General features: G+C 45.9%; 1 long non-coding RNA gene across 1 annotated transcript; it reads right to left on the bottom strand.

Annotated features, from left to right (window-relative positions):
- Positions 1-47,552: 47,552 nt before the first annotated feature.
- LOC141097921 (uncharacterized) lies at positions 47,553-71,743 on the bottom strand. The gene is made up of 3 exons (XR_012234093.1): positions 71,661-71,743; positions 49,903-50,016; positions 47,553-47,634 (listed from the first exon to the last, which is right to left on the bottom strand). It is a non-coding gene; the product is annotated as an uncharacterized lncRNA (long non-coding RNA).
- Positions 71,744-72,089: the final 346 nt, after the last annotated feature.

Raw genomic sequence — 72,089 nt, 5'->3', positions numbered from 1 at the left:
GGCAGTTCTGTGGCCGGAAATGCCTTGTTGATGCCAGAGGTCAGAGGAGAATGGGCAGACTGGTTCGAGCTGATAGAAAGGCAACAGTGACTCAAATTGCCACCCGTTACAACCAAGGTAGGCAGAAGAGCATCTCTGAACGCACAGTGCGTCGAACTTTGAGGCAGATGGGCTACAGCAGCAGAAGACCACACCGGGTACCACTCCTCTCAGCTAAGAACAGGAAACTGAGGCTACAATTTGCACAAGCTCATCGAAATTGGACAGTAGAAGATTGGAAAAACGTTGCCTGGTCTGATGAGTCTCGATTTCTGCTGCGACATTCGGATGGTAGGGTCAGAATTTGGCGTAAACAACATGAAAGCATGGATCCATCCTGCCTTGTATCAACGGTTCAGGCTGGTGGTGGTGGTGTCATGGTGTGGGGAATTTTTTCTTGGCACTCTTTGGGCCCCTTGGTACCAATTGAGCATCGTTGCAACGCCACAGCCTACTTGAGTATTGTTGCTGACCATGTCCATCCCTTTATGACCACAATGTACCCAACATCTGATGGCTACTTTCAGCAGGATAATGCGCCATGTCATAAAGCTCGAATCATCTCAGATTGGTTTCTTGAACATGACAATGAGTTCACTGTACTCAAATGGCCTCCTCAGTCACCAGATCTCAATCCAATAGAGCATCTTTGGGATGTGGTGGAACGGGAGATTCGCATCAGGGATGTGCAGCCGACAAATCTGCGCCAACTGTGTGATGCCATCATGTCAATATGGTCCAAAATCTCTGAGGAATGCTTCCAGCACCTTGTTGAATCTCTGCCACGAAGAATTGAGGCAGTTCTGAAGGCAAAAGGGGGTCCAACCCGTTACTAGCATGGTGTACCTAATAAAGTGGCCAGTGAGTGTGTGTATATATATATATATATATATATATATATATATATATATATATATGTAGTGCAGTGCTAACTACTGAGCCACCGTGCTTAACGGATATTCCAGATAATAGGACAGCAGAAAATTAATCTTTCATACAAAATACGTGTTGGACGGCGTACCGAAATGCGCATGTCACTAACGTGTGGTGTTCTAGGTGGGAGGACAGCAACTGCAGCATCAGGGCCACTATCTGGGGCCCAAGGGACAGTGTGAATTGTGGCGATGAGTGAATCTGCAGATAATGGTCAAGATTTCATTTCTCATCACCGCTTTAATCGTCCTACGGATTGAGACGGCTGCAGCTGTTCGACGGCCGCTGATTGCCTGCAGTGGTCACATGACATCCACTAGAAGCTGGTGCCAGTAATCTATCAGGCGAGGCCACTACAGAGCGGCTGGGAGGTGCAGACAGTGTCAACTAACTCTCTTACATGAGGGATATGACACAGATCAGGCTTGGACTGGCCCACAGAGAACAGGAGAATCCTCCAGTAGGCCCCTATGAAGAAGTGCTAATGAGTAGTGCAGAAAAAAAACAACTATCTTCTTATTCATTAAGCAAGCTAACCAAATTAACCCCTTCATGACCAAGCCTATTTTGACCTTAATGACCAGGCCATTTTTTGCAATTCTGACCAGTGTCCCTTTATGAGGTAATAACTCAGGAACGCTTCAACGGATCCTAGCGATTCTGAGATTGTTTTTTCGTGACATATTGGGCTTCATGTTAGTGGTAAATTTAGGTTGATAATTTTTGCGTTTATTTGTCAAAAAATCAGAAATTTGGTGAAAATTTTGCAATTTTCAAATTTTGAATTTTTATTCTGTTAAACCAGAGAGTTATGTGACACAAAATAGTTAATAAATAACATTTCCCATATGTCTACTTTACATCAGCACAATTTTGGAAACAAAATATTTTTTTGTTAGGAAGTTATAAGGGTTAAAAGTTGACCAGCGATTTCTCATTTTTACAATAAAATTTACAAAACCATTTTTTTTAGGGACCACCTCACATTTGAAGTCACTTTGAGGGGTCTATATGGCAGAAAATACCCAAAAGTTACACCATTCTAAAAACTGCACCCCTCAAGCTACTCAAAACTACATTCAAGAAGATTATTAACCCTTCAGGTGTTTCACAGGAACTAAAGCAATGTGGAAAGAAAAAATGGACATTTTAATTTTTCCAACAAAAATTTTCTTTTAGCATCAATTTTTTCATTTTCACATGGGAAACAGGATAAAATGGATCCTAAAATTTGTTGGGCAATTTCTCCTGAGTACAACGATACCTCATATGTGGTCATAAACCACTGTTTGGGCGCACGGCATGGCTCAGAAGGGAAGGAGCGCCATTTGACTTTTTGAATGGAAAATATGCTGGAATATTTAGCGGTTGCCATGTCGTGTTTGGAGAGCCCCTGTGTGCATAAACATTGGAGCTCCTCCACAAGTTACCCCATTTTGGAAACTAGACCCCCCAAGGAACTTATCTAGATGCATAGTGATCACTTTGAACCCCCAGGTACTTCACAAATTGATCTGTAAAAAAAAAAAAATACTTTTTTTTCACAAAAATTTTCTTTTAGCCTCAGTTTTTTCATTTTCACATGGGCAACAGGATAAAATGGATCCTAAAATTTGTTGAGCAATTTCTCCTGAGTGCACAGATACCTCATATGTGGTCATAAACCACTGTTTGGGTGCACGGCATGGCCCGGAAGGCAAGGAGCACCATTTGACTTTTTGAATGGAAAATTAGCTCTAATCGTTATCGGACACCATGTCGCATTTGGAGAGCCCCTGTGCACCTAAACATTGGAGCTCCCCCACAAGTGACCCCATTTTGGAAACTAGACCCCCTAAGGAACTTATCTAGACGTGCAGGGAGCACTTTGAACCCCCAAGTGCTTCACAAAAGTTTATAACACAGAGCAGTGAAAATAAAAAATATTTTTTTTTCCTCAAAAATGATTTTTAGCACACTATTTTTAATTTTCACAAGGCTAACAGGAGAAATTGGACCACAAATCTTGTTGTCCAGTTTGTCCTGAGTACGCTGGTACCCCATATGTGGGGGGGAACCACTGTTTGGGCACATGGCAGGGCTCAGAAGGGAAGGAACGCCATTTGACTTTTTGAAATGCAAATTACTTCCAATCGTTAGCGGACACAATGTTGTGTTTGGAGAGCCCCTGTGTGCCTAAACATTGGAGCTCCCCCACAAATGACCCCATTTTGGAAACTATACCCCCTAAGGAACTTATCTAGATGTGTAGTGAGCACCTTGAACCCTCAAGTGCTTCACAAAAGTTTGACGCAGAACCGTGAAAATAAAAAAAAAAATTTTCCCTCAAAAAATTATTTTTTAGTGCGCAATTTTTTATTTTCACAAGGGTACCAGGATAAATTAGACCCCAAAATTTGTTGTCCAGTTTGTCCTGAGTACGCTGGTACCCCACATGTGGGGGGGAACCACTGTTTGGGCACACGTAGGGGCTCGGAAGGGAAGTAGTGACATTTTGAAATGCTGACTTTGATGGAATGGTCTGCGGGTGTCATGTTACATTTGCAGAGCCCCTGATGTACCTAAACTGTGGAACCCCCCCACAAGTGACCCCATTTTGGAGACTAGACCCCCCAAGGAACTTATCTAGATGTGTGGTGAGCACCTTGAACCCCCAAGCGCTTCACAGAAGTTTATAACGCAGAGCCGTGAAAATAAAAAATATTTTTTTTTCCAGAAAAAAAAAATGATTTTTAGCCAGCAATTTTTTTTTCACAGGGGTAGCAGGATAAATTGGCCCCAAAAGTTGTTGTCCAGTTTGTCCTGAGTACGCTGATACCTCATATGTGGGTGGGGACCACTGTTTGGGTACACGTCGGGGCTCGGAAGGGAAGTAGTGACATTATGAAATGCTGACTTTGATGGAATGGTCTGCGGGCATCATGTTACATTTGCAGAACCCCTGATGTACCTAAACTGAGGAACCCCCCCACAAGTGACCCCATTTTGGAAACTAGGCCCCCCAAGGAACTTATCTAGATGTGTGGTGAGCACCTTGAACCCCCAAGTGCTTCACAGAAGTTTATAACGCAGAGACGTGAAAATAAAAAATATTTTTTTTTCCTCAAAAAAAATGATTTTTAGCCAGCAATTTTTTTTTCCACAAGGGTAGCAGGATAAATTGGACCCCAAAAGTTGTTGTACAGTTTGTCCTGAGTACGCTGGTGCCCCATATATGGGGGGAACTATTGTTTGGGCACACGTAAGGGCTCGGAATGGAAGTAGTGGCGTTTTGAAATGCAGACTTTGATGGAATGGTCTGCGGTCGTCATTACGTTTGCAGAGCCCCTGATGTGCCTAAACAATAGAAACCCCCCACAAGTGACCCCATTTTGGAAACTAGACCTCCCAATTAACTTATCTAGATGCCTGGTGAGCACTTTGGACCCCCAAGTGCTTCACAGAAGTTTATAACGCAGAGACGTGAAAATTAAAAAAATTTTTTTCCACAAAAATATTTTTTTAGCCCCCAATTTTTTATTTTCCCAAGGGTACCAGGAGAAATTAGACCCCCAAAGTTGTTGTGCAATTTTTCCTGAGTATGCTGATACCCCATATGTTGGGGTAAACCACTGTTTGGGCACACGTCGGGGCTTGGAAGGGAGGGAGCACCGTTTAACTTTTTGAACGCAAAATTGGCTGGAATCAATGGTTGCACCATGTCGCGTTTGGTGACCCCCTGATGTGCCTAAACAGTGGAAACCCCTCAATTCTAACTCCAGCCCTAACCCCAACACACCCCTAACCACAGCCCTAACCCCAACACATCCCTAACCCTAATTCCAACCATAACCCTAACCCCAACAGACCCCGAACCCTAATCCCAACCCTAACCATAACCCTAACCCTCTTTCCAACCCTAACCCTCTTTCCAACCCTAACCCTCTTTCCAACCCTAACCCTCTTTCCAACCCTAACCCTCTTTCCAACCCTAACCCTCTTTCCAACCCTAACCCTCTTTCCAACCCTAACCCTCTTTCCAACCCTAACCCTCTTTCCAACCCTAACCCTCTTTCCAACCCTAACCCTCTTTCCAACCCTGACCCTCTTTCCAACCCTGACCCTCTTTCCAACCCTAACCCTCTTTCCAACCCTAACCCTCTTTCCAACCCTAACCCTCTTTCCAACCCTAACCCTCTTTTCAACCCTAACCCTAACCCTCTTTTCAACCCTAACCCTCTTTTTAACCCTAACCCTCTTTTCAACCCTAACTCTAACCCTAATGGAAAAATAAAAATAAAAATATTTTCTTTATTTTATTAGTTCTGCCTACCTATGGGGGTGATAATCGGGGGGTTTATTTACTTTTTCTTTCATTTTGATCACTGTGAGAGTGATCAAAATGAAAGAATGGAATCTGCAGCCGGCAGATTCGGGCGGGCGCACTGCGCATGCGCCCGCCATTTTCAAAGATGGCGGCGACCATCATCCGGACCCGAGGGACATCGGGAGGGACGGGGGACTCAGGAGGTACGGGGGGGGTGAGGGGGGGATCGGAGGCTGGCGGGGAGCAGAGGGAATGGGAGGGGGGCAGATGATGACAGCGGCGGCAGATCGCAGCTGTCATTCAGTTGCGGGGGGGCGATCGCCGGCGGGGGGGCGATCGCCGGTGTGGGGGGGTGGAATCGGTGTCTCCAGCCATGTCCGATGCTACAGCAGCGTCGGACATGGCTGGATTGTAATATTTCATCAATTTTCATTGATGAAATATTACTATCGCTCTGATTAGCTGTTTCACTTTTAACAGCCAATCAGAGCGATCGTAGCCACGTGGGGGCGAAGCCACGCCCCCTGTGGTGAATTACAAAGCCCCCTGTATCTGCGGGTAGGGTGACCTTTCAGTGACCCCGGTCACCCGACCCGCAGGGGGGTTTCGAAGTCATGACGCCACATAGGCGTCACTGGTCAGATTTGAACCAGGTTTCATGACGCCTATGTGGCGTCATTGGTCGTGAAGGGGTTAATACTACATAGAAGTAAAACTAAATTTGTTGACTAGGGTCCAGTGATTTGTGCACGTAGATGAACAGTGGGCACCAAGAATCACTGGTACTGATGGGCCTTTGCCTATCCAGACTGACGAGGATCCATAAACCTCGACGTAAAAGGTTTCACATCTGAAGGATCCATTCAATTGAGCGATAACAAGCCTTCCTTAAGTCTGAAAATGGGGAAAATACCTCAAGAAAAGACGTGTCTGGGGCAGCTGAGGAGAGCGGGACCTGTGGAGCTCCACTCTCACCCTGAAGGTCTGGCAGGGGCTACAGCCAACATACCACTAGCAGGTGTGTGAGAGCAGTCTGAGGGGCTCTTTGGTGGGCTCCTCACACTGTGGAGCCACTGTAGAGGCTTTGTAGGGAAAGTCACAAGACGGCCAATGTGTACAGCGCGTCAGGTTCTAGATGGTTCCAGGTCTTCCCTTCCTCCAGGCCCCTTGGCACTAGTCTTTGGGGTTGCTTTTTGGATTGTTTGTACCCTCCTTGTGTTTACAGGCTCCTGCCTGGCAAAGAGCCCAGTGTTCATGGCCACTGGTTGGTGCAGGCATGTCAGGAATACTGGGAGGGATTATCCAGTACTGGAATGCTTCTCCAGCTGTGACAGCCATGGCTTAACTCCTTGTTGTCCTGGGCAGGATGCTGCTTACTGCATAGAAGATCAGAAAGACTCAAATCTGCAGCCACAGATTTGTGAAATGAATGATGCGAAGCCGTCATAATATTCACGCCCAATGCTCGGCACATCCACCCCTCACTGCAAGTCCGGGCAAAGGATCTACTCCTGGTGTGGCTCCATGTAAAGAAGACACATTTTCACTTCAGTGCGTTTCATCACATCCAGTTTCTTATATCGCTCCTGAAATGTCTGGTGGGTTCCAAAATTCGGAACGTATAACCACAAGGAAGGGTAAGGGTACCGGAGAGAAAAATGTAGAGATCACCAAAGCCAACGACTGTAACCACAGCCATTATCCGCAGGTGACACCAAACGACGGTTCATCTTTGCTTCAACACTTGTCCTTCAGTGGGTGTCACTGATCATGGATGACCCACACAGATGGTCACATAAATGGCCCATGCAGATGACCTAGGCAGTTGGCACACACAGACAGCCCATACGGAGTACAATGTGCAAGTCAGCAGATAATCCCTCTCTGACTGCAGTCTGCTCCGCAGGTCCCCCAGTGGTGGATGCAGGAAGACACAATTTTAGCTTATAACTGCAACTGTTTGAGGTGATGCAGGAGATTTAGAGCTTTGTGTCAGGAAAATGTCTCCCCTAGTTCCTGGTAAACTAACTTGCGAGCAGGACCCTCACTGCTCTCGGTAACTGAATGTATTACAAAGAAAGGATCGGTACTTGGATAAGAAAAAATTCTGTTTATTTTATCCATTAAAAACAGGGATATCCATAGTTAAAAGATATAAAGTATGGATGGCAGTGTGACTGACGCGGCCACAAGTGAGGCTTTTCACGTCCTTATCTGGTCTGTACGTCTGCCCTCGAAATTGTAAAGGGCTGTGGACTATGTTGGGAGCTATATATTCTTATTACATTGCGTGCAGCCATTCCTGAGTGTTTTCCCAGGTCACAAATTTTGCAGAAGACTAGACATGGTGGCATCGGTCACAGACACAACCCTGTTGCTTGCACATCCCACCACTAGCACATCAGGTCAATGTCTACAACCTCAAGAAACGATGGAGGGCTTAGGCAACAGGAGCAGTAATGGAGAATGGACGGTTCTGCTCGCTGCCGCCGGACGTCTCGACTATAAGCTACCGTTATACAGAGGCCGACAGTAGACAGCACCACCCCCACTAAGGCCTCTTTCACACATCAGTTTATTGCCATCAGTCACAATCCAGCAGTTTTGGGGAAAAAACGGATCCGTCGCAGATTGTGGAAAACTTAGGCCTCTTTCACACTTCAGTTTTTTACAATCAGTCACAATCCGCCAGGTTTTGAAAAAAACGGATCCGCAATTTTCTTTTGAGGATCCGTTTTTTTCCCCATTGACTTTCATTATAGGCGGATTGTGACGGATTGCCGTCCGTTGCATCTGTTTTTTTTGCGGATCCGCCAAAAGTTGCTGTCGTCACCATCCTCAAAGTTTTCAAAACGGAGCTTGCAACGTTTTTATCTCTGGCGGATCCTCCAGACACGGATTTAACCCGAAATTCTTTCTGGTTGCCGGACAAAAAAAAAAAAAAAAATCTCTCTCTCTCTCTCTCTCTCTCTCTCTCTCGCATCCGTCCTTTTGGCGGATTTTGACTGATGCAAAAAACTGAAGTGTGAAAGAGGCCTTATGCGACGGATCCGTTTTTTGCTGGATCCGACTGCCCTACCTGGTAATAATATTTGGAGCATGCTCGGTTTAAAAAAAGTGGAATCTGTTGCTGGATTCCATCATTTGACGGATCCTGCGCTCATAGGCTTCCATTATAGTCAACGACGGACGGTGCTGGATCCGTCGCTGTCCGACTTTTCGACGGAGACAAAAAACGTTACTTTGTCCGTCGTCTCCGCCCGACAGACACAAAATTTCCGACGGATCCAGTGAACGACGGCCAAAACGTGAGGCAATCCGTCGCTAATACAAGTCTGTGAGAAAAAAAAACGGATCCAGCGTCATCAGTCGCTGGATCTGTTTTTTCCTAAAAATGACGGATTGTGACTAATGGCAAAAAACTGATGTGTTAAAGAGGCCTTAAAGATGTCTCCAAACTTCTGGAACATCACTACATCTTGCAGACTAGAGTGCGGCCATTACTGAAAGATAGCAGACAGATTTTCCCAACAGGGTCCAATCCCCCATGGATGTGCACATGCCGTGGGTTTTTTCACTGCGCAGTTTTGACACAAAATCTGAAGGATTTCCTAGAACCAGTAAAGTGAATGAGATTCCTGAAGTCTTATGTCAATGTTTTTACTGCAGAATTCATACACACCAATGAGTGGGGAAAAATCAGCAAGAAACAGGCAAAACAAATGACAAAACACAAGAAAAACGCAGCAAAAATATTTTCCACAGTGTTATTCCAGCTTAACCCACTAGGATTTGCAGCAGAATTTTCTGTGTGCACAGAGCCATAGCGTTCACATGGCGAGGGCTCAGATACTTGGTGGCCGGCCATCTGCAGAGGAGGAGGTGGTCGCTATATCTTGTGATCTGTATATATAGAGGCTCGGCAGCGATTCACGTCCTTGTCTTTGATACAATACTGTACATGTGCTTTCTATCCCCGCCTCAGGGTCTCTGGCTGCCCCCATATTGCTCATTGCTGATGACTGACTGAGTAAATGGCAGTCCTGCTGCAGCTAGGAGACCCAAGTCCCATCCATGGTTCCCACAGGAGATGAGCTGGCCATCTAGGGGCCCTAAGGCTGTGTGCACACGTAGATTTAGGTCCTGCGGATTTTTCCGCACGGATTTGGAAAAATCCGCAGGTAAAATCTCAGGTCAAAAGACCTGCGAATTAGCTTGCAGTTTAGCCCTGCGGTTTCACACCTCTACAATGGAGAAGGTGTGAAACCCCAGCGGAATCCGCACAAAGAATTGACATGCAGCGGATTTGAACCCGCGGAAAAATCTGCAGCATGTGCACTGCGTTTTTCAGTTTACCATTGAAAACAATGGTACTGTACAACGCACCTAAATCTGCTGCGGACCCACAGAGCCTGAAACGCTGCGGATCCGCAGCAGAATCTGCACCGTGTGCACATAGCCTTACACACATCAGAGCAAAGACACCAAGTGAGCGGAGTCCTTGTATTGTAGGGATCATGTGTGCGGAGTCCATGTAATGTAAGGATCATGTGAGGAGCCCATGTAGTGTAGAGAGCCCATGTAGCGTAAGGATCTTGTGAAGAGCCCATGTAATGTAGGGATCATGTGAGGAGCCCATGTAGTGTAGAGATCATGTAAAATAGGGATCAAGTGAGTGGAGAGCATGTAATGTGGGTATCATGTAATGTCAATGTAGTGTAGGGATCATGTGAGCGGAACCCATGTAATGTAGGGATCATGTGAGTGGAGCCCATGTAATTTGGGGATCATGTGATGTCCATGTAATGTAGGGATCGTGTGAGCAGTATCCATGTAGTGTAGGGATCATGTGGGCGGAGTCCATATATTGTAGGAATCATACAGGTGGAGTAATCATGCTCTTGGAGTCCATGTAGTGTTTGGATCTGCGTGCACAGCCGGTTTGGTGTGTGGAAAAAATTCTTTGTGAACTATCCGATCTGAGCCATATTTCAGGACTGGCACTGGGGGCCACATAGTGCTCCAGTGGGAGGGAGGGAAGCAGAGCAGGGGGCAGGGACAAGGAAGGATGGGGGTCACAGTGTTCATGGAGCTGTCAGGAAATAAATAAACAGAATGTAAAGCCCTGTCCAGGAATAGATCTGCTGACGTCAATGAATTCCACACTTGTGGCCTCAGTTAGAGGGGAAGGAAATAAGAAGGGAGGGGGGGAAACGCCTGGATGGGGAGGAGAGCAGCCAAGGAGGATTGCAGAGAAGCCTGGATGGGGTGGAGAGCAGACATGGAGAACTGGAGGGAAGCAGAGAAGCCTGGGTGGGGAGGAGAGCAGACAAAGAGAACTGGAGGGAAGCAGAGAAGCCTGGATGGGGAGAAGAGCAGACATGGAGAACTGGATTGAAGCAGGGAAGCCTGGATGGGGAGGGAGCAGACATGGAGACTTGGAGGGAAGCAGGGAAGACTAGATGGGGAGGAGAGCAGACATTGAGAACTGGAGGGAAGAAGAGCAGCCTGGATGGGGAGAAGAGCAGACATGGAAACCTGGAGGGAAGCAGGGAAAACTGGATGGGGAGAAGAGCAGCCCAGATGAGGAAGAGAGCAGGCATAGAGAACTGGAGGGAAGCAGGCACAGAGAACTGGAGGGAAGTAGAGAAGCCTGGATGGGGAGGAGAGCAAACATGGAGGACTAGACAGAAGCAGAGAAGCCTGGATGGGGAGGAGAGCAGACATGGAAGACTGGAGGGAAGCAGAGAAGCCTGGATGGGGAGAACAGACATGGAGGACTGGAGGGAAGCAGAGAAACCTGGATGGGGAGGAGAGCAAACATGGAGGACTAGACAGAAGCAGAGAAGCCTGGATGGGGAGGAGAGCAGACATGGAAGACTGGAGGGAAGCAGAGAAGCCTGGATGGGGAGAACAGACATGGAGGACTGGAGGGAAGCAGAGAAACCTGGATTAGGAGGAGAGCAGACATGGAGGACTGGAGGGAAGCAGAGCAGCCTGGCTGGGGAGGAGAGCAGACATGGTGGACTGGAGGGAAGCAAAGCAGCCTGGCTGGGGAGGAGAGCAGAGATGGAGGTCTCATACAATGTATCACATGGAGCACTGAATATAAAACATCACATGGAGCGCTTAATACAATGTATCACATGTTGCTTATTCATATTATAAAGCCTTTGCTGCTAATAATGTACAGTGTGAGGCACAGCGGGGTCCCCCTCCCCCCTAGCTAAACCCCTCAGTGGGACAGACCTCAGTCTCTTACTATCTGAGTTTCCTCCAGCCTCCCCCTCCAATGGTATCACTTACATTGACATCCGCCCCACCCAAAATACTTCCAACCCCCACAGGAATGTAACTCACAGTTAACCCTTGCAATAGTAACTCACACACAGCAAAGAATTCCTGTACAGTGTGAATGATGCCAGGCTGGGAAGCTGCGCCCAATTATGGGGTTTCTACTTTCTAGCTGATAATAAACTTCTCAGCAATGTTCTTATACACCTCAAAGTGTCCCCTATTCGTGTGTCCCAATTCCTCCTCTCTGAGCGGAGAATGCTAGGTAAAATCACAGATCGAGTCACATCGGCGATCACAAATTTCATATCTGAAGGGTATTATCCATTTCCAGAACTGTGATCTGCACAGAATGGCAACGTATGGACAACCCTGGGGTTAGCGGACAATATCTTACACCTCAGCAGCATCATGTGTTGTCGGCGACCAGGTTAGCGCAATGATTGGGGTAACAATCACACAAAATTGCACGCAGGCCAGACAGAGTGGTCTGCGTGCTGCTGTGATTTGCAGAACGGCCGTACAGTCCAGTTACGTAATGGCGCAATGTGTCGCCCTAACATCAGGTAATGGCGCAGGGCTGCAGTTCTCAGATTTCAGAGCGGCAATTCACACTAGGCCTGATTTCAATAGCTGTCATCCGCCTTGGTGACATGTATGGCCACCATGCTCAGTCCTTGCTCCTCCTTTGTCCTCAGTGACATGTATGGGGACCACCAAGCTCAGCCCGAGTTCCTCCGTCGGCCTCGGTGACATGTTTGTGGACCGCCTGACTCGGCCTATGCTCCTTCGTTCACCTCTGACATGTATGGGGACGATATGGCTCAGCTTGTGCTCCTCTGTCAGCCTCGGTGACATGTTTGGGGATCTGGCTCAGCCTGTGCTCCTCCAGGTGCCTTGCTGACATATATGGGGACCTGACTCAGCCTGTGCTCCTCCAGCCGCCTCAGTTACATGTATAGAGACCATGCTCAGCCCGTGCTCCTCCGTCGGCCTCGGTGACATGTATGGGGACCAGGCTCAGCCCGAATTCCTCCATCCACTCACTGACTGGTGCCATCACATGGTGTGGCTATTCTTGCCAATGTTCATTTCTTCCTCATCCCTCCTTTTCTTGGCTTCTAGTTGTCACAAGGAGGATTTGGTGAGTTTTTCATGCTGAATATTTTCACTGGGAAAAATAAAAAAACTAAATAAATTACAGTCCCAAAGTAACGCTAAGGGCCGCAGTGCTGTCTGCCCGCAGGTTGAATTCATGTGCTGCCATCAAACAACCTTGTTATATTACAGCGCCAGGAATGTAAAGAAAGAAGTAAAGAGTTAAATCCGAGACATTCCTGGGAGCCTGTAACCTAGCAACAGAGACCAAGACTCACTGGGGAACCAGCCTAATTAATCCTAAGGATGCTATCTCCATGGCAACACAAATTTGATCTGATCATCCTTAGCTCGCTGTGTGATAGGCGGCTTCACCTGATCTCTGTGAGCCAGCGTCTAGCTGCTCCGACGTCTGCACGGATGGAGGTGTGCTGCGGCGTCCAGGCCCGTCCTCGGCCCTTCACCTGCTCCACATTTGGGACTTTTTGGCTTACAGGACGCACACCTTTTGTTTTGTTTTTTTAATTAAACATGCACAGATTTCCATTACTGTTTAGGTAAGTGTTCACATGGTCATCATAAAGTAGCGGTAAAAGGCATAAAAATAGTCGTTCAGCAAACGCCATTTCCCCCAGAGTTGTGTACCACACAACAGACACTACAAGAAGAAGAGCCCCTGGTATCCAGCGATAGCAAAGCTCCACTGTCCCAGGCTAAATACATCAAACATCCCCTAGAACCAATGTTATAGGAACAGTTCCACCAAAACACAATGGAGTGTGTACCAAGAATAATGTAAACAGCAACGGAAGAGCGACGTGGAGGAAGCGTGGCTGTCACCCCTGGAGACACAGCGACCACGAACACTGGTGGCGGTGCAATGACCCCTGGAGACAAGAGTGGTCATCATCTCTGGAGACAGAGCAGTCACAAACACTGGTGGCAGTGCAGCAATGACCCTTTGTGGCATCGTGGCCGTCACCCCTGGAGATAGAACGACCTCAAACACAAGTGGCAGTGCAGCAAGGACCCCTGGAGACAGAGCGACCCCGAACAGTGATGGCGGTGCGGTAACAACTCCCCTGGAGCAGCGTGGCCTTCATCCCTTGAGACAGAGCAACCACAAACACTGGTGGCTTTGCGGTAGCGACCCCTGGATGCCGAGCAACCATAAACACTGGTGGTGGTGCGGCAGCAACTCCTGGAGGCAGCGTGGCCATCACCCCTAGAGAAAGATAGACCTCGAAATCTGGTGTGGCTGCAGCAATGACCCCTGGAGGCAGCGTGGCCTTCACCCCTGGAGCTGGAGACAGAGAGACCGCGAAATAAAAACTAATGGCAGTGCAGCAACGACCCCTGGAGGCAGCATGGCAGTCACCCCTGGAGACAGAGCGACCCCCAACACTGATGGCAGTGTGGCAACAACCCCTCGAGGCAACATGGCCATCATCCCTGGAGACAGAGCTAGGTACCACAAACACTGGTGGTGGTGCAGCATTGACCTCTGGAGGCAGCACGGCCACTGGAAGCAGCGTGGTCCTCGCCCCTGGAGACAGAGCGATCACGAACACTGGTAACTGTGTTCCAATGACCCCTGGAGGAAGCATGGCCACTGGAGGCAGCCTGGCCGGCACCCCTAGAGACAATGACCATGAACACTGGTGGTTGTGTTCCAATGACCCCTGGAGGAAGCATAGCCACTGGAGGCAGCGTAGCAGTCACCCCTAGAGACAGAGCGACCATGAACACTGATGGCTGTGTTCCAATGACCCCTGGAGGAAGCATGGACGGCACCCCTAGAGACAGAGCGACCATGAACACTGGTTGCTGTGTTCCAATGACCCCTGGAGGAAGCATGGCCACTGGAGGCAGCGTAGCTGTCACCCCTGGAGACAGAGCGACCATGAACACTGATGGCTGTGTTGCAATGACCCCTGGAGGAAGCGTGGCCACTGGAGGCAGCCTGGCCAGCACCCCTAGAGACAGAGCAACCATGGACACTGGTGGCTGTGTTCCAATGACCCCTGGAGGAAGCATGGCCACTGGAGGCAGTGTAGCCGTCACCCCTAGAGACAGAGCGACCATGAACACTGATGGCTGTGTTGCAATGACCCCTGGAGGAAGCCTGGCTAGCACCCTAGAGACAGAGCAACCATGAACACTAGTGGCTGTGTTCCAAAGACCCCTGGAGGAAGCATGGCCACTGGAGGCAGTGTAGCTGTCACCCCTAGAGACAGAGCGACCATGAACACTGATGGCTGTGTTGCAATGACCCCTGGAGGAAGCCTGGCTAGCACCCTAGAGACAGAGCAACCATGAACACTAGTGGCTGTGTTGCAAAGACCCCTGGAGGAAGCATGGCCACTGGAGGCAGTGTAGCTGTCACCCCTAGAGACAGAGCGACCATGAACACTGATGGCTGTGTTGCAATGACCCCTGGAGGAAGCCTGGCTAGCACCCTAGAGACAGAGCAACCATGAACACTAGTGGCTGTGTTGCAAAGACCCCTGGAGGAAGCATGGCCACTGGAGGCAGTGTAGCCGTCACCCCTAGAGACAGAGCGACCATGAACACTGGTGGCTGTGTTCCAATGACCCCTGGAGGAAGCGTGGCCATCACCCCTAGAGACAATGACCACGAACACTGATGGCTGTGCAGCAGTGACCCCTGGAGGCAGCGTGGCCATTCCCTCTTGAGACATAGTAAACACATCACTGGAAGCAGTGCGACCCCTGGAGGCAGAACGGCTACTGGAGGCAGTGTGGCAGTCACCCCAGAAGACAGCGACGAAGACCACTGGTGACAGTGCAGCCACAACCCTTTGAGAAGGCAGTTCTACCTCCTGGGATTGTGTACGCACCACAACCACTGGAGGGAGAGCGGCCAGGACCCCTCCTCCTCATATGAATATAAACTGCTGAAAGAAGCTCCTATGGTCGGTCACCTTTCCGTCTCATCATTTATTTCGGGAATACATTGATGATTATTTATTGGTAACATAAACATGCAAAACTACATTTTCACTTTAGAAGCCGGTAACAGCACACCCTCTAGTTTTGTACTCCTTACGTCTTACCTCTTCTCTGGGAGACATGAGTGGTTGAACTTGTACAACTTGTAATTCTGCAGATGTCAGGCTGGTGTTATATACGCAGTCTGATTCTAGGTAAAAGGCAATAGGCCAAAATTTTCAATGAAAATCCAGAAGGTACACACTGAACCCTAGTGGCAGGTAGCAGTCACTCCACAGATACAGTTATCACTGAATATTCTCACTTGTTCCATCTGGCCTGGAATGCAGATACAGAAGCTAGGAAGGCTGTGAGGGTTATTCCCAAAATATTACATTATATGGGGATAACCGACTGCTGGGGTCATAGTGCGGGGACACCGGGGATGTAGAGGACGATGCTTAACCCCTTAATGACAGCCATTTTGCAGCTTAATGACCAGGCAAATTTTTACAAATCTGACCACTGACACTTTATGAGGTTATAACTCTGGAATGCTGATCCCGCTGATTCTGAGATTGTTTTTTCGTGACGTTGTACTTCATGTTAGTGGTAAAATTTATTCGACATAACTTGCGTTTATGAAAACAACAGAAATAAGGTGAAAATTTTTTAAATTTTGCAATTTTCAAACTTTAAATTTTTATGCCCTTAAATCAGAGAGATGTGTCACACAAATTTCTTAATAAATAACATTTCCCACATGTCTACTTTACATCAGCACAATTTTGGTAACAACATTTTTTTTGTTAGGAAGTTATAAGGGTTAAAAGTTGACCAGCGATTTCTCATTTTTACAACAAAATTTACAAAACCATTTTTTTAAGGGACCACCTCACATTTAAAGTCATTTTGAGGGGTGTACAAGACAGAAAATACCCAAAAGTGGCACCATTCTAAAAACTAGACCCCTCAAGGTGCTCAGGATTTGGATTTCTGGATCACGGAGTGAATTACCTATACGATGGACTACTTGCTAGAGATGGGGTGCACCTTCCGAAGACTGGAAAACATATTTGGAAGTCGCCTTGCTACACTCATCAGGAGAGCTTTAAACTAGAACAATATGGGAAGGGAAGCAAAAGGCCAGAAAAGCCATACACCTGACAAATGCTATTGAGAACTCTGCTATTAGAAATGGAAAGGAGAAGAACAAAGACAAAAGCATCTAATTAATAAAAATATTGGAGAAAGAGAAACCAATCACAAACTAAAATGTTTCTATACTAATGCACAAAGCATGGGCAACAAACAAGGGGAATTGGAACTACTAACACAGGAAAAGAAATATGATGTCATTGGAATCACTGAAACTTGGTGGGACAATACACATGATTGGAATCAAGGCTAGAAGGATACAACTTATTTGCTAGAAACGCGTATATCTGCACAGAGATTGAAGCTTCAGAGACTGGGAGTTCTGTGGAAACTGTTTGGGTAGGAATACAAGGACAGAACAATGGAAAGGACACCATTGTAGGCATTTACTACAGGCCGCCTGTGCAAGCTGAAGATATGGATGAACTCTTTATGCATCAAATGGTCAAGTTCTCCAAAAAATATGACATAGTTGTCATGGGAGATTTCAACCATCCAGACATTTGTTGGGAATCTCTCTCAGGCAAAACTAACAGGTCAAGGAAATTCTTATCCTCTCTTGCTGACAACTTTATCTTCCAAAAGGTAGGGGAGAAAACAAGGGGAACTGCTACCTTGGATCTAATCCTTATAAACAGGGAGGAAATGGTTGAGGAGGTAAAAGTGGCTGGGACCCTAGGAGGTAGTGACCATGCTATTTTAGAATTTTGGATAACTAGAGGAGGAAGACCTGTGAAGACTCAGACGTCAAGGTTAGATTTCAGAAAGGCAGATTTTAAAGGGATTCAGAAAGAGAATTGGAGGGATCCAATGGCTGGATATCCTTAAAGACAAAAATGTCCAGGAAGGATGGGAAATCTTGAAAAATGAAATTCTCAAATTAATTCCAAAAAGAGGGAAGAATAGGAAGCATTTAAGGAAACCAGGATGGATGAACACAGAAATTAAGCACATGCTAAAAAGGAAGAAAAAAATGTTTATAACATGGAAAGAGGGAGGCATATCTTAAGAAGAATATAATGCTGTCTGCAGAACTTGCAGGGCACAAATTAGATTATGTAAAGCTGACAATGAATTGAGGCTTGCAAGAGATGTCAAAAGCAATAATAAAGGATTTTGGGGATATATCAAAAGTAAAAGAAAAGTCAAAGATGCTATAGGATTTTTACAGGATGAAAATGATGAAATGGTAAGACAGGATGTCGAGAAGGCCGAACTTTTAAATTCCTATTTTGCATCTGTTTTCTCTCAGAAAGGAAATGTAACATCAACTGTTCTTCACTGTCCTATTAAGGGAATAGAAGAATCCAGGATATCTATAAACAGAAAGATAGTGAGGAAACACTTAGCTAACCTAAATGAATTCAAGTCTCCAGGTCCAGATGAATTACACCCCAGAGTACTGAAGGAGATAGCAGAAGAAATTTTTGAACCCCTCTCCATAATCTTTCAAAATTCTTGGAGAACAGGAGAAGTCCCAGAAGACTGGAGAAGAGCAAATGTTGTTCCTATCGTCAAAAAGGGGAAGAAGGTGGACCCAGGCAACTATAGGCCAGTGAGTCTGACATCTATACCAGGAAAGATCTTTGAACAAATTATTAAACAACATGTATGTCAGTACCTGGATAAGAATGAAGTGATTGAACAGAGTCAGCATGGGTTTGTAACTAATAAGTCATGTCAGACTAACTTAATTTCCTTCTATGACGGAATCACTGATTGGGTGGATCAGGGAAATGCTGTAGATATAGTATATCTTGACTTCAGCAAAGCATTTGACAAAGTATCTCACACAATCCTTATTGAAAAAATGACTAGGTATGGAATGGACAAGGCAACTGTTAGGTGGATTCATAACTGGCTTAATGATCGGACCCAAAGGGTGGTCGTAAATGGCTGCACATCCAGTTGGAAGAATGTCTCAAGTGGGGTACCACAGGGCTCTGTCCTGGGCCCTGTATTGTTCAACATCTTTATCAACGATTTAGACGAAGGAATTGAGGGTAAACTGATTAAATTTGCTGATGACACAAAACAAGGAGGGATAGCTAATACTAGAGAAGAGAGAGGATTTAAAAATATATAAATAAACTGGAGCAGTGGGCAGCAACTAAAAGAATGGTTTTTAACAGGGAAAACTGCAAAGTACTACTGGGCAATAAAAATGAAAAAAGCATATACAGAATGGGAGGAATAGGGCTAAGCAACAGCACATGTGAAAAAGACTTGGGTATACTAATAGATCACAGACTGAATGAGTCAACAGTGTGATGCAGCAGCAAAAAAGGCAAATGCAACTCTAGGATATATTAACAGAAGCATACAGTCTAGATCACGTGAAGTCATTATTGCACTCTACTCCTCTTTGGTCAGACCTCATCTGGAATACAGTGTCCAGTTTTGGGCACCACATTTTAAAAAAGACATCAATAAACTGGAGCAAGTTGAGAAAAGAGCGACCAGAATGGTGACCGGTCTGCAAACCCTGTCTTATGAGGAAAGGTTGCAGGATTTGGGAATGTTTAGAAGACTGAGAGGAGACTTATTAGCTGTCTACAAATATCTCAAGGCCTGTCACATTGTAGAAGGATCATCTTTATTCTCATTTGCACAAGGAAAGACTAGAAGCAATGGGATGAAACTGAATGGGAGGAGACAGATTAGATATTAGAAAAAACTTTTTGACAGAGTGATCAATGAGTAGAACAGGCTGCCACGAGAAGTGGTGAGTTCTCCTTCAATGGATCAATGGAAGTCTTCAAACAGAGGCTGGACAGACATCTGCCTGGGATGATTTAGCGAATCCTGCTTTGAGCAGGGGGTTGGACCAGATGGCCCAGGAGGTCCCTTCCAACTCTACGATTCTATGATTCCAAACCACATTCAAGAAGTTTATTAACTCTTTATGTGCTTCACAGGAACTGAACCAATGTGGAAGAAAAAAAATTAACATTTAACTTTTTTTTGCAAAAAATTTACAACCATTTTTTTTTATTTTCAAAAGTGTTAAAAGAGAAAATGAACCACAAAATTTGTTGTACAATTTCTCCTGAATACGCCGATACCCGATATGTGGGGGTAAACCACTTTTTGGGTGTACGGCAGAGCTCGCAAGGGAAGGAGCGCCGTTTGACTTTTTCAACACAGAATTGGCTGGAATTGAGATTGGACGCCATGTTGCGTTTGGAGAGCCCCTGATGTGCCCGAACACTGGAAAACCCCCACAATTGACCCCATTTTGGAAACTATACCCCTTAAGGAACTTATCTAGATGTGTGGTGAGCACTTTCAACCTCCAAGTGCTTCACAGAAGTTTATAAAGTAGAGCTGTAAAAATAAAAAATCATTTTTTTCCCTCAAACATTATTTTTTAGCCCGCTATTTTTTATTTTCCTAAGGGTAACAGGAGAAATTGGACCACAAAAGTTGTTGTGCAATTTGTCCTGAGTATGCTGATACCCCATATGTTGGGGGGAACCACTGTTTGGGCGCATGGGAGAGCTCGGAAGGAGCGCCATTTTGGAATGCAGACTTTGATGGAATGTTCTGCGGGCGTCATGTTGCGTTTGCAGAGCCCCTGATGTGCCTAAGCAGTAGAAACCCCCCACCAGTGACCCCATTTTGCAAACTAGACCCCCCAAGGAGCTTATCTACAGTAGATGTGTGGTGAGCACTTTTAACCAAGTGCTTCACAGAAGTTTATAAACGCAGAGCCGTGAAAATAAAAAAATCACTTTTTTTCCTCAAAAATGATTTTTTTAGCCTGCTATTTTTAATTTTCTCAAGGGTAACAGGTGAAGTTGGACCACAGAAGTTGTTGTGCAATTTGTCCTGAATACACTGATACCCCATATGTAGGGGGAACCACTGTTTGGGCACATGGGAGAGCTCGGAAGGGAAGGAGCGCCATTTTGGAATGCAGAATTGAGGGAATGTTCTGCGGGCGTCATGTTGCGTTTGCACGTTTGCAGAGCCCCTGATGTGCCTAAACAGTTGAAACCCCCCACAAGTGACCCCATTTTGGAAACTAGACACCCCAAGGAGCTTATCTAGATGTGTGGTGAGCACTTTGGGCGTGGCTAACGCCACATGTTGCAATTTTGGAGGCGGCAATTTTCCTCCACCATATGCATTCGGCCGCTTGCGGAAGGAATGCGTCAAAACAATGCATTACAGTCTATGAGAACGCATGTGTTTGCAAGCACACGCGTTTGCTAGCGTTTTCGTACGCATGTGGTTTTCCAGAGTAAACCTGTCTAGACACTGATTAGCCACCCCCCACACAAAGATAGATAAAAAGAGGGTGTGGGCACTGGCAGTCCACTACTCTACAGACTGGGAACTAGACTGGAACCTGTGCAGCTGTGAAGAATCACAACTTTGGATAATGTGAGTATAAAAGCGAATGTCTGTCTGTCTCCTTTTTTCTCTCTTTAGTATGTACTAATTTCTGTCTCTTTTTTTTCTTTCAGCATTCATAATGTCTTCATCGTCTTTTGAGGAGCGCCCTGGCCCTGAATGTGGTGGACGGGAAAGTGAAGTGAGTATATTCCCTACTGATTAGTAAGTATTCTCTGTCACATATACACATGTGGCAAAAACTTTTTTTTTTTCCTTTTTCAGAACAGTTTTTCAACTGCAGCGGAGGCAGAGCAGGAGCAGCCAGCACAGGTTTGGGTGGCAAGATGGCATGTAAGTATACTTGACTGATTTTACTTTTTTTTTTCCTGGCTGTACTAGTCTTACCTGTTTTTAATTTCTTCACTTTGCTTCTTTCTTCCCTTTTTTTGTCTTGACTATTTTTTTTTTTCTTGACTTTACTTATTCTTTCCTGTTTTCTGTATCTCTTGTTTTTTTTTCTTTTTCTTATCTTTACAACATTAATGCCTTTCTTTTCTAGGTTCCAGAACAGGAGGAAGACCTAATAGATAATGACCTTCTAATTTCCCTGGTCGCGGAGCGAGTGCCGTTGTGGGACACCCAGGTTCAGCAGTACTCGGACAACGTGGTGATCCGGCGACAGTGGAATGAGGTGGCCCGAGTGATGCTGGATGGCTGGGACAATGCCCCGCCACGTGTCCGCAAGACATTTCGTAAGTATTTCAATGTTGTGTGATGCGGCAGTGACCTTGGCCGGGATCACACAACTGTGTGTGATGCGATAAACTGCAAGTTTCTCGCATCACACACAGTTGTGTGATCCCGGCCGAAAGTGCATTGTCTTAACAATTTTTTCTTTTTTTCACAGTGAAGAAAGTCAGAACCCATTGGCGTTCGATGAAGGATCGCTTCAAGAAGGACCTTCGTCAGGAGGGCCAGGTTCCCAGTGGTGCTAGAGGAAGGATGAGAAAATATAAATTCCACCGCATGCTGGAGTTTTTGAGACTGGTCCTAGCCCAGAGAACGTAAGTATTTTTGTGGTGTATTGCATTGTGTTGTAGTCCCTAATCTGTATTTTTCTATTCCACAGGAGTTGGCGTTTTTACTATTGTACATTTTTTATACTAATGTTTTTCTTTTCTTTTCACAGAACCTGGAGAAGCACCCTTGAACCTGGATCTGGAGCGATCCTTCATCGAACAGCCACGAACCCGTCCAAGCCATCCACCAGCGAAGCAGCAAGTGGGCCGGCAACACAGACTGGAGACTAGGAAGCTGGTCCACCAGGTGTTCCCCTGTGTCCCAGGCCTCTGCCACTGGTTTTTCGGGGTATTTCCGCCAGCGGCAGAAGGCCTCGGACAGGACACTCATGCCCGAGTTCATTCACTTGAGCTTGATATTCCAGAATGACCTCAAGGTGCTGGGAGACAGACTGGAAAGTGGTTTAAACCATATTCATACACTTTTCCAGGATGTCAACCAACGCCTTGACCATCTGAAAGCTGACCTCCAGAGACCGGCACATCATTTTTTTAATCAAATAGAACATGGCATGTCGGAAAACCTTATTCCTGATCTCCAGTTCAATGTCATGCAGGTGGTACTTGCAGCAGTCAGTGGTGGCATTTCCACCTGTGCCAACACTGACACGCTTGACCTCAATACCGAGTTCTGCTGCTTACCACTGCATGGAACAAAAATTCTTAATAAATATAATTCTGGATTAATTTCAACGGCTCATATACAAAAAAAATCAATCCTTAAAAGATACTTTATTGACCAATCATTAAAAAGTTTTCAAAACTTCAAAAAACAGGCAAACAAAAATAGGCTTATTGCTGATTTTCAAAATCCAGCCACAAACACTAGAGAGTCGTTCCATGTCAGGTAGAGGGTCACAAACCTATTTGTCCCTATAGGGCCCTATATCTCTCTCCTACCTGACAGCGGAGGTTGGCATCCTCTTGTTACGCAAATGACGCCCCCGCTCCTCGGCGGCTCTCCCTAATCACACTGTTGACTCCTATCTAAACAACACCAGCTTGGAGTACAACAGATGGCCGGGGACAAAAATATAATAGATAATAACCCCATGCCACAAACCACCAAGACAAAAATGTAAGGAATAGTAACTGGAAAAAACTCTAATTTTTGGCAGATTTGTAAACATTTGCTTTGGGAGAAAAAGGGGTCTAAATAACCCTATTTAGGTGTTTCCCTGCCTGACAGCGGAGCTTTTACACCCTACGTTACTCTGGTGCCCCCAGTCCACATGGGCTGACCCTTACTGACCCCTACACTTCTCATCCAGAAAGAGGAAAGAGGGTGTCAGAACATATGGCCAAGGGAGACAGGGGTAATAACTTAGAATTATCCCTGAAAAAATCCGCCCCAAAGACAAAAAATGTTTTAATAATAAAGAAATGTATCTGCAAACTGATGTATACAGTGTACGGGATAATAGTGCATTAGCAAAGGCAGTTGCAAGTAAAGGGGGTAAGATATCAATCAGAACAGATACACAATCATTTAGATGTTCTTAAGCAGCATTAATGTACATTTCTCACATCACAGAACGCTGCTATTACCTCTAATCCTCAACAACACATTTTTCATATTGCATCATGCCCAAAACAAAGAGCCATTGATCACTCAGGCTCAAAATTGCACTGTCCCAAAAAAAAAAAATCAGCAAATTAACAAATATGTAAGAACTTAGCTCATGGCCACTGAAAAATCACCTCAATATATATAGTACGCTGGTAGTCAGTGGTGGCATTTCCACCTGTGCCAACACTGACACGCTTGACCTCAATACCGAGTTCTGCTGCTTACCACTGCATGGCCACCACCATTCCAAGCCCTGCCAGAAAACACTACAGCGCCACCACCGTGCCTAGTGCTGCTGTACAGTCCACCGCCACCACCATGCCGAGTGCTGCTCCTGCTTGGACCTCCTCCATCACCACCATCACCGACATGCAGCAACCGGACCCTGGCAGGACATCCACCACCAGCATGCAGCAGCAGCAACTGGACCCTGGCAGGCCGTCCACCATCACCAGGCTGCAGCAGCAGCATCAGGATCCTGCCAGGCAGTCCACCAGCACCAGGCAGCAGCACCTGGATCCTGCCAGGCCATCTACTTGCACCATGCCGCCAGAAGACACCACACCAATGCTCCCTAGAAGACAGGAGACATTCCTCCACAGGAATCGCTCTACGGAGCTTGGTGTCCTGTCTCCTGATGGCTCCTTGGACACGACCAAGCAAATCCCGGAAGGTCTCTTGAGACATCCTGCTATATTCCTCAAATTTCTCCGGGTTGGCATGGAGCTCGCTGTATAGGGAGTGGTAGGCTCCACGGCTCTCCCGGACTTCGATAATGGGGTGTCTCCAAAAACGCCAATGCCGTCTTCTCTGTCTTTCTCTGTTTTTTTTGTTGCTCACAACCAAGCGCAAAGCCATGAAACAGCTTAATATCCAAATCCAGGTTGAAATAAAAGCTCTCCATGCGAAGATCCATCGTTACACAGGATACAGTAGCAATATCTGAAGATTTCAGCTGTACATGGGTCTATATAAAGATATCCCATAACACACGCCCATTGGTGTCCCATTGGTGGTGTCTGTTCATCTAGATTTTTCTCCTGGTTAACTTTTCACCTTTAGAACTCATGCGCATAAAAAGCGCAAACGCTACTTTTTTTGACCGCATGCGTAAGCTGATGCGTATAAAAAAACGCTGCGTTTGCATGCATTTGCATGTGGTTTTTCGTGCGTTTGAGGTTGCGGACGATACGCTGCGGATTCAACCGCCAATGTGAAACTAGCCTAAGATGGCCTGCAATAATGTGGCCATATTGCAAACATTTTAAGTGGGACTTAAAGATGCAATAAAGAAGAATTATCCAGAAAGTATTTGCAATTTCCTTCAGTGACCTGATCAGTCTAGCCTCAAGGGTGGACTAGCAATTATTTTAAGTATAATACAGAGAGATTAAGATTGACAAGTCACAAGAACCAGCATGTCTTCCAAGTCTCCCTCCGTGGAGAAATTGCCTGAACCCTTACATCTCGCCTGCAGTCTAGTCTCCTTATGAGACAGCTCTATGCCTGAATCAGGATTCAGGGCTTATGGCCCTATTGTGGACATTTTTGGAAGGGATATCCTAAACAGAACACTTAAGTGAGAAACTCCAGCCTCTAGGTGAAAAAAGTCAGATCACCTCAAGAGTTACACCATGCTCCAGCCCTGAAAAATGTTTTGTTACAGTTTCTCTTTTCTTCAGATCCTCTTATAAGTGTAGGTGCCCACAATCCAGAAAATCAGCGTTTTGGACAGCTCAGCTGTGTTGCTTTTAAAATGCTGTGTTCTGTGATACAAGTACAGTGGATGTGATTTATAGAAATCTCATGCCCACTGTGCTTCTATTTAACGTTGCGTAAACTCCCCTGTGGTGCGGGTTTACGATGCCGCAGCATGCCAGTTATCTGCAGCGGAGATGCCAGTATCATCCATAGCCAGTCAATGAACACACGCTAATTTACCTGCGTGATTAGAACGCGGCTGTCATGATCCAGGTTGGATCTGACAGATTAAATGCAGAAAGTAACCTTTTTTTCCCCTTTGGCTGTTTGCCAAAGGTGGTTTTGCCCCCCGGTGGTGGTGAGCGTCATTGCACTTGGTTACTTTAGTTTGTGCACGCAATTACGTAACAGGTGTGATTGCTCTATAAGAGAGTGTCAGGTGTGTCAATCACTGTTGGTGATTAGTCCTCAGTTACAAGCAAGCCTGGGTGAAGGATGGAGCTGAAAGATTGTCCCAGGCAGCTCAGTGAGAGTCCTGGAGTGGCAGCTATGGTGTCTGCAAGGAGGGCTGGCATGGCTTGTTGGAGTTGCAGCTATGGTGTCAGCAAGGAGTTCTTGCATGGCTTGGTGGAGTGGCAGCTATGGTGTAGAGCTGCTCTCATGATGCTGGATTCAGTTGCTGGGACTCAACATGCTGGACTCTTTGGCAGAAAGCTGAACTCTTATGCTGGACTCCGTTTTCTGGACAGCTGCACGCAGCAGGTGGCCTCTGTTTGCTCCAAGGTTGCACAATGGTGTTGGACCCGGTCGGAGGAAAAGATGCACGCAGGTAGTGGGCTCTGTTGCTGGGAGCGCAAGCAACAGAGCAAAGCTAAGTGGTGTTCCCCTGTTTTGTCAATTTTCCTTATGTGTTTAGTGCAGTGGTGGGATTAGTTTCCGCACCGACCAATTCCCTAGTGAGGGTTTAGGTGCAGGGCGAGTCAGGGTTTGTAGGTTCCTGATCAGCGCCCGGTGCAGAACCGGCCTAGGGAATGTTAGGAGTGTAGAGACACTGACTCAGGGGACTGCAGGAGGTCTCCACATCCCCGTTCCCTATCGCAGGGCCACCATTGTTATTGTTACCCAGGTTTTCCCTTATTATTTAAATTTGCCTTACTGGAGGCGGGGTTTCCAGACTTACGTGTATTTCCGAAATTCGTCTGTTGGAGGCGGCGTATCCAGCTGCACGTTTTATTATTTAAATTCGCCCAACTGGAGGCGGTGTATCCAGGGTCACGTGTGTCATCTAAATCCGCCCTGCTGGAGGCGCTGTGTTCAGTCGCGCGTGACTATGACAGCGGCGTTTTGGATGCTGTGAAAATACGCTGCGTCCAAAGCGCTGCTATATCCTGATAGTGGGCACATAGCCTTAAATATCTACTCAGGCTTTTGTAGAAGTCAGAGCTGGAGGAAATATTAATTTATTGTTGGCCAAGCAGTTGACTATTTCTTTGGTTTCTCTGCAATGGCTGGGACGTACCAAAAAGAATGAACAAAAGGAATAAATAAAAAGAACAAGCATAACTTATTGGTCCAGAAATCTAGAGTGGTAGAATAGGTTTTCTGGACATCTTAGCCATGGACTGAACATGGATATATGTAGATTACAGGGGAATGAACACATATCCCATATAAACAGGAGGATATTGTGTTCCTTGTGCTTGGTAGGTGGCCAGATATTAGGAAATAATCAGATATTCAATATAAACAGATACATTAAGATTATACTTCGCTCTGTTTTTCTATATATGTTTCTTTAGTTTTTGTAAAAAGACTTATCCAATCTATTCCATTTTCTCAGTGCACACTTTAACCTGCAGATTAAAGGCTCCGTCTCACATAGCGAGATCGTTAGCGAGATCGCTGAAAAGTCACCGATTTTGTGACGCAACAGCGATCTCGCTAACGATCTCACTATGTGAGACACATAGCGGCGACCAGGCCCCCGCTGCGATGTCGCTGATCGTGCTCGAATGTCCTGGGCCATTTTTTGATCGCTGGTATCCCGCTGGCCAGCACTCATTGCTGTGTTTGACATCGACGAGTGACCTTGTTGGCGACTCAGAAATCATGGACCCAGGCGGGAGTCGTCAGAATCGCTGTTCAGGCAAATTAGGTTCCGTTAAAGCTGTGTATAAGATGATGGGGAAAACATTGTTTTCCCTGGGCGCATGAAAACCTAAATTCACCTCTGCCGAGCTTTTCCACATTCACTACAGGAAACCAAGTTTCTTATATTACTATATATATATTATATATACATACACACATAAATTGTGCACAAAATTCAACACCAAAGACAGTGAGAAAAGGGAAGCGAGGGAATAAAAGTATTTTTACAAAATCTATACTAGCATCATATATAGAATGACAGTGCCAAGTGAACTTTTCCACATTTTTCACATTACACCACAAACAAATATATTTTATTGGGATTTTATGTGATACATCACAAAGTAACAATTATTTGTGACATGTAAAGGAAATGATACAGGGTTTTCTAATTACTTTACAAATATATATGTTGAACATTGTGCTGTGCATTTGTATTCAGCCGGAGTCAGTACTTTGTAGGACCACCTTTCTGAGCTGCAGTCTTTTGGGGTACATTCCCATAGTCATTAAACGCAGGTTGGACGCTGCGTACATCAGCGCGTCTAACCCGCAGCATCCAGATGTTACAGCATAGTGGAAGGGATTTCAAGAAATCCTATGCCCAGTATGCGTGCACCGGCGCCAGTGGATCACCCGTGGAGACTGACATGCGGTGCATCTTTCCAGATAGCAGCATGTCAATTTATCTTGCAGAGACTTTCACCCATACAATGTATTGGATATGGTGATTCTGCACGGTTCAATGAACATATGCGGATTCACCTGTGTTCAATAGATGGCAGCACTTTGGACGCAGTGGACATGTACTGTGTCCAAAGATCTGCCAATTACTAACCGTGTGCATGCACCTGGCCTTGGGGTCTGTTTCTCCCACCTTTCTCAGCTGCAGTCTTTTGGGGTCTGTCTCTCCCACCTTTCTCAGCTGCAGTCTTTTGGGGTCTGTCTCTCCCATCTTTCTCAGCTACAGTCTTTCGGTGTCTCTTTCCAGTTTTGCAAATCTAGAGGTGAGGTGACATTTTGCCCCTTTGCACACACGCTATCACTCAGTGAGATTGAATGGAGACGTCTGTGATCAGTAATGTTCACATTCGGTCACAGATTCTCTGGTATTTTGGTTTGGACAGTAACTGGGCCGTTCACACACATGAATATCCTCTGATCTAAACCCTCCAATGTAGCTCTGGCAGGATGTTGAGGGTTGTTGTCCTGCTGGAAGGTGAATCTACGCGTCAGTCTCAAGTATTCTGCAGCCTCTACCGTGTTTCCCCGAAAGTAAGACCCTGTCTTACATTAATTTTACCCCAAAAAGTCCCACCCTGTCTTACTTTCGGGGGAGGTCTTACATTAGCCGAAAAAAAATGACAATTTCTTTTTAACCAATAAATTAACATTTATTAACATGCTGTTATACCCCATAACAGTGCCGTATCCCACTGCACACAGCCCCACACCCCATAACAGTGCCGTATCCCACTGCACACAGCCCCACACCCCATAACAGTGCCGTATCCCACTGCACACAGCCCCATACCCTATACAGTACATGTTTCCCTACTTGGTTTTTAAATGCTGGACGTTTTCCTCTGCGGTGCGGCTGTGGGTGCGGAAGGCCTGTGCTGCAGGGAACGCTGTGCCAATCAGCAGGGAAACAGCGGTGACGTGGGGCTGGGGCGGCCAATGAGCTGTTGAGCTGGGCGGATTGCGGGGTTAACACGGCGAGTTAACCCCATGAGCGCTGGACCCGCCCAGCTGCACCTGAGGACACCTCTGGAGCCTGGGGACCCAATGGGGGACAGCGGCGGCCCAAAGGTAAGGGCCTTACATTTCACAGCGGCCCCCAACCCTGCCTTACATTCGGGGGAGGCCTTACATTGAAGGACCCCCCGTAACCCCCACCCTGTCTTACTTTCGGGGGGGTCCTACTTTCGGGGAAACACGGTAACAATTTTTTCTCCAGAACTGCTCTGTATTTAGCTCCATCCATCTTCCCATCACCTCTGACCAGTGTCCCTGTCCCTGCTGAATAAAAGCTCCACACTATGATGCTGCCACCACCATATGTGATGGTGAGATTGGTGTTTTAAGGGTCATGGGCAGTGTTAGTTTTCTGACACATAGCATTGTGTATTTAGCCCAAAAAATTCTCCTTTGGCCTCATCTGACCAGATCCCCTTCTTCCGCATGCTCAACAGGGCAGAGAAGTGCGCCTGCCCAGGAGAGCGATGCCGGGGAGCGATTAAGCAAGCAGGAAGGCTACAGAGCAAGAAGATGCCAGGTGCCGGACCTGGACCTGCGACACCCATCAGACTGGACCGCACCGGACAGGTCCCCCGGCTGAGTATAATAAAAGGAAGAGTCATCAGAAGAAAATCTCTCCTGCATTCTCACCATAAAATTCAGCGTCAGAAGTTTGCAAAAGAACATCAAAACAAGCTTGATGCATTCTGGAAACAATTCCTGTGGACCAATGAGGATAAAATAAAACTCTTTGGCCACAATGATCAAAGGTATCAGTGGAGAAAAAAAGGCACAGAATTTCAGGAAAAGAACAACTCACCACCCATTAAGCATGGAGGTGGATCAATGAAGCTTTGGGGTTGTGCTGCAGCCAATGTCACAGGGAACTTTTCACAGGTAGAGGGAAGAATGGATTCAATTAAATTTCAACACATTCTTGATGGAAAAATAAAATCATCTAAAAAAGCTGAAGGTGAAAAGAGGATGGCTTTTACAAATGGATAATGATCTTAAACACTCGTCAAAATTCACAATAGACGACCTCAACAGGCACAAGCTGAATGTTTTACAAGGGTCCTCACAGTCCCCTAATCTGAACGTCACTAAAAATATGTGGCTAGACCTCAAAATAGCAGTGCATGCAAGACGACCCAGGAAACTCACAGAACTGGAAAAATTCTCCAAGGATGAATGGATGAAAATCCCTTAAACAAGAATTGAAAGAGTCTCGACTGGCTACAAAAAGTGTTTACAAGCTGTGAAACTTGCAAAAGTGGGTGTTACTAGGAACTAATCAGGCAGTGTGCTCAAACTTTTGCATTGGCCTATTTTCCTCTTTGTATTTTTTAAAATGTAAAAAATGACATTTTTTTGCCTAACATACAAAGGCCTTTTAGAGATCATTTCATTTTCAACTTGCTTCACTGTTCACACAAGTAATTTTCACCAGGGGTGTTCAAACTTTTACATGCCACTGTAATTTGGAACATGGGGTAAGTAGAACATGGAGACAGGTTTTATTTAAAAATCAACATTGCCTGCAGGAGCAGGACTCTTCTTGAAGAAGACGGATGGCTCTTTTAGTAAAAGAGCCATACCATTTGCCTCTCATTTCTGGGATTACAGGAGCTTATAATTTTTTAAAGCTGGATTGCACAAAGTTTACAACTTGATCCACATCAAGGAGGAGGATGAATAGAAGACAGTGTTTAATATCTGTGATGGTCACTACAAACATCTTGTCATGCCCTATGGACTTTGCAACGCTCATGCCATTTTCTGCCATTGCAAGAATGAGATTTCAGAAATCTCTTGACCCAGTATTTTCTCTCAAGACCTGGAGTCTCATTGTCAGAACGTTTGCTTGCTCCGTTTTACAAAGCCTGCATCAAAACAATAAAACAACCTGAGTGCCAAAAATGTCTTTTTGAGAATCAAGATGTGATTATTTCCTCGGGAACCTTGCAGCTTTACCGTGAGGTTTCAGCAATTGTAGACTGGCAACAAACCCCATGGACTGAGAGCTCTTCACGGTTTTCTTGGCTTCATCCACTATTTCTGCCAGTTCATCAAGAACTATTCACAAACTGTGTAGCCTCTTATGTCCCTAATGCGGAAGGGAACAAATTTACTGAAGTGGCGGGACTCTGCAATTCAAGTCTTTACTCTTCTCAAATCCCATTTCTCCACTTCTACGCTATCCTGAGGTCAACAAGCTATTTTGTTTCTAGGATGATGCCCCTTTCATTTGGGTAGGAGCAGTTCTTTCACAGTTTTCCCATGAGATTGGGAACTATGACTGCACTTTTTCTCAAAGGAATTTTCTCTTGCTTAGTTGAAGTATTCCATCAGAGAATAGGAACTACTTACCATTAAGTTAGCCTAGGAAGAATGGCACCAACTTCAAGAAGGAGTTAAGTTTTCTGTGACAATAATTACGCACCAAAAAAATCTGGAAAATCTTCAGTCTGCCCTCAGATTAAATCCTTGTCAGGCAGGATGGGTGCTCTTTTCTAGGTTTGACTTTGTTTTCACATAATGTCCTACAGGAAAAGACTGCAGGGCTGATACGCTTTAGATTCTTTGATCCATTTAAAGGGAGGTCTGTCAGCACAGAATTGCTGCTGAAACCACATCTTTGGCCTTCTCAGGTTCTATAAAGCCATAGATGTCAAAGAAGAAGAGAGAGAGATGGGAGGAAAACAAGTAGCTAACAAAATGCACTGAAATATTTGGCTGTGCCAAGGATGCGCTGAGCCACATAGCAGGAAATCACATGCAACTCTGTGATTTAAATAGATCTCCACTTTTGTCATACCTGTGGGAAAAAATTAGAATATGGAAGTCCTCCCTGTGTCAGTAGCTGTGAGAATCAATAAAATTATAGTCCTCCCCAAATTTCTGTATGCTCTGAAACATTCAACCTCCATAGTCCCACAGAAGGTCTTTGCCATTATCAACAGACATTTAGTGTCCTTCTTATGGGGCTCAAACAGACACAAACTGAGCGCTCTTCAGAGGACCAGGGATGAGACATGCGTGGCACGCCTGGACTACTTATATTACCCAGCTGGCCAACTTCGCTTTCTACAGCACTGGATAGCAGATAATCATTTGCTAAATTGTGAACACTCTTGAGCACTGTTTGAGTCTTCAGAGTCTATTGGGTGGGGTGTTGGAGGTACCAGTACAATACTCAACATTCTTCTTGCCAATTCACAGACTTGTAGTTCAAGTGTGGAGAGCCGCCAAAAGATCTTTCAATTCAAGGACACAGTAGCCGAGTCCCTCTTATGGCATAACGATGTTCTCCCCAAATTGTTACACTCCCAAGATGCTCAGTTTTGGAGGAACTTAGGGGTGAAGACTTTGGCACAGATATATATCTAATGTTGTTTTCTTAAGGTATCTGCCACAAAGACATGTCTTAAATATTCAGTTCACAGGCATTGGAAATTCTTTCATATTCAAATACAGGTGGGTTTGGGGTTCTAAGGTGCCAGGTACCCAAGGAGTGGATCTCTTCTTTACACACCCAGTTACTAAGCAGGAGATGCTCCTCTTCGCCATTGTTGGTTGAGGCCAAATGGAGGACAGTAATAGTGTCCCTATCACAGGAGGATTGGAGTGAGGCTGTTTCAATCAGGGCTGTGGAGTCGGTAAGCCAAACCTGCGACTCCGACTCCTCAATTTCCCTTACACCAACTCTGACTCCACGACTCCGACTCCCACATATATTGCTTATATTTAAGTGAAAAATTTATTGTAGTACAATGTGAACATCAGACATTTAATCATTTCTATGATCCAATAATCAAGATATTTAGATATAACATAATATCTATTTATTGGAATACAACTTTAGAACACAAAAAACTGTAATAAATTGTAAATATGTAATACACTGTATAATATCGATTACATACATAAAGTACAGACCAAAGTTTGGACACACCTTCTCATTCAAAGAGTTTTCTTTATTTTCATGACTATGAAAATTGTAGATTCACTCTGAAGGCATCAAAACTATGAATTAACACGTGGAATTATATAATTAACAAAAAAGTGTGAAACAAGTGAGAATATGTCTTATCTTGTAGGTTCTTCAAAGTAGCCACCTTTTGCTTTGATTACTGCTTTGCACACTCTTGGCATTCTCTTGATGAGCTTCAAGAGGTAGTCACCGGAAATGGTCTTCCAACAGTCTTGAAGGAGTTCCCAGAGTTGCTTAGCACTTGTTGGCCCTTTTTCCTTCACTCTGCGGTCCAGATCACCCCAAACCATCTTGATTGGGTTCAGGTCTGGTGTCTGTGGAGGCCAGGTCATCTGGCGTAGAACCCCATCACTCTTCTTCTTGGTCAAATAGCCCTTACACAGCCTGGAGGTGTGTTTGAGGCCATTGTCCTGTTGAAAAATAAATTATGGTCCAACTAAACACAAACCGGATGGAATAGCATGCCGCTGCAAGATGCTGTGGTAGCCATGCTGGTTAAGTATGCCTTCAATTTTGAATAAATCCCCAACAGTGTCACCAGCAAAGCACCCCCACACCATAACACCTCCTCCATGCTTCACGGTGGGAACCAGGCATGTAGAGTCCATCCGTTCACCTTTTCTGCGTCGCACAAAGACGTGGTTGGAACCAAAGATCTCAAATTTGGAAACGTCAGACCAAAGCACAAATTTCCACTGGTCTAATGTCCATTCCTTGTGTTCTTTAGCCCAAACAAGTCTCTTCTGCTTGTTGCCTGTCCTTAGCAGTGGTTTCCTAGCAGCTATTTTACTATGAAGGCCTGCTGCACAAAGTCTCCTCTTAACAGTTGTAGAGATGTGTCTGCTGCTAGAACTCTGTGTGGCATTGACCTGGTCTCTAATCTGAGCTGCTGTTAACCTGCGATTTCTGAGGCTCGTGACTCGGATGAACTTATCCTCCGCAGCAGAGGTGACGCTTGGTCTTCCTTTCCTGGGGGGTCCTCATGTGAGCCAGTTTCTTTGTAGCGCTTGATGTTTTTTGCCACTGCACTTGGGGACACTTTCAAAGTTTTCCCAATTTTTCGGACTGACTGACCTTCATTTCTTAAAGTAATGATGGCCACTCGTTTTTCTTTACTCAGCTGCTTTTTTTCTTGCCATAATACAAATTCTAACAGTCTAGTCAGTAGGACTATCACCTGTGTATCCACCAGACTTCTGCACAACACAACTGATGGTCCCAACTTCATTTATAAGGCAAGAAATCCCACTTATTAAACCTGACAGGGCACATCTGTGAAGTAAAAACCATTTCCGGTGACTACCTCTTGAAGCTCATCAAGAGAATGCCAAGAGTGTGCAAAGCAGAAATCAAAAGGTGGCTACTTTGAAGAACCTAGAATATAAGACATACAGTATTTTCAGGTTTCACACTTTTTTATTAATTATATAATTCCACATGTGTTAATTCATAGTTTTGATGCCTTCAGAGTGAATGTACAATTTTCATAGTCATGAAAATAAAGAAAACGCTTTGAGAAGGTGTGTCCAAACTTTTGGTCTGTACTAATATATATACACACACACAGTGTGTATATATACAGTGCCTACAAGTAGTATTCAACCCCCTGCAGATTTAGCAGGTTTACACATTCGGAATTAACTTGGCATTGTGACATTTGGACTGTAGATCAGCCTGGAAGTGTGAAATGCACTGCAGCAAAAAAGAATGTTATTTCTTTGTTTAATTTTTTTTTAAATTGTGAAAAGTTTATTCAGAGGGTCATTTATTATTCAACCCCTCAAACCACCAGAATTCTGTTTGGTTCCCCTAAAGTATTAAGAAGTATTTCAGGCACAAAGAACAATGAGCTTCACATGTTTGGATTAATTATCTCTTTTTCCAGCCTTTTCTGACTATTTAAGACCCTCCCCAAACTTGTGAACAGCACTCATACATGGTCAACATGGGAAAGACAAAGGAGCATTCCAAGGCCATCTGAGACAAGATCGTGGAGGGTCACAAGGCTGGCTAGGGGTACAAAACCCTTTCCAAGGAGTTGGGCCTACCTGTCTCCACTGTTGGGAGCATCATCCGGAAGTGGAAGGCTTAGGGAACTACTGTTAGCCTTCCACGGCCTGGACAACCTTTGAAAGTTTCCTCCCGTGCCGAAGCCAGGCTTGTCCGAAGAGTCAAGGCTAACCCAAGGACAACAAGGAAGGAGCGCCGGGAAGATCTCATGGCAGTGGGGACATTGGTTTCAGTCAATACCATAAGTAACGTACTCCACCGCAATGGTCTCCGTTCCAGACGAGCCAGTAAGGTACCTTTACTTTCAAAGCGTCATGTCAAGGCTCGTCTACAGTTTGCTCATGATCACTTGGAGGACTCTGAGACAGACTGGTTCAAGGTTCTCTGGTCTGATGAGACCAAGATCGAGATCTTTGGTGCCAACCACACACGTGACGTTTGGAGACTGGATGGCACTGCATATGACCCCAAGAATACCATCCCTACAGTCAAGCATGGTGGTGGCAGCATCATGCTTTGGGGCGGTTTCTCAGCCAAGGGGCCTAGCCATCTGGTCCGCATCCATGGGAAGATGGATAGCATGGCCTACCTGGAGATTTTGGCCAAGAACCTCCGCTCCTCCATCAAGGATCTTAAGATGGGTCATCATTTCATCTTCCAACAAGACAACGACCCAAAGCACACAGCCAAGAAAACCAAGGCCTGGTTCAAGAGGCAAAAAATCAAGGTGTTGGAGTGGCCTAGTCAGTCTCCTGACCTTAACCTAATTGAAAACTTGTGGAAGGAGCTCAAGATTAAAGTCCACATGAGACACCCAAAGAACCTAGATAACTTGGAGAAGATCTGCATGGAGGAGTGGGCCAAGATAACTCCAGAGACCTGTGCCGGCCTGATCAGGTCTTATAAAAGACGATTACTAGCTGTAATTGCAAACAAGGGTTATTCCACAAAATATTAAACCTAGGGGTTGAATAATAATTGACCCACACTTTTATGTTTCAAATTTATTAAAATTTAACTGAGCAACATAACTTTTTGGTTTGTAAGATTTATGCATCTGTTAATAAATCCTGCTCTTGTGTGAAGTTTGAAGGCTCTAACTTATTTGCATCTTATCAAACCTGCTAAATCTGCAGGGGGTTGAATACTACTTGTAGGCACTGTATATATATATATATATATATATATATATACTGTATGTGTGTGTGTATATATTATATATATACACACATTCACTATGACTTATCTTGGCTAAGATAAAGCCTAGATCCTCAGGCTACATTCACACTATGCGCGTAGCCAGGATCAAACCTAGGGGGGGTGGGGGAGAACCTCATACTGTTCTGCAGAATTTCATACTGCACACCTCAGCTGCTGCAGAACCTCATACTGCACACCCCTACACTTGAAAATAAAGCCTGCACCTTAAGAAGATGTAGTGGTGAATGCAGTCTATTTATTCCAACTATCAATTGATGTTGATGTGCTACTGAAGACGAGCAATGCCTGTCCTGGGCGTCCTTTTGGGCAGCTATGAGGTGTACCTGACTGGTGCTAAAAAAAAGAAGTGTTAGTCTGTGTGCTATCCAGCTTTCATTCTTTTTGGTACAGATAAGATATGGAGACAGATATGGATAGATAGAGCAGATTTCTAATCTGCTTTTGCTATTGAAAACATTAGCTATGAGCTCAAAAACCTTTCAGGTGATGCGTTTTTTTAAAAAGCTGATCGGCTTTTGCAACTGAAAAACGTATATTCAAAAAACGCAGGAAAAACACTGTGTGTGAATGTAGCCTTAGATCAGGAATAGAACAGCCATTTATAGGACATTTCATAACTTTCCCAAATTCCTATGAAAAAATATTCAGCACATTCTGCATTGAACTACTGTACCCAATTTATTATATATTTTAGGAGTCGGACCATTTTATACCGACTACACCAAAATGAGACCAAAATGAGCTCCGACTTCACAGCCCTGGTCACCAGTTCATTATGCCAAGCTCATGCTTCTGGAGACATGCACCTGAAAATTAGGCGGTCTCTCATCACTACAGAAATGCCAAACATGTGGGCGCTACATGTGGTTTAGGCACACTGGGGCTCAGAAGGGAGGGGGGCTTTTCCAGAGCCTTTCTGCTACCAGTAACGTGGAAGCCCCCTATATTTCCATTATCAGATGACAGATCTGAGTGGGGACTTGCTTTTTTTTTGGATTGAGTGGAAGCTTTTATTGTGCTGACTGGTGATGCCTCACACAACCTTACCCCACATACCTTTCTCTACCCTTTCTGTGTTTCCTTATCCTATGCTGCTTACTTCTATTCTTTATTCCACTCTAGCAAAATATGTGGTTACTGGAAACAATCTTGTGTTTCTTAAGATTGCTAAATTACTTATATTATATTTTCTCTGGCTCCAAACCAATAATTCTTATTAATGTCATATTAGGCAAGTTGTAAGTACCATATGCTGAATCATAATAAACTTAGATTGACTTGCTTTGTACTTTTTAGAGCATTGATCCTTATCTGTTTAATAATATTCCAGTCTGTTTAATATGTTTTAAAATTCAATAAAAAGAACATTGAAAAGAAAAAGAGTGGATCTTTTATTGGGAACATTTTACACGTTTGGGATCCGTTATCCGGGGCTCTACACCGACCACTTACTTTTGGGGTTCCCATCTAAATCTGAGTGACATAATTCAGATGAAACCCCTGATGGATCCATTCACTATAGTGAGGCAGCAGAGTTAGTCTGGACTGCGTCTGGCCTGTGTTCCACGGTGTCTTTCTTTTCAGAAGTTCTCAAAACTGTGGCTGCCGGCACTTTTATGCAATCCTAAAAAGACGGACAACGCGCCGGGTCACAGGTCAGACGGCGTCCACAGTGCCTCCATGTGCCTCATTATAGGGAATCTTCAGCCAGAGGATCCGTCTGAATCATGTATTTCAGAGATTTACACGGAAACCCCGATGTTAAGCGCTCAGCGCAGGAAAAATGTGCGCCAAGCCTTACTGCGATCTTTGGGAGGGCAGAATGAAAAAGTATTAAGTTACGTACCGGTAACTGTATTTTTCGGAAGCCCATGACAGCACCACGAGAGTGGGGATCCGCCCTTCAGGAACAGGAAACCTACAGATACAAAAGGGCGGCACCTCTCCCACGCATCAGTTGGATTACAGAGCTTGAGAGGCTACCCTGGTTAGTGGCACAGCATATATACAATATACACAATCTATTCATCCTATTTACAAATTATATGTAATCTTTTACTCCAAAATAAGGTAAATCCGTGAAATAGCTTTCTAAGAGGAAGGAGTGCACCCCTACACGTGAACCAGGTGAGAGAACTAAGGGTGCTTTCATGGGCTTCCGAAAAATACCGTTACCGGTACGTAACTTTATACTTTATTCGGACTCCCATGACAGCACCACGAGAGAATTACACAGAGCTGTAAACTAACTTAGGGAGGGAATACAGCCTGCAGCACCTCCGAGGAGGCACCCATATCTAACCGATAGTGGTTAAAAAAGGTGGAAGGAGATGACCAGGTGGCCGCTTTACATATCTGGTCAATTGACACTCCAGATCTCTCTGCCCAAGATGAAGCCATGGCATGAGTGGAATGAGCCCTCAGATTCTGTGGAGCCGGACCACCCCTGTTGTGTAAGCAAGAGAGATAGCCTCCCTAATCCACTTCGCTAACATGCGTTTTGATACCCTAAACCCTTTCTTAGGACCTTGGAAGGATAAAAATAATGCATTCTCTTTCCTCCAAGGATCAGTAGCTGATATATATTCTAGCAGGCATCTTTTAACATCTAACGCATGAAGAGGGAGAACTATCTATTGTGTCCTGTGAAAGTGTGACGCTACCTTGGGCAAGTATACTGGGTCTGGTTTTCGGATTACTCTATCATGTAAAAACTCTGTATAAGGGGGCAACCGGGAAAGTGCCTGTATATTCCTTATCCTACGTGCGGATGTTATTGCTACCAAAAAAGCTGTCAAGAGATATAATCTTTAAATAGGCCGAATTCAGAGGTTCAAATCGCTTCTCTGTCATAGCTGTAAGGGCTAAATTCAAGTACCATGGTATACCTTTATCCCTGTGTATGGGTCTAGATCTACTAGCAGGTTTGATGAATCTAGTCACCCAATAGTTGCTGGCAATATCACAGGTAAATAGGGCCCCCAAGGCTGAAACCTGCACTATTAAGGTACTTGTGGAAAGACCCAATTCGAGACCCCTCTGAAGGAATTCTAGAATCTGTTTCGTGGGTATTCCATCCCTGAGATTAAACTCAGAGGTGGACAGGAATCACCTCCAGGTTCTAGCATAGATATCTGTAGTAATCTGCTTCCTGCTCTTCAGGAGGGTATTAATTACATTTTGGGAGAAACCTCTACTCTTCAACAGTGCCCTCTCAAACTCCATGCCATCAAATGGAGTCCTGTTACTTGTGGATGGTTGACTGGCCCCTGGTAGAGAAGATTCGGCAGTACCCAGGGATCGCATACTGACATGGTCCTCAACCATGCGAACCAGGTCCTCCTGGGCCAGAATGGGGCAATTAATATGACCCTTGCTCGATCTTCCCTGATCTTCTTCACCACCAGAGGTAAGAGGGCTAACGGTGGAAAGGCATATGCCAGAAAGAAGTCCCATTTTATCAGGAAGGCGTCCACTGCCAGTGGATTTTCCCTGGGGATCAGAGAGCAGAACTTTTTACGTTTCTGTTTTCTTTGCTGGCAAAGAGGTCTACCTCCGGCTGACCCCATCTGCGGACAATCTGGTTGTAAACGTCCGTGTTTAAAGCCCATTCTCCTTGCCTCAGGACCCTGCGGCTTAGAAAGTCTGCCTTCATGTTGTCTTTCCCTCTGATGTGGAGCGCAGTTAAAGATTGAAAATTTCTCTCGGCTATTTGAAATAAACGTTCTGTTATCTGCATCAGGGCCTCAGAGCGTGTTCCACCTTGGTGGTTGATATAGGCTACTGCTACCTGGTTGTCCGAGAGGATCCTCACATGATGATCCTGTAGGTACATAATGAGTTTTTTAACTGCCAACTCAATCGCCAACAGCTCCCTCTGGTTAGACGAGGTCTCCATTTTAGGGTCCCATTGTCCCTCGACCACTATGTCCCCCATATGGGCCCCCCAACCCGAGGGGCTAGCATCGGTGGTTATTATACGGGTTATCTGCGTCACCCAGGGCACCCCTCAGGATAAGTTCTTGTCAAGCCACCATCTAAGATGTAAGGGTCAAAGTACTCAAAGATATCTGACCTTGTAAAGACCCCTCTAAGGCCCTGTCGCTAACTAGGACGTCCTTCTGAAGGGATCTAGTGTGAAACTGCGCCCACCTGACTGCTGGCATACATGAGGTAAGAGAACCTAACAGTGACATGACTTGCCTGAGGATCATGGAGGGTCTATTAATCGCCTGAAGTACCTGCTGTTGAATGCGTTCTAACTTATCTGATGGCAGAAGACACTGCTGGGTATCTGAATTTAACAGTAGGACCAGGAATTTTTGTACTCTTAGGGGCTGAAATCTGGATTTCTCGTAATTTATTATCCACCCGAGGTGCTCTAGTCTGAACCTAGTCTTTTCTATCGGAGATAAACAATGGTCCACCGAATTTCCCACAATCAAAAAATTGTCTAAATACGGGACAATCAGGATATTCGCCTCTCGTAGATGAGCCATGACTTCGGCCACTATCTTCGTAAATACCCAGGAGACCGCTGAAAGACCAAAAGGGAGAGCCCCAAACTGAAAGTGACGGATTAAACCGTCCACTGAAACTGCCACTCTCAGGAACTGCTGGAAGTCTGCGTGGATAGGCACATGATAGTACGCGTCTTTCAAATCCACGACTGCCATGAAACACCCTTTAAACAACATCTTTATTGCTGAATTGATAGACTCTGATTTAGATTTATCTGGCTTTTGGATCAGGAATAGGGGAGAGTAGAAGCCTCTACCTCTCTCAGATTCCGGAACCTCCACCAGGACCTTTTTAAGACATAGAGTCAAGACTTCTGCTTCTAATGCCGTTTGTTCAAGTGGCGAAGATCGTAAGGGAGTTAGTTTAAAGGTATCCCGGGGAACATAACTAAACTCCAGCCTGAGTCCGGTGGATATTACGTTCCGCACCCAGTCACTATTGGTGATCTGAAGCCAAGCTGGGAGGAAGGCTGATAGTCTACCTCCCACGGGAATCGCTAGTCATTGGCCAGGTTTCTTTCACTCTCTTGAAGAACGCCTGAACATAAAGTTTGTACCTCTCCTTCTATCTTCCCATCTGGGACGGTCTCTATTAGGTGATGGGTTGCGCCTTCTTCCCTGACCGAATTTCCTTCTATTGAACGAACGTCGGTAGGATGCGGACCACAGATTAGGGAACTTCTTTTTGTCGTCCCCTGCTTTATCCAGCAACTCATCCAAGACTGTTCCGAACAAATATTCTCCTTCAAACGGGATAGTGCAGAGTTTTGACCTGGATTGGATGTCTCCCGGCCAGCACTTTGGCCACAGGGCTCTACGACCTGCATTAGAAAGTCCTGCTGCCCTAGCGGCCATTCTAACTGCATCAGCTGAGGCATCCGCTAGGAAGGCTGCGGCCTCCTGGATTACTGGTAGGGCACCCAAAATTGTCTGTCTAGGTGTCCCCTGTTTTAATTGAGACTCCAGTTTGTCTAACCAGACCATCATGGACCTGGCCGTACATGTTGAGGCTACTGTTGGTCTTAGGGATCCGGCTGCCATCTCCCAAGTTCCTTTAAGGAAGGTGTCTGCCTTCCTGTCTAGGGGGTCTTTAAGGGTCCCCATGTCCTCGAAGGGCAGTGAGGCTCTTTTGATACCTTGGCAACTGCCGCATCCAATTTAGGGGCCTTGTCCCAAGTGCTAGCTGTCGGATCATCAAAGGGGTATCTACGTTTGAGGGCAGGTGGTAGTGAACCTCTCTTCTCTGGCTTCTTTCATTCTCTACGGATTAGATCCTGAATCTTTTTGTTCACAGGGAAGACCCTCCGCCTTTTCTGATCCAGCCCGCCGAACATGATATCCTGCATGGATAACTGTGGCTTGGGCTCCTCCACCTCCATTGTTCTTCTCACTGCTTTTACCAGCTTGTCCACCCAGTCTAATGGTAGACAGAACCGACCGGAATCCTCTTTCTCCGAGGAGGACGAGGGGGATGAGCCAGAGGAGTTCTTATTTCTCCTCCATTCCACCGAGGAATCTGACTCAAAACGGTTCACAACCCCCTGAGCTTCCTGCTTGGGACAGGGTTTTCAGGGTTTCTTTAATTTCTGCCCTATGTTTTTTAGACTTGAAGCGATTTTAGGCGATTCCTCCGCCACCATCTGCTGGATACAAGGGGGGGGGCGCACAACTTTTTGGGGCATAAGTCCAGTAGTGGGCATGCACAGAGAGCGCATTTCCTGTGTTTTGCCTTACTCGTGGCCTTCTTCCCCTGGGAATAAAAACATAGAGGAAGGCTCCATCACTGAGTGAACTTTCACGTAGATCGCTTACCAGTGCAGCAATAAAGTACCGGAGAATGAGGGGGATCTTTCTCAGTCGATGCTCCCGTCTGTCTGTCTGAGCTTTTATGACTGGATTGGTCACTCCGTTTGGTGTCCCGCGATTCCTTTTTCCTTTGCTTGACCTGCCGAAGGTCCTCTAGGGGCGGCAGTGATGATTGCTGCTGCTGCCGCCGTTGCTGCTCTTGTTCGCTCTCCATCATCGCATGCAATGATGTGGCCAGAAGCATGGAACCCCCCTTGGGCCCTGCTTAAATACCCCTCCTCCGGTCAGCAGACCTGCCACGCCGCCCCCCACGATTGGTCTCCTCCCCCAGCTGGCGCAGCTATTGGCTCCCGAGCCGGCGCTTACGGCACTTGTCCTGATGGGCGCCGCCATCTTGGATCTTCCCCGGAAGGGCCCCCAGGCTCCGCCCCCGACGTCACCGCGGCCCCGCACACACTTTGTGTAACCGGAAGACGCGCGGGACGCCCGGACATTCTCCTGCAGCGCTCCCGGATTCCGGACACCGAGTTGCGCCGGTCCGCCGACCCCAGCCACCGTGCCGCCGGAGCAGGGAGAACCCGGGGGCATACTTACCGGTGGCGGCTTCTTCCTAACGGAGGCGAATATCCTCCGGACACCGCTCCCTGCTGCGAACGCCACCGCCGTGCAGCCCGGCAAGGACCACCGTGGTGTCTCCAGGAGCTCCGCACCTGGACGAGTTAGGAGACCCCCGCGCTACCTGTATCGACCGGTCGGCCTGGGATCCTCTTCGGATTCCATTCATGTTTAGGCTGACAGTCATGTGAGGGCTTGTTTTTGCGAGACAAGCTGACATTTCTATTGGCACCATTTTCGGGCACATGACATTTTTTTGATCGCTTTCTATTCTGATTCTTGGGAGACAGAATGAACAAAAACCAGCAATTTATTATTTATTTTACTCATTTATATAGCGCCATTAATTTCACAGCGCTTTACAGACATTATAATCACTGTCCCTATTGGGTCTCACAGTCTAGACTCCCTTTCAGTATGTCTTTGGAATGTGGGAGGGAAACCAGAGAAAACCCCCACAAACACGGGGAGAACATACAAACTCGTTACAGATGTTGTCCTTGGTAGGATTTGAACCCAGGACCCCAGCACTGAAAGGATTCAGTGTTAACCACTGAGTCACCGTGCTGCCGAATTCAGGAATTGCCTTTTTTTTTTATACCGTTCCGCGTGTGGTAAAATTGATAAGGCAGCTTTATTCCTCGATTACAGCGATACCTCAATTTATATCATTTTTTTTAGGTTTTGGCGCTTTTCCACAAAAACAATTTATAGAAAAAATAATTATTTTTGCATCGCTTTAGTTTGAGAGCTATAACTTTTTTATTGTTCTGCTGATGGAGCTCAATGGTGGCTTTTTTTGTGGGACAAGATGATGTTTTCAGCGGTAACATTTTTATTTACATTCGTCATTTTAAATCACGTTTTATTGCACTTTTTGTTCAGCGGTATGATGATTAAGCATTGTTTTTTTCCTCATTTTTCAAATGTGTACTTTTATTGTTTTTTATTTACAGAAATAAAGGTATTTAATGGAAAAATATTTATTTTTTTGCTAGCACCGATCTTGAGTTTTGCTGCAGGGTGTCAGCTGTCACATACAACTGACATCGGCACGCGATCGCCACGACGCTCAGTACTGGTCTAGACACAAACGCACCTCCCACAGAGCAGTACTATTATGGCACGTCGCAAAGGGGTTAATGACCACCGATTTAATGCGTATCGTCAGTCGTTAAGGGGTTAAAAGCAAAAAGTATAGCCAGACTCAGAACACCTCTATGGGCACACAGTATGCCCAGAGTTTCACAACTCTGTATATGGGTCACTTTGAATATCACATTTAAAAACTACCTGGGAGAAATATATCATGTACAAGAGATGCATCAACTACTCATTCATTTGGGATGGCGCGATCAGCAAGAACGATCGGGGCCTGATGTTCATATCTACATACACTAATAGGTAGAATATCGGGACCTGATTATATCTAATAAGAATGGGAGAATAGTCACGAAGACCCTTTGTAATGATTCGGGTCTGGATTGGAGTCTTATTATTGCAACCACCAGGGGTAGAACAGGCAGTTAGTGTAGTCAGCGGGAAGCTAGAGGTAAGCACGCTGGAAACTGCAGTACAATGTAAGGGAGTATAAGCAGGTGAGAGAGCTAGACTAAAGGTTGGAAGCTCAAGAATATCACAAGGTCGCAAAGAAGGAAGTGCAAGGCCTGGCTTAAATAGGGCGCCCAATCAAGAAATCAAAGGATGGAGCCGATCAGGAATAACAGGCACTGGCAGCTGAGACAGGAAAGAGCTGTCCAGAGAGCGGAGCTGCTGCCTGGGCCCAGGAACTGCCGCACACAAGTCCTGACTCCCTGTCTCACCACAATGATACTCATCACAAGAAATGGCGTCCTGGCATTCCCTTTAGCCAGTATAAAAGGATACAGAGGAATTGTACACAGAACTCTGCTTACATCCAACAGAGAGAAGTGGAAAAGCTGGGAATCCAAGAAGAGCAGCGACTCTGCCCATGACAGGGCCGTTAAACCCACACAAGTAGACTTGCCACAGAGAAGAAACCAAACAATAGGCAACAATTCCCTGTTGGATAGTAACTTCATTATAATGCACAACATAATATATATGGGATTTATATGATTGTTTTTTATGCCTTCCATCATGCTATTTCTTTGTGTACACTGATAGTCACTATGGTTACCTATGTGCGGCACCGTGGGCACATGCGGGCCCACCTTCCTCTCTCATCCCTAGTATCGCCATCTTCTGGTCCAGCTCCACCCACGTGTTGCACATGGGCGGGGCTTCTGATCACATGATCGGAATGCCTCGGTGACGCGCTCATGGATGGGTGCGATGGACGGGCAGTGAGCATCCACATGCGCCAATCCACACAGGCTGCACATATCCCTCTATGAGGGATAGAGGGGGATTATATGCGAGAGTCGATATGTATCCCCCAGGATGCGGACACAGCCCTATTAGACCCGCTAGAGTGCCTTGTATTCACAGCAGGAGCCTGTGTGTCACAAGGCAAAGTAAAAGTAAGTGTGGACCTGGTCAAACTAGTTGGCCAAGGCAATGTTCAGGAAAACCTGGTAAGAGATTTATTTTTGAAGCGGACTACAGGATGGTAGTGGGGTGGTCCGTTTCCACCAATCCGGGTCTTAAAAATGGCCATGGCCACAGATTCCTGTTAAAAACCCTGCAGTATAGGGTTTGGGTGTGTCAGTGCTTGTTTGCAAGTAGCAGAGCAGATGGCTCTGCAGCATCCAGCCTGTGTGAGGTGACACAGAGCCCAGAGCAGCAAACGCCTGGCACCCCACAGCGTGAAACGGTGGTACATTCGCCCTCGGCAACCGGTCTCATGTACGGACTGTTGTGACGCCCCGGCTGTGATCCGGAGGATACCGTGTGCTGTGCACTCTTTTAGTTTTTGGACATTAAACACATTTGCTGTGAACTTTCCTGTGGTCCCTGCCTGTCACACTGCACCAACCCCGCTGCACTACAACTCCTATGAACCCTTGTGGTTCATTCCTCATTGATCACATGCAGATATATAATGATGCTGGACCCACGTGTCAGCCCCTCCCCCAGAAGAAGTCTTGTACGCTGAAATGTAGGTAGGCACTCTCTCTTGGTAAACACTTGATATAATTTTTGTTATTATTTCATATGTCTACTTTCAGTTTGTGACATTATGTATGGCTTATACCTTACCATAGCTCTACTTTATATTATTGTTTATACCACTTGCCATCCACTTGTCGTCATCAGTTACAGCTTTACTTTCTCTGACCTTATGTGTTTACCTTGTTCAGACTTGCATCCATTTGTTAATTACGGTATGGCGCCATCTTATGGCTAACTTCGGTATTTCTAATGTTTTTAATCAATAAAATATTTTTGATCATATATTACTCGAAATTTCGGTCATTCGCACCATTTTCTATATGATTTTCATTTGTGTGGTGCATATTTTCAATCCTCTACTTGTTGTATTATTGCATTTCCCATGTGATGCCATTTTTTGTTATAACCATTTAGATGGTGTAGTCATTATTGACAGCAGCATTTAAGGGGTTAAACAGCTATAGTAGGTACCAACACTGACTGTTTGTGATGCAGCAAGTTGTCAGCTATAGTGTACAGCCGACAGCTGCTGGATTGTCACCTGCATGAGGATGCTAGTCTCTTGTATCGCCGGCCAGTAAAAAGACGTATTGACATTCACTAAGAGGTTAAACTACAAATTGAATAAACTCATCTCCTTTGGGTGAGAATATGGATTTACATTGTTTTCTGCATTCTTTCGCACTACTCCTCCCCAGCGAGGCTGACAACCAGAAGCTGTAAGGGCGGAGGGCACAGCAGCAATTCTCCATGCTTTTATCTACAGGCTGCATTACAGCGCTAGGCCTACTACTACTACAAATATACGGTGGGCACCTGGGTCTACTAACCTTCTCTGCCCATCCACTGATGACATACCAACCTGATGTAGCACCTTTTCTGCCATATACAGTGGGTACAGAAAGTATTCAGATCCCTTTAAATTTGTCACTTTGTTTTATTGCATCCATTTGGTAAATTCAAAAAAGTTCATTTTTTTCTGATTAATGTACGCTCTGCACCCCATCTTTTCTGAAAAAAAAATACAAATGTAGACATTTTTGCAAATTAAACGCAGGACTGGTCAGTAGATCCTAGGTAAAGTACAAAAACGTGGAAGCTGGCAGCATTATCTCGGCATGAATCGCTTATTTCCATGCTAATCCGCAGACAGACTTCTGGCTTCTGCAGGTGTCCGATTCATTCCCACAGTCCTTCCCCTAATATATAACTTCATACTGAGGGACAGATCATTCTAGATGGGATGATTCTGCTCTGAGACACAAGAACCTGAGGAGATCATCTCAGCCCAGGACACTAGCCGCTGGCTCTCTCCTATTGCCGCATGTTAGGTAGTGCAGTCCGGAGGCGTCTCTGCCCAGATCTGTTCAATGACGCAGGTGACATTAGATGGAAACTACAATGTCTACCCGATCCTCAATGTGTCGCTGGCTCCCCCCTGTGGTGGATGAGCAGAATGTACTTTTTCACTTCACTTCCTACAGGATTTATAGGTTCATGGCCTCCTTATGGCGTCCACACCAGGCAGACATGCTGCGGATCCTGGGGAAGAAAATCTGCAGTGCAGGAGCAGCCAAGAGATGGAGACTTTATCTCATCAATTCGTGCCATGAACAATGATACTAAAGTCTGATAAACAAGCTATAGAGGGCACCATCTAATGGGATCCACCTGCTGCATGTCAAACAGAAGGCTCATAAAAATGTACAGAAAAGAAACATGCCATATGAAACGGATCACCATAAACGTATCACATTTTAGTCGACATGTTGCTTATCATATATGCCCTTGTGTTGGTTTTGATTAGGTCTTTGGTATTATTACAGCATTTACGTTGTATTTATATACTTTCCTTGCATATACTTGTTGGATCATTAGCTTTGGTTCATACAGCTCTCTTGTGAGTTGATATACACTTGTCATTTCATGACTTTAAAATTGTTTGTGGCTAACTTGTGTTACAAAAAACTGTGATACTTTTAGGCTGTGTTCACACGTAGCATTTTTTTGCGTTTTCGCGGCGTTTTTAAATGCGCGATTTTGCCACGAGAATGCAAAAAAAAAAAAGCATCCCATGGGATTCCGCAACGCTGTGCTAATGCGCATTGCGGAAAAATACGCAGCATGCTCATTAATTTTGCGGAATCACGGCGATTCCGCTCACATAGGAATGCATTGTTCTGCTTACCACCATGCGAAAAGTAAGCAGAACATTTGCGAATGGTACCCAGGGGGTGGAGGAGAGGAGACTGTCCTCCGGGCTCTGGGTACCATATCCCTGTAAAAAATAGAATTAAAATAAAAAATCGTCATATTGTCACCTTCCGATGTCCCGCGCAGGGTTCCCAGGCCTCACCGATGCTCCCAGCAGGTCCCGTTCCCAGTGATGCATTGCGATAATGACCTTTGATGACGTCACGGTCTCGCGATACCGTAGCGGTCTTGCAAGACCGTGACGTCATCAAAGCTCATTGCCGCAATGCATCACTGGGAACGGGACCTGCCGGGAGCATTGCGATGATCGGGAACACTGCACGGGACGCCGGAAGGTAAGAAAAACACGATTTTTTATTTTTTTAATTATTTTTAACATTAGATCTTTTTACTACTGATGCTGCATAGGCGGCCTCAATAGTAAAAAGTTGGTCACACTCGTCAAACACTATGTTTGACGAGTGTGACCAACCTGTCAATCAGTTTGCCAAGCGATGCTACAGATCACTTGGAAAACGCTAGCATTCTGCAAGCTAATTACGCTTGCAAATCGCTAGTTTTTCCGCGGGAATTAGGCGGAAATTAAAATGCGGTTTTCTCACATATTTCCCGCGGAATGGAATTCAGGAATTCCCGCGGCAATTCTGCAACGTGTGCACATAGCCTTATGGTGATCCCTGTTTCATATGGCAGGTTTCTTTTTTGTACATTTTTATGCATATATTAAAGTCACAATAATTCAATGGACGCTGTACCTAGCATGAAACATTCAGAAAGTGACACAAATCCCACCTCAAATCCGCACTGAAATTCACAGCAGGGTGGACATTCTTAAAGGAATAGTCCAGGAATAAAAACCTGGCAGTCCTGTCTACAGGCTGTCTCTCCTACTGCATCTCAGCTTCAGTTAGATTGCTGGGAATTGTTTGCAGTACCAGTCATCAAGTCATGGCCTGAGGACAGGTGAGGCAGCATTTTAGAACTTGACGGAAAGACAATAATAACAGTTCTAGTAACGGCTCGGTCCTCCCCCACTGTGTGATCTAGGCCTCCACCGTCACTGACCTGATGGGTGCACACCTCGCCTCTACATGGATTTGGCTGGAGCTTGCCAGGTGAGATGCCAAAGAAATTAATCCATTCTTTCACTTTCCAGGAAAGAGGGGTCTGCTGGACGGTCTATAGAGAGGGGACAAACAATGCTCGTCAGGCACAGATTAGTACACAACACACAGAGCATTTTAGTGACCCAGCTGGAGATGGCACGCGGGCATTGGCACAGTGATGACACCAGTGTGAGAACAGCCGACTGCTGCATTGCCGCACTGTCGTCATGACCTAGGGTAGCACCACACACTGAGCATACACTACATGGAGAGGGGCATCGACCACCTCTTATTCATGGCATTCAGGTTTCTCGTTCAGCCCCATCATACCGGTATATAACACCAACCCCATTGAACCTGCATCACACCCAGGCTGTAACACCAGTGCCCCATGATCAGCCACACTACCTGAAATATAGGAAAGGTGGTCCGGTGCATCACACATCGCTGTATCAAAGCGCAGAGTTGTATACACCAGGTCTACATCAGGGAAGACGATCCTAATATAGGACCAGTGAATCCCCCGCACCCGGGGCACTATTGCATGGAAACCAGCAGTGGTGAATAGGCTATATAGCAACCTTAAATGCGGAAAACATGGTCATATTTCTGTCCAGCAACTACAGTGGCTTGAGAAAGTATTCACCCCTTTGGCTTTTTACATATTTTGTTACATTACAACCAGTGTTTAAATTCTTTTGTAATCCGATTTGTGTGTGATACATCAGCACTAAATAGTCTATGTTAGTGAACATAGAGAAAATGAGAAAATATAGGCATGAATTAAAATTATGGGATCAAATAACTAAAAATTGTCATGTGCATATGTATTCACCCTTTTTGAAATGAAGCCCCTAATAATTTCTGGTGCAAGCACTTCCCTTCATAAGTCCCATTTTTAGTCAAAGGATGTCCCCCAGTGTGCAATCTAAGTGTCACATGTCAGTCAGTATATACACTACTCTCTCTGAAAGGCCACAGAAGGTGCAACACGAACAACAAGAGGCATCACTAACTAAGCACCAACATGAAGATCTAGGAGATCTCCAAACACCACCATGAAGGCCAAGGAGATCTCCAAACAACAACAAGAAGGTCAAGGAAACCTCCAAACAACACCATGAAGGCCAATGAGATCTCCAAACACCACCATGAAGGCCAAGGAGACCTCCAAACAACAACATGAAGGCCAAGGAGATCTCCAAACAACACCATGAAGGCTAAGGAGATCTCCAAACAAGAACAAGAAGGCCAAGGAAACCTCCAAACAACACCAAGAAGGCCAAGGAGATCTCCAAACAACACCATGAACCATCAAGGTGCTCGCTAAACAAGCCAGGGACAAAGTTCTTGAGAAGTACAAGTCAGGGTTGGGTTATACAAAAAATCTCCCATTCTCTGATGGTCCTCTGGAGCACCATCAAATACATTAACATCTAATGGAAAGAACATGGTACCACAACAAACCTACAAAGAGGGCACACACCAAAACTCTCAGCATTTGCAAGGGGGGCATTAATCAAAGTGGCAACACAGAGACCAAAGGTAGCCCTGAAGGAGCGGCAAAGTTCCCAAGCATAGACTGGAGAATCTGTCCAAAAGATCACGATACGCCGTACACTCCATAGAGGTGGCCTTCATGAAAGAAAGGACAGAAAAAAAAGCCTTAGCTTACCCACAAATTGTATTGATTTTTTTTTTAGTTTGCCAAAAGACGTGGGAGACTCCCAAAATGTAAGGAGGAAGGTGCTGTATTCAGTTGAGGCCAAAATTGAACTTATTTGCCATCAAGGTAAAAACGATGACTGGCAGGAAACTAAGACAGCGCATCACCCCAAGAACACCATCCCACAGTGAAACGTGGTGGCAGCATCATGCTGTAGGGATGTTTTTCGGCAGCAGGGACAGGGAAAATGGTCAAGTCGAGAGGGAAGATGGATGGTGCCAAATACAGGGATATTCTTGTTCAAAACCTGTTTCAGTCTGTCAGGGATTTGAGACTGGGACGGATGTTCACATTCCAATAAGACAATGACACAAAGCATACTGCTAAAGCAACACTCAAGTGGTTTAATGGGAAATATGTAAATGTTCTGGAGTGGCCGAGTCAAAGCCCAAACCTTAATCCAATGGAGAATCTGTGATTAGACTTGAAGATTGCTGTTCACCAGAGGAAACCATCTAACTTGAAGAGCTTGAGCAGTTTTGCCTTGAGTAATGGTCAAAAATCCCAGTGGCAAAATGTAGAAAGCTCATAGAAATTTATCCAAAGCGGCTTGTAGCGGTAATTAGAGCAAAAGGAGGCTCTATAAAGTACTAAATTTATGGGGGGTGAATAGTTATGCACACTGAAGTTTTCAGTTATTTAGTCCTATTCGTTGTTTGCTTCATAATAAAAAGAAAACCAAATGTTCACAGTTGTCGGCATGTTGTCTACAGGAATTGATGCAAATCCTTAATAATACATTATAAACTTATCACTCTCACCCATAAAGCTCTCCACAGTTCGGCACTCCTTACATCTCTTCCTCATCTGTCTACCACCCTACTGTGCTCTCCACAGTACTGCACCCACTACACCTCCTGGTTGAACAGCCCTGCACCCCATACACAATGGTTGCACATGCAATTGGAAGAGTGTTTCAAGTGGGGTACTACAAGGCTCTGTCCTGGCACCAGTGTTGTTCAACATTTTTTTTTAATTCGTTTATTATAAACAACAACAAACAGATGTACACATTTTGTAAATAACCAATGCAATGTATACATGATTATCATAATATCTGTAAAGGAAGAAAACCAACAAGTTTGCATATTGAGTTATTTGTACAGATCTCAATTTCACAGGTCCTCACTCTCTTGTGAGATAATCTAGTATTTACAAGAACCCGTTATTCATCTATACAAATGTTTGGCTATGCATAACCCAGAATGATACATTACAACCAACATATCTTGCATATACAAAAAAACTATTACTCCTACCCTGCTGCCAAAACACCCTCCATAGCACTGATGACATTATAAACCTATAAAGCAGTGGTCCCCAACCTTTTTTGCACCAGGGACCGGTTTCAAGCAAGACCATTCTTCCATGGCCCGGCAGGGCGGGGATGGAGGTGTGGCAGGAGCGGGGCTTTGGTCATAAGGGGGCGGGGCTATGGACACGGTTGTAGTGTAGCAGTGCATACTTATAATTAAATAACATTTATAATGTGACTCAACTCACCATAGGTTTTGAATAAGTGCTCCATCACCCCCTTCTCCCCATCATTGCCTTCACCCCATCACTCCCTTCTCCCCATCATTGCCTTCACCCCATCACTCCCTTCTCCCCATCATTGCCTTCACCCCATCACTGCTGTCTCCCCATCATTGCCTTCACCCCATCACTCCCTTCTCCCCATCATTGCCTTCACCCCATCACTGCTGTCTCCCCATCATTGCCTTCACCCCATCACTCCCCTCTCCCCATCATTGCCTTCACCCCATCACTGCCTTCTCTCCATCACTGCCTTCACCCCATCACTGCTGTCTCCCCATCATTGCCTTCACCCCATCACTCCCCTCTCAACATCATTGCCTTAACCCCATCACTCCCTTCTCCCCATCATTGCCTTCACCCCATCACTCCCTTCTCCCCATCATTGCCTTCACCCCATCACTGCTGTCTCCCCATCATTGCCTTCTCCCCATCACTGCTGTCTCCCCATCATTGCCTTCACCCCATCATTGCCTTCACCCCATCACTCCCCTCTCCCCATCATTGCCTTCACCCCATCACTGCCTTCTCTCCATCACTGCCTTCACCCCATCACTGCTGTCTCCCCATCATTGCCTTCACCCCATCACTCCCCTCTCCCCATCATTGCCTTCACCCCATCACTCCCTTCTCCCCATCATTGCCTTCACCCCATCACTCCCTTCTCCCCATCATTGCCTTCACCCCATCACTGCCATCTCTCCATCATTGCCTTCACCCCATCACTCCCTTCTCCCCATCATTGCCTTCACCCCATCACTGCTGTCTCCCCATCATTGCCTTCTCCCCATCACTGCTGTCTCCCCATCATTGCCTTCACCCCATCATTGCCTTCACCCCATCACTCCCTTCTCCCCATCATTGCCTTCACCCCATCACTGCTGTCTCCCCATCATTGCCTTCACCCCATCACTCCCTTCTCCCCTTCATTGCCTTCACCCCATCACTGCCATCTCTCCATCATTGCCTTCACCCCATCACTCCCTTCTCCCCATCATTGCCTTCACCCCATCACTGCTGTCTCCCCATCATTGCCTTCTCCCCATCACTGCTGTCTCCCCATCATTGCCTTCACCCCATCATTGCCTTCACCCCATCACTCCCTTCTCCCCATCATTGCCTTCACCCCATCACTGCTGTCTCCCCATCATTGCCTTCACCCCATCACTGCCTTCTCTCCATCACTGCCTTCACCCCATCACTGCCTTCTCTCCATCATTGCCTTCACCCCATCACTGCTGTCTCCCCATCATTGCCTTCACCCCATCACTCCCCTCTCCCCATCATTGCCTTCACCCCATCACTCCCTTCTCCCCATCATTGCCTTCACCCCATCACTGCCATCTCTCCTTCATTGCCTTCACCCCATCACTGCCATCTCCATCATTGCCTTCACCCCATCACTCCCCTCTCCCCATCACTGCTGTCTCCCCATCATTGCCTTCACCCCATCACTGCTGTCTCCCCATCATTGCCTTCACCCCATCACTCCCCTCTCCCCATCACTGCCATCTCTCCATCATTGCCTTCACCCCATCACTCCCTTCACCCCATCATTGCCTTCACCCCATCACTCCCCTCTCCCCATCATTGCCTTCACCCCATCACTGCCGTCTCTCCATCACTCCCCTCATGGCCTTTTCCTCATGTCCCCATCTCCTCCAGGGCCAGGCTACACAAACACAGACCAACACACACACACACACGTACACACACAGACACACAGACAGACATACATACACACACACATTATACATACACACACACACACCACCTCTCTCCTCTCACCTGTCCGCAGCATCGCCCGCGCTTCCTCGCTCTGACACAGCAGCGGCCGCGCTCCTCTCTGTCAGTCAGAGACAGGAAGCGCGGGCGGCGGGCAGGAAGCTGGACGCAGTGGACGGGTCCTTGCAGCTCCGCTCCTGCTATTCCCTCTTGCAGGCAGCGGAGCTGCTTGGATCGCTCCCTGCCCGCCGCTAAGAACTGCTGCGCGCCGCCCCAGCCCCCGCTACGCCACTGACCGCCCCTGGCTCCCCTTGTGTCCGCGGACCGGCAAGGGCACTGCAGCGGCCCGGTGCTGGGCCGCGGACCGGCGGTTGGGGACCCCTGCTATAAAGTATAAGTCAATATATTTTTCACTACAGCTATTATGCTAATAATAGACCACTATCTACGCATTGTTATAGTAAGGTGAGATGTATTCCATACATCCCAAATTTTATTAAAGGGGTTGTCCGGGCTTTTCACATAATCTCGGTACATATCTGGGCTGCAGAATTATGACAATAAGTAATTTACTTTCTGTCACTAGTTTGCATGTTTTTCTAGATATTCTGAACAGAACGTCCGGGGGGGGTGTTATGGCATTGAAATGAGAACTAGTTGTAACCTCCTACTCTACTCCAAACATGCCCTCTATAGCAACAACCCCACCCTCCATAGCTACAGGCCCTCCCCGTCCACATGAAGCAGCCCTCATCACACAGTAACGAATTCTTCCCCTCCAGCAGCCTCAGTGCAGAGAGCTGCTCCTCCCCCAGACACACGCTGAACAGTGTTCTATGGAAAGTGAAAGTAGTGAGGAGTGAAAATCGTCCTGTATTCTGGGCCACTCCATGATTAAAATACATAACTCATTATCAGTAATTCCTTCCCTCACTGTCCCAGGCTGCTGGCAGCAGTGAGAACAGACTGTGATGGCCAGTGATGGGGGTCTGCAGCTTCTAATCTGCACAGGGGATGGCAGTCACTGATGTAATCTGTTGTGTGACAAAGCCTCTGCTGTGTGAATGAGACAGCTCTGTGTCACTGATGTCTTCACACAGCAGCAGATTTGGTGCAGTGGCCATCACTGGCCATCACACAGTCTGTTCTCACTGCTGCCAGCAGCCTGTGACAGTGAGGGAAGGAATTACTGATAATGAGTTATGTATTGTAATCATGGAGTGGCCCAGAATACAGGACGATTTTCCCTCCTCACTACTTTCCCTTTCCATAGATAACTGTTCAGCGTGTGTCTGGGGGAGGAGCAGCTCTCTGCTCTCTGCACTGAGGCTGCTAGAGGTGGATGATTTGTTACTGTGTGATGAGGGCTTCTTCATGTGGACGGGGAGGGCCTGTAGCGCTGTGTAGGGTGGAGTTGTTGCTACAGAGGGCATGTTTGGAGTAGAGTAGGAGGTTACGACTAGTTCTCATTTCAATGCCATATCACCCCCCCTTGGATGTTCTGTTCAGAATATCTAGAAAACCGTGCAAACTAGTGACAGAAAGTAAATTACTTATTGTCATAATTCTGCAGCCCAGATATGTACTGAGATTATGTGAAAAGCCCGGACAACCCCTTTAAACTTCCCCAAGCAACCCCTATTGTACAGTGTCCGCTCGTAAGGTATAATTGAATTTACTAGTTCAATCCAAGCTCTAAGAGAAGGATGTTGATTAACCATCCAGTGTAAGGCCAATATTTTCCTGGCTAAAAAAAAATTTTGACGTGGGTCCCCATATCGCTTCCTCCAGCACACCAAAACAGACATACCAATGGAGTGAGAGGAATAGGAGTACCCATGAGGGAGGTTTCAACTCGCTCCAAAAAGATGGAATAGTTGGGCATCCCCACACCATATGTATAAAATCCGCATGCATTGTATGACATCTTAAACATTCTGAGGATTGTGACTACCCCATCCTAAATAGCCGTTGTGGGGTCAGATATGACTGGTGCACTATATACATTTGATTCCTTTTATTATTGGCTGATGGAGACACCCCGGTTGGAGAACCAAGCATCTCCTCCCAATCTTCATTTTGGATATCTGGAATTAGAGACTTCCACCTCTCCCTTTGACTATAAAGCAGAGTCAGAGCCCGCAGACAACATATAAGTATATAAGGTAGAAATAAGACCCTTGGGGGCCTTGTGATTTCAGAATTCCTATCAAAGGAAAGGACGATATTGCTTGGGTCATATTTCTGTTACGCAAGTGTGATTGAATTGCTGATCTAAGGGTGGTTTCACATTTGCGTTTAAGGCCGCAGCGTCGGCCTGCGCACGGCCGCCGCTAAGCCCCGCCCCCTGCCGTGCCTCCAGCAGTAGCTCCGCCTACGGACGCATGACGCTGCATGCGTCCTACATCCCCTATCTTTAGCACTGGGGACGCAGACCGTGCGCAGGCATGCGTTTGCAACTTGGTTGCAATTTGGTGCGCTCGGCCCAGCGTCAAAAGGACGCATGCGCCGCCAAACACATACCTGCGCACGGCCTGCGTCCCCAGTGCTAAAGATAGGGGACGCAGGACGCATGCAGCGTCATGCGTCTGTAGGCGGAGATACTGGCGGAGGCACGGCAGGGGCGGGGCTTAGCGGCGGCCGTGCGCAGGCCGACGCTGCGGCCTTAAACGCAAATGTGAAACCACCCTAAGCTGTAGGTATCGAAAAAATTGGGACCTCGAGACACCGTGTTTAATTTTCATTTGCTCAAAGGACATTAGGATCATATTATTCATTAATTGAGGAAACATTATATGAGATCCAGAATTGAGTGGACGAGTGCTTTTTTAGCACCTGGAAATAGGAATTATTTACCATAATGGCATTTCAGCTATAACGTCAAAGCGAACTACTCGTTTAAGGCTGGTTTCACACTAGTGTACGATCGCGCAACGCATCGTGCGCACGCGCAATGTCCCCCTATCTTTAACATGGTGATCGCAGGCTCTTGCCAATGTACGCGCTCTTCGGCGTTCAGCGTGCACTGCGCATTTTACAGGTGTGCGCCCAGACGTGCCGTACGCTACATGCTGCATTTTTTTTTCCGGCAGCATCGTTAAAAAAATCGCGTGTGCGCTCGGTGTGCGCACAAAAATAGCATTACAGTCTATGTGGTCACTGACGAGCGCTTGGCCTTGTGCGCGCACGCGATTTGAGTAAACAATGTCTAGACACTTGTCTAGAACTCCCCCTAAACAAGCAACATTGTTTTTGAGGACTGTACATAAAAGAAGGTGTCTTCAGGGTCAGACAATTACTCTACATACAGCCTTGCAGAGACCAGACAAGCATTCTACAAGAGCCTTCTACCTGTGGATTCAAGTTTCAGGAGCCAAAATGTGAGTATTCTTAAAAATAATGTCTGTGTGTCCTGTAAAATTTATTATGTACTAATGTATTTTTCCAGATCGGTGTATTCGCCATCTCGGCAAGAACTGGCCCAAGCTGATCGTGAGGTGAGAATCTTGCTGCCTTTTGGTAAGTATAGCTTCCTCTAGAAATGTGTTTTAATTTTTTCTTTCTTTACAGACATCTGACATGGGCAGTGAAGATGGAGTGCGGGAGCAGTCTGAGCGGGAGCAGTCTGAGGATTCTGAGCGGGAGCAGCGTAGTCAAGTCGTGGCGAGGCGACGCAATGTGAGTATATATATATTTTTTTCTGTCTTTCTTTCTTTTGCTTCTTTTCTGTTTCTTTTTGTATCTTTTCCATACTTCTAAACATTCTATATATTTTTTTCTAGCATCCACAGCGGGATGACGAAGTCTACATCAACAATGAGCACCTCATCCACCTCGTTGAGGAGCGCATCCCGTTGTGGGACAGCCGTGACCAGCAGTACAAAGACACAGTGGTGACCCGGCAGCTCTGGAATGAGGTGGCCGCAATGATGATGGATGGCTGGGACAGCGCCTCTGCAGCTTCAAAAAGGGCGTTCAGTAAGTATAAAGATGCTCTGTGATACAGCATTTATTTTTGGACCGGATGGTGCTGATGTGTTTTTTCCAAGATATATTCTTGCATTAAACACACCAATGCCTGGTGGAAAACTGTGATTGATATGTGTCTTGAACCGCTGCATTGTTTTTTGGACCTGACGGTGGTGGTGTTTTTTTGGCAAGATATATTCTTGCATGAAAAGCACCAATGCCTTGTTGAAAACTGTGATTGATTTGTGTCTTCAACTGCTTCATTGTTTTGTGGACCCGATGGTGCTGGTGTTTTTTTGGCAAGAGATATTCTTGCATGAAAAGCACCAATGCCTTGTTGAAAACTGTGATTGATTTGTGTCTTCAACTGCTGCATTGTTTTTTGGACCTGACGGTGGTGGTGTTTTTTTGGCAAGATATATTCTTGCATGAAAAGCACCAATGCCTTGTTGAGAACTGTGATTGATTTTTCAACTGCTGTCTTGATCCTGTTTTCACTCTTGTTCCTGATGATACTGTTGTTTTCGCTGATACATACGCCACACTCCACAGTCACCAGGTGGTCTACAAAAGAAAGGCGGTCACAGGCTGCAAGTAGGTCGGGGCAGGATATGCCTGTGCCAAAAAAGAAGAAAAAAAAACCAAACTTTGTTTGACCATCCACCGTCTCCTTCTAATGTGTCTCAACCTGCCTCAATGTCCATTCCAGAGCTCCCTTCCCCGAGTACTTTTGTCACCCCTTCTCCTAGAACCCCTTCCTCTACCTCCAGTCGTTCCTCGTCTCTCCACACACCCAAACTATCCCAATCTTCCCCCAAACGTCTTTCATAATAAAATTTTTCTTGTTTCTTTTTGGTTTCAAAATAAATGTGCACTTGTGCTTTCAAAAAATTGATAGTGGTTTACTGTGTCTATCGCCGACTACACACACTGCGCCGTACACTTAGGGTTTTAGCAAAAACATATATCTCCATTACTGTTTCTTGTGTGACACTTGTTTCTTGTGTCAGTCTTGGAGATATGTGTTGTCAACAAACCAAAGCTACATGACTTTCCTTTTCCAGAACAGTCTCTACATTCTAGGAATATTGCACAGAGTGCATCCAGCAGGGTTCCCCAACTCCAGTCCTCAAGGTCCAACAAAAGATCATGTTGTATGGAATCCTCTGTTTGAAAATTTTTAAGCAACAATGGATTTCATTACAACATGATCTGTTGTTGAACCTTGTGGAGTTGGTGAAGATGTAGATATGTTTTGTCAACGAAACCAATCTCCAAGACTGACACAAGAAACGTCGGTAATCGAGATATCTAGTGTATTGCAAACTGAATAGAGTTGGTTTCCCTAACTACAGTGTTCAAACCAAACCAACATAGCATGTTTTTAGTAATTACATTGGAGTTTCAAAAAAAAAATTTAAACATGATATGTTGGTTGACATTAGGAGAAAAGTTTTAAAACCCTTGCTATAGAGGATGGCGTTGAGTGCAAGGTATATCTATTGTTCTCATTTAAAAAATGCAAGGAACTATAGATATACCTTGAAAATAACCACATAATCTATATAGTCACCAACTCAGGAGTATTAGTGAATTCATGATGCACAAAACACAGCATCATAAATTCACTGATACACATGGCTACTTGGTAATGGTATTGGGAGTGTAAAAACAGAGAATGCACTCAGTACAGGTATCAAAACGTTTTTTTTTATTAACATACAAACAACATGCAAGACAAATTTTTTAAACCATTTGCTCTTGCCATTCCACCCGTCCTACATCTGAGTTGAAGTAGGCCGCAAATTGGTCCCTCATTTGGCCATCTTCAACAGATGACCTGAGAGGGTGCTGTGTAAATTCAGGCAATAGATTAGGATCAACATCATCAAGATCAAAGTTCGGGTGCTCTCGAGAAAGTACAAAGTTATGTGGAACAACACAGGCCTTGACCACCTCATCCACTGTTTCCAGTTTCAGATTAATAGCTGTGCCAAGAATGCACCATCTAGATACAAGTATACCGAAGGCACACTCTACTGTTCTCCTGGCCCTGGTCAGCCTGTAATTGAAAATTCTTTTTTGTAGGTCCAAGTCCCGGCTGGAGTAGGGTTTGAGGAGGTGTTGGCACATCTGGAACGCTTCATCACCAACCATTACAAATGGCTGTGGCGGACCTTCGGTGTTGGGAAGAGGCCGTGGCATGGGGAAATTAAAGTTGTTGCCATACAACCTCCTGCCCATGTCCGAGTTCTTAAAAGCCTGGGAGTTATTACCACGGCTAAATGTCCCAATGTCCACTGCAATAAACTTACAGTCTGCATCCGCAATGGCCATCAGTACAGTAGAAAAGTACTTTTTGTAGTTAAGAACTCGGAGCCTGTTCTTTTGGGCTTGATAATCCTGATGTGTTTCCCATCCACCGCTCCCAAACAGTTAGGGAAATTGCATACAGTCCAGAATCTTTCAACGATGTCCAACCACTTTTCTGCGGTTGGCATGGGCATGAATTCGGGACAAAGAACGTTCCAGAGAGCCCGGCAGGTGTCCGCTACAATTCCAGACAACGTGGAGATTCCAATCCGGTACTGGAAGTGCAGTGAGAAGAGTGTCTCTCCAGTAGCCAGGAATCTGTGACAGAAAGAAAACAACAAAATTAATATTCGTGTTTATGTAATTTTTTTACACACGTTACATTAAAAAAAAAAATAAATCTGCAGCCTTTGTTTCAATACATGGCATCCAAAAATTAACGCAGCTTGTAGTTACCAACATGGCAGAACTGTAATTCTGCCAGATTTGGAAGAGTACATGTCACAACCAAGAAAAATCAGCAGGCATTGGTTTAGCAAAACTACGTACCTTAATGTGACCAGGAGCCGTTCCTCAGGAGTAATCGCACGCCAAAGCTGCGTGCCCTGTCTCCGGATGACTTATTTTACCCGAACAAGCAAATAGTGAAATGTTTCTTGGGTCATCCGGGTATAGTCCGTAAATTTCTCCGGGTTTGCCTGGAGCTCGCTGTAGAGGGTGTGGTACGCTCCACGGCTCTCCCGGAGTTCCATAATGGGATGTATCCACATACGCCGCCGCTGCCGTCTTCGCTGCCTCTCTCTCTCCCTCTGTTCATGGCAAGCAACGGCATAAGCCTGAGCCATCCTCATGTCCAGATCCAAGTCAAAGTAAAAGTTCTTCCAGCGCAGATCCATGTTTCTCAAGTCAAATGCAAGCAAATGTGAAGAATTCAGGTGTAAACAGGGTATATATAAAGAATTTCCATAGACACGCCCACTGGTGTTCCATTGGTGGAGTGTGTTGCAAGAATTTTTCAAGGATTTTTTCTCCAGTTTATTGCGCATAAAAAATGCAAACGCATGAAAAACGCTTACAAACGCATAAAAACGCTGCGATTTTTTGTTATGCGCACAATAATGCTACAAAATAACGCACCGTTTACCAGTGTTTGCATGCGCTTTTGACATGCGTTTCATGTGCGCTCCAAACGCAGCGCAAAAAAATGCTAGTGTGAAAGTTGCCTAAGGCCTGTTTCACACAAGTTTTTTCTGTCAGTTGCAGTCCACCAAAATAGCGGAAAACGGATCCACCTGCGTATGGACATCAACGTGTGACACTGGACCGTTTTTTTGACGGATCCGGCGAAGGAGGAAATTTAAAGGAACTGCTGTCTGGGGAGGAGAGAGAGATGGATGATACTTACCTTTCAGACACGGCGATCCTGACGTTCTCCCGTCCGCGTCCAAGCGTCGCTCGTCGGCGCCAGCAGGAAGCGCCCGACGAGAAATGGAGCTGCGCGATAAGCTATGGACAGCGGGGGAGCCGGTCGGAGGTAAGTATCACACATAGCGATATCGCTAGCAATATCGCTGCTGCGTCACCAAATCGGTGATGCTTTAGCGATATTGCTAGCAATATCGCTATGTGTAAAACCCCCTTAAGAGAGACGTTAGGTTTGTCTACTTCTAAAAACCCCAACAAGCAATCAGTCCCTGCAGCATGAGCCAGATGGCTCTCCGAGTTAGGCAAACATCTACTCAGGGCTCTGACTTGCCCAGCCAAGTAATATAAAAAGAAATCCGGCAATGTCGCCCCGCCCAACTGTTTAGACCTATGTAAGGTAGACAATTTGAGTTTAGGTATAGTCTTCTCCCATACAAAGGATGAGATTAATGAATTTAGGCCTGAGAAAAAAGATTTAGGGATCAGTACTGCACTATGTTGGAGGGAGTAACTGAGTTTGGGGAGTAGGATCATTTTACTATTCACATGATCAGGCTTTCTCGTAAATACATCAGTTAGGACTGCTCTAAGATGGGTATACCTTGACGTTTGGTGGAGCGGCTTAGTATACCTCAGTATACGTTTTTTGTGAAAAACGTATCAACTAAATACCGTTTTGTCGTCATATTTTTACTAGCACTTGCTGTTTACTGTTACTTTTTTACAACAGAGTATTTTTACGCTTGTTTTAGGCTGTGTGCCCACGATGCGATTTTTAAACGTTTTTGCCGCGATTTTAGGCGCAAAAACGCTGCAAAACGTTTAAAAATCTTGTACAGAACGCACCCCATGCATTCCTATGGCATTCCGCACATGCTGTGCTAATGCGCTTTTTTCCGCGGCGAAATCGCATCGCGGAAAAAAATCGCAGCATGCTCATTCTTTTGTGCAGAATCGCAAAGAATTGCCGCGATTCCACACCCATAGGAATGCATGAGAATCGCTTACTTCCCGCATGTGGCTATGCCCACCATGCGCGAAGTTAAGCGTCTCATGTGTGGTTGGTACCCACGGTGTGGAGGAGAGGAGACTGTTCTCCAGGCCCTGGGTACCATACCCCTGTAAAAAAAAAGAATAAAAAATAAAAAAAAAATCGGGGTATATTTACCTTCCGACGTTCCGCGCTGCATTCCCGGGCCTCAGCGTTCCCAGTAATGCCTTGCGGCAAGGTCCTGAGATGACGTAGTCTCGTGTGACTCTAGCGGTCTCGTGGGATCGCTATAGCAACGCGAGACCAACGTCATCACAGGTCTCGCAAGGCATTACTGGGAACGCTGAGGCCCGGGAATGCAGCGCGGGACGTCGGAAGGTAAATATACTCCAATTTTTTATTTTTTTTTATTATTTTTTACATTCTATCTTTTACTATTGATGTCGCATAGGCGGCCTCAATAGTAAAAAGCTGGTCACACTTGTCAAACACTATGTTTGACGAGTGTGACCAACCTGTCAATCACTTTCCAAGCTATGCTTCAAATCGCTTGGAAAGTGCTTGAATATCGCATGCGAAAGTCGCGGCAAAATCGCGAACATAATCGCGGTGAAATCGTGCGGGAAAAAAACGAGCGATTTCTAGGAAGGAGTCCGGTTTTCAGGGTCCGGATTAAAACGCTACGTGGGCACATAGCCTTACTGTGTTTTTCTGTGCTTCAGTCTTTTGGTGGTGTGAACACTGTCATACAGATGTGTTTGCAGTGTGCACGGCCCATGTGTGTTTTTGAGTCTCATTTTAATCAGGGTTGTTCAACATTTTTATAAATTATCTAGATAAGGGAACTGAAGATATACTGATCAAATTTGCAGACAATGCAAAGCTAGGAGGGATAGCTAAAGCTGGAGTCACACACAGCGACTCACCAGCGATCCCGACAACGATATCAACGTGTCAGGATCGCTGGTGAGTCGCTATGTGATCGCTGGTGAGCTGTCACACAGACAGCTTCAGCAGCGATCAGCACAGCGATGCCGAGCGCGCGGCATTGCTGTGTTCGCTAGTTACCGGCGCGCTGATGCAGAGAGCTGGTAACTAACGTACACATCGGGTATCCAAGGGATGTGCGTCCCTTAGATACCCGATGTGTACGTTAGATACCAGCTCCCTGCATCAGCGCGCTGGTTACTAACGTACACATCGGGTATCTAAGGGATGCACGTCCCTTGGATACCCGATGTGTACGTTACCAGCAGATCGCTGGTCTCCCGCCTGTCACACGCAGCGATGCGTGCTGGCCAGCGGGAGACCAGCGACAAAAGAAATGTCCAGCGGTTTCCTACAGCGATCCCGGCAGGGGGGCCGATCGCTGATCGCTGTCACACACAGCGATCTCGCTGGTGAGATCGCTATTGTGTCACAAAACTTGTGACTCAGCAGCGATCTCGCTAGCGAGATCGCTATGTGTGACGGGGCCCTAACACTAGAGAAGACAGAAACAGGATTCAAAAGGATCTAGATAAATTTTAACAATGGGCAGCAACTAAAAGAATGGTATTTAACAGGGAGAAATGCAAGACTCTACATCTGGGCAAGAAAAACAAAAATTACATCTATAGAATGGGAGAAATAGAACTAAGAAATAGCACATGTGAAAAAGACTTGGGTCTACTAATAGATCACAGACTGCACATGAGGCAACAGTGTGATGCAGCAGCAAAAAGGTAAACACAGTTCTAAGATGTATTAAGAGAAGCATAGAGTCTAGATCACGTGAAATCATTTATCCCCCTCTACTCCTCCTTGGGTCAGGCCTCATCTGGAATATTGTGTCCAGTTCTGGACACCACATTTTAAAAAAGACATTGAAAAACTGGAGCAAGTTCAGAGAAGAGCTACCAGGATGGTGAGCAGAATGCAAAGTATGTCCTAGGAGGAACGGTTAAAGGATCTGGGAATGTTTAGCTTGCAAATAAGAAGGCTAAGAGGAGACTTAATAGCTGTGTACAAATATCTGAATGGACATGCTCAGAAAAAGAGTGAATAGCACCTCTAAAAATCATACAATGATCTAATGCCGCTAGAAAAAAAAATATGTAACTGAACATGAGGTTCTTAGTTTAACATTATTCAGGATTGAGAGTCCTCAGTAGTTGATACCTTTTAATGGCTAATTGAAAAGATGGTAATACATTGCAAGCTTTCGAGACTACTCAGGTCTCTTCATCAGGCTAGACTAATACAAAATCTGAAGTCACATATTTATGCACAATACAGCCTAGAAAAAATGCAATAGATAAGACAAGTGACGTGAAGCAGAACTATCAATATGGGAGAGGGAGAAACATAAATATAAACATTGGACCAGTTCATAGATAAGGAGTCTGGATGTTTTATGGTCCTCTGATTGGGGTCTAGTTCTGTGTTGCCCCGCAAGGTTTTAAAAGGAAATTCCTTAATTGATGTAAAAAGACATAAATCCATGCGACACATTCATTCCAGCACTGAGAGTGTCAAAGTTATGACGAACTTTGACACTCTCAGTGCTGGAATGAATGTGTCGCATGGATTTATGTCTTTTTACATCAATTAAGGAATTTCCTTTTAAAACCTTGCGGGGCAACACAGAACTAGACCCCAATCAGAGGACCATAAAACATCCAGACTCCTTATCTATGAAATGGTCCAATGTTTATATTTATGTTTCTCCCTCTCCCATATTGATAGTTCTGCTTCACATCACTTGTCTTATCTATTGCATTTTTTCTAGGCTGTATTGTGCATAAATATGTGACTTCAGATTTTGTATTAGTCTAGCCTGATGAAGAGACCTGAGTAGTCTCAAAAGCTTGCAATGTATTACCATCTTTTCAGTTAGCCATTAAAAGGTATCAACTACTGAGGACTCTCAATCCTGAATATTTTTCTATCCACTGGCTAACACGGTACAAAGATATACATCTTTCCTGTATCAAAATGTAGTTTAACATTGTGATCAGACTGTATGAAGCCCACTGCCATATCATGGCAAACCTTGTAGCGGACCTAATGGAGCGGAGCCATGTGCCGACCACCACCACAGCAATGCACAGGCAGGGCAGACGGCCCGGTGTCTTCAGACCACGTCACCCCACCAGCACAAAACTACAGCAGCAATGGCAGCCACACAGCACCAACACCAAATGAAAGGAGTCCCCATCGGAGCGTAGCCATGCGCCGACCACCGCCACAGCAGCAATGCAGTGGCAGCGCAAATGGCCCTGTGTCCCACAGCACCCATGCTGCAAGACAGAGTCCCCATGACTCCAGACTGCGCCCCGCCCCACCAGTACAAAACCACAGCAACAATGGCCGCCACACAGCACCACACCAAATATAAGGAGCAATGAAACTCACCTCTATCAAGCTCTTCAGTGAGAGCATAAATGGGCTAGACCACTTACTTTGCAGTCTTCTGCTAATTAAAGTCACCTGTGCCAAATGGGAGGAGTGCAAATCCAAAGAAAAAAAAAAGGACAGACCATATGCTGAGAAAAAGAGTTGACAGCACCTCCAAAAATCATACAATGATCTAATCTATATAACTGAACATGAGGTTCTTAGTTTAACATTCTGATCAGACTGTATGAAGCTCACTGCTACGTCACGGCAAACCTCGTAGTGGGTCCCTACCGCCTTAATGGAGTGGAGCCGAGCCACGCCGGCCACTACCACAATGGATGTCACAGCGTAGAGGGATCATCATTTTCATTTGCACATGGAAACACGAGAAGCAATGGAATGAAACTGAAAGGGGGAAGATACAGATTAAATATTAAACTTTTTGACAGTGAGTGGAACAGGCTGCCATGAGAGGTGGCGAGTTCTCCTTCAACTTAAGTCTTCAAACACAGGCTGGACAGACATATGTCTGAGATGATTTAGTGAATTCTGCATTGAGCAGCGGGTTGGACACAATGTCCCTTCCAACTCTAATATTCTATGATTCTATGATCCTCCCTTGTCTGTAGCCGTCCTCTCTGCAGTTCTGCATCCCCTACATCTGCCTACCACCTACCTGCCCTCTCCACAATTCTGCACCCCCTACATCTCCTCCTCATCTGCCTACCACCTACCTGCTCTCTCCACAGTGCTGCACCATCCTACATCTCCTCCTTTGTATCTGTCTACCACAGGGGTCCCCAACCTGTAGCTCGGGAGCCACATGTGGCTCGTGCTTCCATGAATTGTGGCTCATTAGTACATTTGCTCCAGGTCTAGCAAACAGGTATGAAGAGCACATCTCAAACTGCTGAATTTTGTGAGTAGCCCTGCACAGAAGAGCAGATCTGGATGCACATATACTGGTCTTAAAGGTTTCGATTTAATTTAAGTAAGGTATGCTGGAGACAGGATGATACTACCTGTGAGAGGTGGTGCCTGAAACTGGATGGGAGGATACTGAATGGGGGTATTGTGGGGATCACACTGCTTCGGGGTGATTTCTGCGGAAAAGCTTTTTTTATCATTATACCCATAATGGGGGCTCTGGTTGCCACTGCTGTGAGGGGGAAGGGAACTGGATGTGGCTCACGACCCTCTCTCAGAGCTGAAATTAGCTATCTAGGTCAGAAAGGTTGGGGACCACTGGTCTACCACCTACCCATCCTCTTCATATTTCTGCACTGCCCTACATCTCCTCATCTCTACCTTACTACCCATCATCTCCAGAGTGCTGAACCACCCTACATCTCATCTCTGTCTACCACCTACTAGTCCCCTCCACAGTGCTGCACTGTCCTACATATCTGTCTATCATCCCACTCATTTTTTACACAGTGGGGTACCGCCCTACATCTCCTCATCTGTCCACGACCCTACCCATCCTCTCCACAGTGCTGCACCGCCCTATATCTCCTTCTCATCCATCTACCACACTAAACATCCTCTCCATAATGCTGCACTGCCCTAGATCTCCTCATCTATCTACCACCCTACCCATCATCTCCACAATGCTGCACCGCCCTACGTCTCCTCCTCGTCTATCTACATCCGTCCTCTCCAAAGTGCTGAACCACCGCACATCCCCATCTCTATCACCTTACCCGCCCTCTCCACAGTGCTGCACTGTCCTACATCACCTCCTCATCCATCTACCATACTACCGTCCTCTCCACAGTGCTGCACCACCCTACCTGTCCACCCCACAGATCTGCACAGCCCTACATATCCTCATCTATCTACCACCTTACCTATCCTCTCCACTATGCTGCACCACCATACATTTCCTCATGCATCTACCACCCTACCCGTCCTCTCCAGTGATGCACCACCCTACATCTCCTCCTCATCTATCTACCACTCTACATCTCATCGATCTACCAACCTACCCATCTCTCCACAATGCTGCACTACTCAACATCTCATCTATCTACCACTCTACCTGTCCTCTCCACAGTGCTGCACCATTCCTACATCTACTCATCTACCTACCAACTACCTGTCCTCTCCACAGTGCTGCCCTGTCCAACATCTCTTCCTCATCTACCACCGTACCAATCATCTCCACAATGCTGCACCACCATACATTTCCTCATTCATCTACCACCCTACCCGTCCTCTCCACAGTGATGCACCACCCTACATCTCCTCATCTATCTACCACTCTACATCTCATCGATCTACCAACCTACCCATCTCTCCACAATGCTGCACCACTCAACATCTTCTCATCTATCTGCCACCCTACCCGTCCTCTCCACAGTGCTGCACCACCCTACATCTACTCCTCATCTACCTACCAACTACCAGTCTTCTCCACAGTGCTGCCCTGTCCAACATCTCTTCCTCATCTACCACTACCATCCTCTCCACAATGCTGCACCACCCTAAATTTCCTCCACATCTATCTACCACCCTACCAGTCCTCTCCAAAGTGCTGCACTGTCCTATATCGCCTCCTCAGCTGTCTATCAAACTAATGAATTCTCCACATTGTTGCACCACCCTACCTGTCCACTCCACAGTGCTGTACAGCCCTACATCTTCTCATCTAGAGTAGGAAAAAAGTATTTAGTCAGCCACCAATTGTGTATGTTCTCCCACTTAAAAAGATGAGAGAGGCCTGTAATTGACATAATAGGAAGACCACAACTATGTGGTCTACCTATGATGTCAATTACAAGCCTCTCATCTTTTTAAGTGGGAGAACTTGCACAATTGGTGGCTGACTAAATACTTTTTTTCCCCACTGTATCTACCACCATAGCAGTCCGCTCCACAGTGCAGCACCACCCTACATCTCATCTGTCTAGCACCCTACCCATCTCTACACAATGTTGCACCACCCTACATATCCTCCTATCTGTCCACTCCACAGTGCTGTACAGCTCTACACCTCCTCCTCTTCTATCTACCACCCTACCCATCCTCTCTACAGTGAAGCATCGCCCTACATCTCATCTACCACCATATCCATCTTTCCCCAATGCTGCACCACCCTTCCCGCCCACTCCAAAGTGCTGCACCACCCTATATCTCCTCATCTATCCACCACCCTACTCGTCCACTCCATAGTCCTGCACTTCCCTTCTTCTCCTCCTCATCTATCTACCAATCTACATCTCATCGGTCTCCCACACTACTCATCTCTCCACAATGCTGCACCACTCAACATCTTGTCATCTACCACCCTACCCGTCCTCTTCACAGTGCTGCATCACCCTACATCTACTCATTTACCTACCAACTCCCTGTCCTCTCCACAGTGCTGCACTGTCCTACAGCTCTTCCTCATCTACCACCCTACCCATCCTCTCCACAATGCTGCACCGCCCTACATCTTGTCTTCGCCTGTCTACCATCCTACTCATCCTCTACAGTGCTGCACTGTCCTATATCGCCTCCTCATCTGTCTACCAAACTATCGAACTCTCCACATTGCTGAACAACCCTACCTGTCCACTCCATAGTGCTGTACAGCCCTACATCTCCTCATCTACCATCCTACCCGTCCTCTCCACAGTGCAGTACCGCCCTACATCTCATCTGTCTACCACCAAACCCATATCTTCTCAATGCTGCACCACCCTACATCTCCTCATCTATCTACCATTCTACCCGCCCTCTCCAAAGTGCTGCACCACCCTACATCTCCTCATCTATATACCACCCTACCCATCCACTCCACAGTGCTGCACAGCCCTACATCTCCTCTACTATCTACACCACCCTACTTGTCCTCTCCACAGTGCAGTACCGCCCTATATCTCCTCAACTATCTACCACCCTACCCATCCTCTCCACAGTGCAGTGCCGCCCTACATCTCATCTGTCTACCACCATACCCATATCTCCTCAATGCTGCACCACCCTACATCTCATCTATCTACCATTCTTCCCGCCCTCTCCAAAGTGCTGCACCACCCTACATCTTCTCATCTATCCACCATCCTACCTGCCCTCTCCAAAGTGCTGCACCACCCTACATCTCATCTATCCACCATCCTACCCGTCCTCTCCACAGTGCAGCACCACCTTACATCTCATCGGACTACCACCTTACCCATTTCTCCACAATGTGCAACCACCTGACATCTCCTCATCTATCTACCACCCTACCTATCTTCTCCACAGTGCTGCACCACCCTACATCTCCTTCTCATCTTCCTACCACACAACCTGTCATCTCCACAGTGCTGCACTGTCCTACATTTCTTCCTCATCTATCTACCACCCTACCCATCCTCTCCACAATGCTGCACCGCCCTACATCTCCTCCTCGTCCGTCTACCGAACTACCCGTCCTCTCCAAAATGCTGCCCTGACCTACATCGCCTCCTCATCTGTCTACCAAACTACCGAACTCTCCACAGTGCTGCGCCACACTACATCTCCTCCTCATCTATCTAACACCATGCTTTCCATTCTGCAACTGATTGAACACTAACATCCTCAATAATGCGAACCTCACACAGAGACTTAAAGGAATATTTCCATCTGCAATATCCTAATCCCAATATGTAGCAAGTGTAATAATAATACTAGCAAATACCTCCAATTAGAAATGAAGTATAGTTTTTCTGATTCGCTATGTCTCTTTCCTCATGTGCAGGCATTGCAGAACCTTAGGTATCCATGGTTATGACCACTGATATAGTGACAGTTTTGATTCGTTCACACTTGCGATGTAATTGGAAGAGTGCAATCCGATAAAAAATAAGATTGCACTCGGCCCAATATTAAACAATGACGCAACTCACATCTGCAGATTACTTTTCATGCCGATTCGGCAGACGGCAATGGAGGAGATGGATAAATTACTTCCTCCATCTCCTTCGCACCTGTAATGTGATTCTCTCATGCGAGAGGATCAGGAAGCAGAGCGTGACATTCTGATCACGATCACAGCAGAGCTGGAGCCGCAGGTCATTCGCTCTTGCATTGTATGCCATTCGTTAATGGGACCCCAGTCTTAGTTGGT

Source organism: Dendrobates tinctorius, unplaced genomic scaffold, assembly GCF_039654945.1.
Source record: "Dendrobates tinctorius isolate UK_male_01 unplaced genomic scaffold, ASM3965494v1 ptg000010l, whole genome shotgun sequence".
NCBI lineage: Eukaryota > Metazoa > Chordata > Amphibia > Anura > Dendrobatidae > Dendrobates > Dendrobates tinctorius.
The sequence above is the reverse complement of the archived record's forward strand: the minus strand, read 5'-3'. Positions and strand labels throughout refer to the sequence as shown.